This window comes from Euleptes europaea, chromosome 12 (genome assembly GCF_029931775.1).
Source record: "Euleptes europaea isolate rEulEur1 chromosome 12, rEulEur1.hap1, whole genome shotgun sequence".
In the NCBI taxonomy this organism is placed as follows: Eukaryota; Metazoa; Chordata; class Lepidosauria; order Squamata; family Sphaerodactylidae; genus Euleptes; species Euleptes europaea.
In genome coordinates this window covers 16,366,420-16,438,257 of record NC_079323.1, presented here as the reverse complement: position 1 = coordinate 16,438,257, position 71,838 = coordinate 16,366,420, and the positions used below count along the sequence as shown (strand labels likewise).

Below are 71,838 nucleotides of genomic sequence, written 5' to 3'. Positions count from 1 at the left end.
GCTTCCTTTGTGTTGCTTTGGGTTTCTTTTGTCTTCCCCAGCCAACCATGGGGCTCTGGTTTTCGGTTTTTTAAATGCTGGATTAGATCTAAGGATTCATTACTTAGTGATCTACCGTAAAAGCAGTTTTTGAAAATTGAGTTCAAGGGTGGAACAACATAAGAAAGTACTGAGTTCTTAACTCTGTGTCTTCCTGGTAAGGCAAACCTGAGGGTGGAAGTGTAGTTGGAGCGGAGAATGGGAAGGAGGTGCTTAACCGTCACCACCCAACCAATTTTAAGCTCGTTGCCTTCTCCCCAGAGTCTGCAGTCAGACATAAGCATAGCTAAGTGAAAAACGGCATTGGGGATATTTACAGGGCCATATAATTGGATGTGGAAGGAGGAGAAGAAAAATAATTGGTTTTTATACCCTGCTTTTCTCTACCTTGAGTCTCAAAGTGGCTTACAATCGCCTTCCCTTCCCCACAACAGACACCTCGTGAGGTAGGTGGGGCTGAGAGAGTTCAGAGAGAACTGTCACTGGCCCAAGGTCACCCGGCAGGCTTCATGTGGAAGAGTGGGGAAACAAGCCCAGTTCTCCAAATTACAGCCCGCCACTCTTCGCAACACCACGCTGAATAAAATTTCAGTGGCGTTAAGAAATCTATTTTAAAACTCCCAACAAGTTTTTTTTCCTTAGGCAAATCGACAAAAATCTTAAATAAATAATATAATCTGAAATACGTGAATATATTAGTACCTGAGAATGGGGGGTTGCGCTGTATCTTGTTCATAGGATCCAGGCCATAGTTTGCAATTTTAAAACCCAGTATGTTGCTTTTTTTTAGTAGTAGCCTGTCAAATCTTTGTACGGTCCAAAACATGATGTCTGTGGGTGGGACTTTCAAGGCAAGGAAGGTTTTTCTATGTGGCAACAAGCCTCTTCTGAAGAATGCTAACTGGTGTTTCTCAATAACGGTTGAGGTTCCTTAGTGTATCCGTTTTATGACAAGGGCATTTGATATCTATCACTTGGTTGAAGCTATGTGTAGCAAAGTCCTTCAGCTTTTATGTCCAACCTTGGGATTCGCAAATTATTTCATTGTGCATGTGATTCCAGAATGCCTCTGGAATCCCAGTTCTGGACAAAATTTGCAGATGTCTGCTAAGTCTGATAGTATTGCTATGCACGCATGGGTCTTTTCAGATATTTAGTTATCTTAAATTAAGTCATAGGTTTAATGTCACAAGTATATTGTGTAGGAATCTAGAAGGTTGGGCCACAATAATGAAAAAAATAATATTAAAAATATATATTTATTATTAAGTGCAATTACGCTTTAAAAGAGTTAAAAACATAAACCTCAAAAGGTAGATTTCATACATATGAGGAATCACATGGAACAGCTACATTGGTTGCACAATAAAAGCCACCAAGACAATACACATTTCTGCCCATAGGGCCTTCTTCAGTGGTCACAATACAGAGTGTACACACATCTACAATCAAATAACAATCTTTGTAACAGTCAATGCAGGTTCCACATGAAACAGTTCATTATTGGGGCTCCAGATAAAAGTAAAATCAGGCCTGAACTCATCCTGGTGCTCCCATCAATCACATAAATAAACGTGATGTAACTATTCTAGACAACGTCCAGCAAGTGGAAGTTGTGTGTCAACCGGTCAAAAAAAAGCATGAAATTTACATTTTGAGGTTTATGTTTTTAACTCTTTCAATTGTACTTACTAATAACTATATATTTGTAATATTGTTTTTAATCGTGGCTCAACCTTCTAGGTTCCTAGCCTGTTTTACGGGTTGGGTATAGCTCCCTTTATTTTGGTGGTTATAAGTATATTGTGACCAACAAATGCCAGTTCTTATGCTATTCTTTAAACCCACACCTATGTTGTCGTAAAGTGCATTGCAGACAATCTTTTTTTTAATTTTCAACTCTTTCTGTGCGACTTTCCTCGTAGATCTGAATGCTTTTACATGTACTTTCTGCAGAATGTTAGATGAAGAACTTCTAGGAGCCCAATTGCACTGTAGAATAAAGGTTTTCTTTTTTAAATCCCCTGTTTTGGAGCAATTTCTCTATATGACGATGTTTGAATCCCTCCCACCTCCTTAAGCTACAGGAGGGATTAAACCATAAAACTGTAAGGTTCATCTTCGTGGCCTGTGCAGCCCTACATGGGTACTGCGCATGCGCAGGCCAGCCTGCGCATGCACAGTACCTGCACAGAGGACCACTCGATGAACAACAGTTACAGGTAAGTGCAACACTGTTATATGTGAGGAACTGGCTTGACTGAGTGATTTTTAAATCCATCTTTATCATGAATCCAAAGGTATTTGAGTTGCTAATTCAATAATGAAATGATTTTTTTCCTTGTCTAATTTATCTGTTCCATTTTTCTCTTCACCCATTTAGATTATTATGTTAGTTTTAGCCTGGAAACTGGAGGCTGAAAGCATGGGATTTTTTACCAAGGAAGAATGGTTGAAGGGGATGACCTCATTGCAGTAAGAACTTAACTATATTTGAAATCTCATCTGTATGGTGGGGGGTGAATGAAAAGACAGATTTTTTTCCCGCTTTCAGTTACCCGGTAACTTAGTTGATTTACTGTAGGGGCGTCCATTTTAAACAGGCTTTTTATTCATTCCCTGGGGATGCCTGCCGTGTTTGATGTTGGTGGTTTTTCCCTGAGGGCCAAGCTAGACAATTCTAGTGGGAAGAAGCTTTAGGATGGAATGGGAAGGAAGAGGAAGGAATGGTCAAGTTGTTTTAACCATAAAATGGCTCTTCCTCCTTTTTCTTGGGAAGGAGCACTATTGGGAGCATAAAACCCTTCATCCCCCACCCCCGACTTCCCTTCAGGCCCAGGAGGCAAGGGGCATTGCTCCCTTTTCCCATGTACCTTTTTGGCGGTGGCTGGCCTACAGAGTGTCACTGCTTTGTGTGGGTTTTGTTGCTAACACAGTCGTGTCTTCAAGAGTACTTTTTGTTTCTCCATGGCAGTGAATTGTACCTTAACCTTATTTACAGTGTTAGCCGCTGTTTCCATAAACAGCAGCCAATGGGTTATGCAGGAAGAAGTCACGGTCAGGGGCCGCTAGTGGGGGCGGGGTTAAATCTGCTGCCTGCCCTGATGTTCTTAGTATTTGGAGCGAGGAACTTGATTCCCTCCCCCCTTCCTAATCATCGAAGAGTAAAGCCTGGGTACGTTGTCCCACAGAAGACAGTGGTGCCACTGCATACGGAGTCAACCACCGTTTGCTGAATCCCACTCTCAGCTAAGCTTTGCATCGGGTCTGAATCTTAGTCACTTTAGAGTGTGATGGAATGTTGAGGAAGGGATACAAAATATTGAGGATGGAGGGAATGTTGGGGACCGGCCATTTTGCTTCTTGTAGGAGGGAAGGCGTTCAGCTCGCGCCTACGAAAAATTCCTGCTTCTATTTAATTAGAAAGAATCAGTATAACACATAATATTACAATGCGTGCTTTTTGAAAGCTTGGAATTGTCTATAATATTTTTTATTTTATGATATACAATGAAATATATGAGACAAAACTTACAAAGAAAAGAAAGAATATAAAAGTTAGTTTTTAAAAAAACTGTAAATGAGATCAAACTGAGGGTTGCAGCGATACATACGAATTGCGTTAGTAGGCTCATAACTACTCCGTCTAGTTCCTGAGCATCTAAAGACTTGTTTATAATATACTTGAATTGTTTGGCCAGTGGTCTTGACAAAACCATCCTCTTTCTGGCTACTCATCTAAACAGACAAACAAAAAGAGATGTCATTATTATAATGAATTTCTGTGTGGGGGGTTTTTTTCCTTCTAAAATACGTTTTGCTACTCCTAGTCAGCTTTTTAAACGAAGCCTTAACAGTGAATAAAGTATGATTCAAAGCTGGGTTTAGAATTTGACCTATAGTCCTAATCCCCTATAACTCATCTGCAAGATAGGTTTCCCCTGGGATTTGTATGCGAGACAGTAGCTGCATTCAGGCATTATATTAAGCTGTAATTAACCAGGTTTGTTGACATTGGGTCTGAACTCAGCCTGCTTGCTTTGCTATGACGTGCTTGCTTCCTCCCACCTTCATTAGCAGATGAAGATCGATCGAAAAGAACTTGATTTCATCAAGGATCCGTTTGATGCCCGAGTGTGGGCAACTTTGCAAATCAGAATTTCTTCCCCTTCCCCAAACTAGGATTCTGAACCTCAGCTTAATCCCAGTTTATAGTCCTGGTTTGTGGGGAGTAAGCAACCTTCAGTGTGCCAAGACCCCTTCATCCAGACGTCTTGTGAACAGGGGCTTAATCGAGCCTGACAGTTTTCAGTCAAGCTCCTTGCACAAGACGAGTTAGGGGGCACATGGTGGACGTGCATGCACGGCAGATGAGCTGTTTTTTTCTAGATGCAAGCAAACTGTTGTTCAAGGTCACTTATGTTGTCTGTATGCAGTCAGTATCTTCATTTTGAAGACTAGTTAGCTATTATCCACCTTTATTGTATTAAGTATATATCACTTCAGTGCTTTGCTTCTAGCAAGCCAGTTGTCATAGATCCTGAGAGGTCTGCCAGTAAGTGTAAATATACAGTTCATAAACATTTACAAATTGATTTCAGATTAAAACTTGATCAAAAATTGAAGTGGTCAGCAAATTAGGCCCAAGTAATGCCGTTTGTGTAAGAGCCAGTAATATGACATGGTATTTGTCCTTGGAAAGTATATCTGTCCCTGATAGCAGATGCTGTTATGCAATTTTTTTTAAAGGAAATTGTATTTCCCTTCCCATCGTATGTTTACTGTCACCTTTCATTTTAGATGTGACTGCACAGAGAAACTGCAAAGTAAATTTGATTTTTTGCGCTCACAATTGAATGACATTTCAACATTTAAGAATATCTACAGATATGCGTTTGATTTTGCAAGGGTAAGTGCATCAACTCCTTAGGAACAAAGTGACCTCAAGAGGCTGCTGTTGCATTTTCTCAGTCTTGCTTTCTTATTTTAGGATAAAGACCAGAGAAGTCTCGATATCGATACCGCAAAATCTATGTTAGCGCTTCTACTAGGAAGAACGTGGCCACTGTTTTCGGTTTTTTACCAATATTTGGAGGTATGCATTTTTTAAAAAATAGCCAGCACAGGCTTCACTTTAATATGCATTGCAAACGACAAGTTGCTAAAAGTGCAATCCTTAACATTACACCCTTCGAAGCCCATTGGTTTCAGTGGAGGTAGAAGGGTGTGACTCTGTTTAGGATTGCACTGTAAATGATCTACTCCATGTTAGTGCCATCTTGGGGTGTATCAGCAGAGGCATAACATTCAAATTGCAAGATGTCATAGTCCCGCTGTACATTGCATTGATCAGGCTGCACCTGAAGTATTGTGTGCAGTTCTGGAGGCCTCACTTTAAAATGGATGTGGATAGAATAGAACGGGTGCAGAGAAGAGCGACAAGGATGATCAGGGGCCTGGAGACCAAGCCCTGCAAGGAAAGTCTGAGGGACTTGGGAGTGTTCAGTCTGGAGAAGAGGATGTTGAGGTGGGACATGATTGCTGTCTTCAAGTATTTGAAGGGGTGTGACTTAGAAGAGGGCAGGGAGCTGTTCCTGTTGGCAGCAGAGGATAGGACTCACAATAATAGGTTTAAATTACAGGCAGAAAGGTACCAGCTGGATGTTAGGAATTTTTTTTAGTTACAGTAAGAGCTCATCAACAGAGGAATTGGTTACCTAAGGAGGTGGCGAGCTCTCCCTCACTGGCAGTCTTAAAGCAGCAGTTGGACAAACACTCGTCAGGGATGCTCTACACCAATGGTACCCAAACTTTTGAGTCATGGAACACTTTTCAGGAGATAAATTAGTCACCGAACACAAATTTTCACCTAGCACCTATAAACTAAACTGAATAACAGTGGTATTTTTTTCCCCATTCTCTTCATGGAGCACTAGGAGATGCTTCACGGAGCACCAAGTGCTCCTTGGAGCACAGTTTGGGAACCTCTGCACGCTGATCCTGCATTGGGTAGGAGGGGGTTGGGCTAGATGGCCTGTACTAACCATGTAGGGAAGGAGAGCCCATATGAGCACACTGACCCCACCCCCTGCATCTGTCTGGTCTCCTGGTCATCTGCAGGCTCTGACTCATTAGGGGAAGCAGCCACACAAACTCCCTCCTTCTAATCGGTGAAGCAGCTTTCCAGACGTCGCTGCTCATGGAGAGGGGTAGTTCATGTGGCAATGTCCCATGTGCCCCTGCAAACGACTCGGTGATTACGTGGAGACGGGGTGGAGCCAGTGCCCTTAGGCTCACTCTTCTGTTCCGCACACTCAGTGACTGTGTGAGGGCTGTCATTTGTACCAGACTTTTGTTCTATAGAAAGTGGGGGTAACACTCAATCTTATCGCTGGCTAGAAGAAGAGTTGGTTTTTATATGTCGACTTCCTCTACCACTTAAGGGAGAATAAAACCGGCGTACAATCACTTTCCCTTCCCCTCCCCACAACAGACTCCCTGTGAGGTAGGTGGGGCTGAGAGACCTGTGACTAGCCCAAGGTCACCCAGCTGGCTTCATGTGTAGGAGTGGGGAAACAAATCATTTCACCAGATTAGCGTCCCCCGCTCATGTGGAGGAGTGGGGAATCAAACCCGGTTCTCCAGATCAGACCACCGCTCCAAGCCACCGCTCTTAACCACTACACCACGCTGGCTCGCCATTTACCTTTTTTCCACTCAGAAAAGAGGAGAATGTTTTAAGCCGCGCTGGATCCCTGTTGGGGAGAAAAGTGGGGTACAGATTAACTAAAGAAAAATTCCAACATGGTGCCCTGCTGACCGTTGTTCCCTTCTGGCATGCCCAAACAATCTTCTTTTCTGAAGTCCAGGCCAACCCTCTTAAATCCATAAATCCCTCTTCTATAGCCTGCTAAGTCCCTCAGAAACACTTCCTGGATAACAGTAAATTCTTCTGAGGAAAAACTGTTTGTATTTATGTTCCTGTGTCTGACACTGTTGTGGCTGAGAGATTTCTTGCTTCCCCCCCACACACCCCTGCAGCAGTCGAAATACAGAGTTATTAACAAAGACCAGTGGTACAATGTGTTAGAATTCAGCCGAACTGTCCACGCAGATCTTAGCAACTATGATGAAGATGGGGCATGTAAGTATTCCCATTATAATCAAAGTACCGTGTTTTGTTTTGAAGAATATGGGGACAAATAGTGTTCCTAAAAGAAAACAGACCTCTAATATAAAAATAAATGTCATTGATCTGATTTTTTTTAAACTGCTTTTGCATAATTATGAAGGAGCCAGTATTGTTCATGTTCATAACTTCTCTAGTATTTTTCATGGTACCAAATTACTTGACAGTCTTACCTTGCATTAGTCCTGCACAGGCTTTTGAACTAGGTTATGAGCAAAGATATTGACATTCTCAGGACAGTACTTTGAGTTTCAAGGCTGTGTTTCACCTTTGAACTTGTGTTTTTAGTATGTGAGACTCCGATTCTCCTGACTAGCTAGTATAGTGAACTGAAGTGACCAGTTGCCATCCGGGAAGTCTATTTACCAAGAGCTTCCTATCCCAAACCTACAAAGGTTAAATTCCTGTTGATTCAGAAGAATCGTCCTTGTGAGCATGAATTTTACTTCACATATCTATGGCCTTTTCTTCTGTCCTTTGATGGATGAAATAATGAATGAATCAGAGAAACCCTTATCAACAAGGGTTGTTTTTTGTTTTGTTTTTTAAGTTGCGTAGCATGCTACAGCCGGTTCCCTTCTCTGTTCTGCAAGTGATGCTTGCAGCTTGCCGGTCCACTGGAAGGGAACGTGAACTAGGTTGAATAGACTGATGCAGCTGACTGTTGTGACTCCTGTCCTGTGTCTCAGTAAAGTTGTGGCGACTTTTGTAAACATTTGCCTCAAGAACTTGTGCCTATTTTGTCCTCAACATGACTTCTTAAAACCCGGGTTGGAAAGGAATTCATGGACCAATTAGTTAGTAATTACTCTGACCTTGATCCAGTGATCTGTCAGCAGAAGTTGCTTGCGGATGCAGATTCCTTCCCAGCAGAAGTTTCTCTTATCCCCTTAGCTGTTTGTCCCCAAACCCCAGGAATCATTATTCTGGGGGTCAAAATGGACCACTGGAGGGAAGGAAATCTGGAGAGAAAGGGTGTTCCTTCCAATGGCCCCATGATACATTCCAAGGCCTTTATTAACCCTTCCAATTGTAGCTAATGATACACATCTGAAAAACTCCAACTCATAAAACAGCAGTATGTAACCAACATTGCTCCATTTTTCAGGGCCTGTTCTTCTCGACGAATTTGTGGAGTGGCAAAAGATTCGCCAAGCATCATAGCGAAAACAGGTCTGAAAAAAATGCTGGATCTTGCGATGTCCACCTCTACAAAAAAACTGAATCAAAACCAAGGGTCCACATCCTTATGAACTTCATAGTAATTTTTTCCTTTTATTTTTAAAGGAAGCCTTGTTACATGTGAAACGGGCATTGAACCACACCTCTTCTGCGACTGAAAGTTGGGGATTTTTTTTTGTCTTGAGTTTCAATCATTTCAGAACAATAAAGGTTCAGATTTTTAAGAGTCTTCAAAGTGAAGGAGATCCCTTGAGTTAAGAATATAGTTTCTGTACTCTCAAAACCAAAATATTGTAAGCTGTGTTGGACGTACCCCTGTCAGGGGTGTGTGAATCCTGGAGATGTGTTTTGAAAAGCGTAGTAGGGTATGGTTCAGATATGGTAGTTTTGCTAATGGAACGACTGTCTTTAGAAGAATGATAACATTATGCCTTGGGTGGTGTTTTACTGATGCGCCGCCTCACTTGTGCCATTGGCTGCCACTTCTCAAGGAGGGTGTGGCCTAAATTTTAATTACTTCAGTTGCCATCAGTATGGGACTTTCACAGGAACCTTTTTTAGCATACCTCCAGAAGATGACCTACCTTTAATTCAGCCTCCCTTTATCTAAGATGGTGTCTATGATAAAGCAACTGCAAGTTCTTAAAACAGTCATTAAATGGTGGGAGTTTTGTTCTTTTTATTGTAAATGGTTTGTAATGCTAAAAAGAAAAGCCTAGGAACACGTAGGACAAATCTAGGCCCGGTTTAATGTACACTGGACTCAGACCATTCAGCGAATGACCTTCTTTCTTTATGGGTCTCCAGATTTGGGTAACTGTTGTTAGTATTACCTGATAAGCTGTTGCATCTCCATATGAAGGTAAAAAGTGGCTGCACTTCCTTAATGTGGTACGTTGCTGCCTATCAAGAGCATGAGAGAGAGGAATTCTCTGTGTGTGTGTTGACTTAAACGTGCAAGTGTAGAAATCAAAAGTGCTGAACTAGCTCTGTTACTTGAGCACCATCAAGTGCCATACACTCAGATGTTGCTTGGAAAAAACATTAAAATTGTCTCCCTGCTTTGGCTGAACACAGCCCTGCCCACAACCTCGTTTTCGGTATGTGAACCAATTGAACATGTGAACAATGATAACCAGCTAATAAGTGGGCAAAGATTCAGGAAATAAACTGACATCCTGTCGGCCACCTTCAATTCAGTTTGCTGTTCCGATCTGTTCTGTCGTCTTTTTTTAGCGAGCCTGGATCAACCTTGTAATATGTGGTGATATCCCTAGAACCTACCAGGATAAAAAGGGGTAATATTTGCCTCAGGATAATAAATGTGTTGGTATACTCTAATTAGGTACAGATAAGACAAGATAACCTCTTGTATGGAAGGGATGGATTAGATTTTGGTCATTGTTTTTGGAGTTTTGCTCCAGTGTCTGTTTCTGGTATTTCATAGAAAAGGTGTGTTTCTTTCATTTTTTTTCCAGCTTTGCCTGCTACTCAGGTGCCTGCCCAAGTTAATCAAGGATTGCCTTTTGAGTCATCTTATAGGGGATGACCTTACACTGTGGATTTTTCTGCTAAAGAAAAAGGCAGTGCAGGGATGAGGAGGGAGTGGAAGGAGAGGAAGCATATCCAGACTTACTGCTATTACGTAACAGCTCATGTTGCCTTGTGTTTACCCCACTGCAATTTTTAAAACTTGGGGAAACTTAGCCTCATGTGAACATATTTGTTTGATCTAACAGTTTTTCCTGTGGATGGACAGAAAAACTGCTAGTTTGTATTTGGTGTCCGTCATGGCATGGCTCTCTCTTGGAAATCTCCAAGGCTGCATACACAACTTGGGAATAAGTTCTATTGGATTCAGTATCACTTGATGCATAGAGTTGGGTCACAAGTAATCAGAGGAATACTCTTGACTGGTGCAAGTTGACTATTTCACTGATTTGGATATTGCTTTTCTAATGCCCACATCCAAAGTGTCTAACCCTGGGTTCCCCAGCTTGGTACCCATGCATACCATGGTGCCTGAGGCTCAATCGCTGTGGCTCAGTGGTAGAGCATCTGGCAAGCAGAATGTCCCAGGTTTGATCCCCAGCATCTCCAGTTAAAGGGACTAGTCAAGTAGGTGATGTGAAAGACCTCTGTCTGAGACCCTAGAGAGCCGCTGCTGGTCTGAGTTGACAATAATGACTTTGATGGACCAAGGGTCTGATTGAGTATAAGGCAGTTTCATGTGCTCATGTGTTCTTCCCTTGGAACCCATTGAGCTTTTCAGAAAGTGGGCAGGGCTATTGTAAGGCAGGGCTTGTTACTGGCTGCCTTCATTCAGATGAAAGGGTTTTTCATGGCTGTGATAACAGGCAGCCATTGGAGGATCAGGAAGACTGATGAGCACCTGGCTTTCCTTAAGCAGTGTATGGTTCCATTCTCTCTTCAGACTTTCCCTCTTCCAGGAAGTGCAAGGAGACACCTATTTCATTTGGTTCTGCCTCCGGCTGCAGCTATTTCGAGTTGGCGCTCACCTCCCACTCTCAAAAATTCCAAAGGCTCTCGCAGGCTCAAAAAGATTGGGGACCCCTGTCTAACTGTTATACACCTACTACATTCTGACCTCCAGAGTGTAGCAGGTTTGTAGCAGTTGGATGTGGACAGAGGAAAATTCATATCTAAATCAATGGAATGGGTCTGCAGAAACTTTGCAATACCTAGCTGAGTCACACGATAATCCCATTCAGACATTGTTGAATTGGTAGTCTTTAACTGAATACTTGTTATATCGGGTTTTCCAAAATAGGCTGTTCTTAGGATGACGTTCACCTGAGGATGGAAGCACCTGTGGAAGTAAGGTGACCCCCCCCCCCAACACACACGCAGACACACCTTGGCATGTCTTTCAGAGACGGTATTAGATTGTTTTCTAATACAGCCACTTTCCCAGTTGAGGTACCTTCTCAAACATTGATCTGGATTGGAGGAAGGCGTGTGAAACTATCCAGAGACAGTCCTTGCAGGTGAAGCATTCATTCTCCCCCATTACTTTGCCACAATGCCCCCCACAGCAGCTTGTCCCGATGCTGCTATGGTATACACGTTAACTTTGATGTAAGCCTCCTCTACAACCTCAATGGGACTCACTTCTGAGTAAATATGTATAGAACTGAGCTGCTGTTTCCACACATGTTATCTGCCCCTGTGTTCAATGTTATTGGAAAGGGGGGTTCCTGCTTCCCCACAGCATCGTGGTGCATTCATGCCCCTCCAGGGTTTCCCCAGCTTTTCTCTAAATCTTTCTCAAAACCTGGTTTGCTCTGAAGTTTTGGGAAAGATTGCAGTAAAGCTTGGATGGCTGCTGTGTGTGTGGAAAAGAACTGGCCCATGAATATCATTGTATTGCTATGACATCATACCAATATGTGTACTACAAAATTCTGGTTTTCCTTTTTAGTCTGTAGCCCCCTTCCATTGTAGTGATGTCACTTTCCCCTTATATCTCTGCAACAGAAAGGGCTGGAGACTTTAAAAAATGAAAGCTGGGAATTCAGAGAACCTGGTACACATGTTGTAATGTTATCAATATTCTAGGGACAATATTTTTAAAATTGCAAAAGCCCAGGTAGCCCTGGAAGGGAGGGGGGGGCAGTGGCTGGGCAGCTGAGGGAGGGAAACTGGGGAAACCTGCCATGTGGAAGCTTCATTGCCCTTTATCATCAGCTGCACCAGCAGTGGAAACCACAGCAGCCTTTGCCCGTGTGGAAACCATCCAAGTCACTCTAATTAGCACCCTGTTACATAAGGTTTTCTGAAAACTTTTTTCCTGAAATGTCAAGGAATCAAGAGAACCCAACTTTTTATAATGTAATTGAAACGCTGTCTAAATCCAGATCATAGAATCTGTTTTAAGTAATTTAGCCCAAAAGAACTGGTACTAACATGGTAATCGTCGGGATGTTGTGTCAACCAGTGGCAACATCTTTAATGTGAAGGTTTTTAAATTGCTTTGTGTGACTTGTATCTCTGAGGTTTTATCAGTATTCTTATAATAAAACCATATTTCAGGGATTTGCAACTTTGTGTTTGTGAGTGAGTTTTTTGTTTGTTTTTTTGGTGTAATGGGATGCTCTAAAGAGTACCAGTGAGTGCAGGACAATGAATCAATTCTGTTCAAAGGTAACTCCATGTTTCTTTGTTATTTTAGAGTTGTAAAATAAAAATAAAGGTACCTGCAGAAAAGTGAGTAAAATCTAGTACAGAACAATATGATTATGAATTCATGTGAAAATAGTATGTACTTAGGTACAAAGTAATTATAACAATATGAACATAAGTAGTTATTTTGAAACGTATAGAGAATGTCAATTGGGCAGGTACTAGTTTTAAAGGACACTACAGATTTTGCGCCCTGACCTGGATGGCCCAGGCTAGCCTGATCTCGTCACATCTCAAAAGCTAAGCAGGGTCAGCCCTGGTTAGTATTTGGATGGGAGACCACCAAGGAATGCCAGGGTTGCTGTGCAGAGAAAGGCACTGGCAAACCACCTCTGTTAGTCTCCTGTCATGAAAACCCCAAATGGGGTCGCCATAAGTTGGCTGCGACTTGAAGGCACTTTACATACACACACAGATTTTGCTGATTAAAAAAAAAAGTGTTTATTTTACTATCACATTGTTCCCTTTTTAAAGAATCAACAAATGAGGGGTAGTTGGACGCTCCAGCAGTGTTACGTATGTTCAAATACTTGTAAATCAAAGTGCTGGTGATTTTGCCCCAAAAGTTTCTCATCTGGGACTAGATGAGACCACATCACACCACACATTATATAATTTTGTTTTTGGTGTGATAGATTAATTTGGCAAAACATCTATGAAAACCCTGCTGAACTATGGAAATGCTGGTGCCAGATTCAATGTCATTCTCATTAATAATGACACACTGAATGAGCTAACAGGACGCCAGTGCCAAGAATATGTACCAATGTTTTAGCTGCTTGAACGAATTATATTCATTAGGCTCAATTATTTTCAAGTATTCGCCTTTGAGAAGCTTGTGCTGGTACAGGTAATAAAAAAGTAGCACTTTAATTATTATGCACCACGTTTAACTTCAATATGTTTAAAGATTCCAGGTTGGATCCAGAACAAAATTCTCGCTTACGCAAGCGTAAATAAAAGAAAGTGCGAGCAGCTAAGTCAGACTTATTGTATCCCCACTTGTGTTTCTGCTTGTGCAAGATATTGTGCAACCAGTTCTTGAGCGCTAGTGAGGCAGCATGGTGTAGTGGTCTAAGGATAGATGAAGCATTCTGCTTGTTTATTGGCCACCTAATTCTCCAATGGAGACCTTGTCTGAATTGGCAGAGGTGGTCTCAGATGTAGTGCTGGAGACACCTAGACTCATTGTTCTGGGGGACTTCAACATTCAGGCCGAGGACACCTCACCCAAGGCTGGTCAAGGATTTTATTGCTTCTTTGTCTGCCAAATTGTGACCGGTCCAACACATGAAAGAGGCCACACCTTGAATGTAATCTTTTGTACTGAGTCTTTGAGGGAAGGTTTGATTTCAGGGCTGGAGATTCGCCCTGCACCATGGTCTGACCACCACCTGCTCAAAACCAAGGTCATTATGGCTCCAATACCCCACAGAAAAGGGGATAATGCTCTAGAGGATTTTAGGATTCCAAACACGTGCTCTGTTGAGGTAACAGTAGAAGTTTGGAGTTTGAAGCTACTGACAAGGTTGCCCCTTGATGGGCTCTCCTGGACCCTGGGACGAAACCCAGCCCCCTGGCTTACCAAGGAGCTGGGTCATCTGAGAAGGGCTGGGAGATGTCTAGAACAGCGCTGGCGGAGAGCACATACTGAATCTGACAGATCATGTTATAGAGCTCACTGTAAGACCTATGAAGCAGCAATGATGGCAGCTGAGAAAATTTACTTCTCTGCTACTATTGCATCAGCTAGTTCATGACCATCCCAATTGCTTACGGTAACATGGCTTCTGAGTCCTAAAACAGCCTTCGTTGTATCAAGACCAGACAATTAGTTGTGATACTTTTGCAAAGGTTTTCTCTGATACAATATCAAGAATACACGCTGATTTACATGCTGCCTGTAACATAGGTCCAGAACTGCCTAATACACCTCCTATTCTATTTATGAACAACTTTGACCCAGTTTCCATGATGGATGTTGACAAGCTCCTGGGATCAGTGAAGATCACTACTTGAGCTCTGGTTCCTTGCCCATCCTGGCTTCTAAAACCATGCAAAGACCCCATCAACAGATCCTTATTATCTATTATAAATCAGTCACTAACTCAGGGCACCTTCCCTTGACCACTCAAAGAGGCAGTTATCCATCCACTACTATAATAATAATAACCCTTACAGAAAAACGATATAGCCAGATATCTCCCTGTCTCTAATCTGCCCTTCATAGGCAAAATGATTGAGATAGTAGCAGCAGCCCAACTCCAGGTCTTCTTGGATAACTCATCTGCTCTAGACCTTTTCAGTCTGGTTTCAGAAAAGGCTATGGGACGGAGACAGCTCTTCTGGGTTTAGTGGATGACCTCCATCTAAATGTAGACAAAGTCAGGCTCCTGCTGGATTTAGCTGCTGCCTTTGACAATGGACCATGCCATCGTTGAGGCATCTGGAGGCAGAAGTGGGCACCAGTGTACTGGTTCAAATCAGTCCTTATGAATCAGACCCAAAGAATTACCATTGGAGACCATTCACAGTGGGTAGCCGTGTTAGTCTGTTTGCAGTAGTCAAAAAGGGCAAGAGTCCAGTAGCACCTTAAAGACTAACAAAAATATTTTCTGGTAGGGTATGAGCTTTTGTGAGCCACAGCTCACTTCTTCAGATACCTGAAGAAGTGAGCTGTGGCTCACGAAAGCTCATACCCTACCAGAAAATATTTTTGTTAGTCTTTAAGGTGCTACTGGACTCTTGCCCTTTTTGACCATTGGAGACCAGTTATCATGCAGATGATACGCAGATATCTATCTACATCTATCCTTATACAAATCTCCTGGTGATGTGGTAGAGGTCCTAAACCGCTTCCTGGCTGCTGTGCTTAAATGCTTAAGAGTGAACAAATTGAAACTAAACCCTGGAAAGATGGAATTAATGCTGGTTGGGAATGCTTCCCACTTCCAATGGTCCACTTCAGCTGACCTTGCCAACTCAGTTAAGAACCTTGGGATTATACTGGACCCAACAGTATTGTGAGAGAAGCAATGTAGTTGCGAAAAAAGGTTTTTTTCCAACTCAGCCTAGCTTGAAACATGGCCCCTTACCTTGAGAAGGCTGATCCATGCCACAGTGACATTGAGACTAGACTACTGTAATGCACTGTACATTGGTCTTCCCCCCCCCCAACATCATAAGGCAACTGATCATTCAGAACAAGCCACATTAAGAATTAGTCACTTTTTTGCTAGATTGGGTCTGACAGCAAACCTGTAATATGCTGAACAAGTCAGTATGGTGTAATGGAATAGGATCTGGGAGATCTTGGTTTGAATCTCTGCATTGGAAGCTAGCTGGGTGACGTTGGGCCAGTCAGACTCAAAGTGTAGACTAGCTCACAGAGTTGTTGTGAGGATAATAACAGAGAAGGAGAAAGGATGTATACATCCCTGAGCATCTTGGTAGGATTTGTACTAAATAAATAAAAATTGTTTGCAGTGAAAGCACTACTGTTCCCAAACCAAAGTACATTAAGTTATATGGCAAATTGTTACCACTAGAGGTCTCCCAGCACCTTAACAAATTAATATAATATATATGTACATACATATATACATACATACAGTATATATAAAATGCTGAAATGTGCCACAAACTGGATAGCAACTTAATTCTAGCTAGTATTGTTGGTGCAAATAGTTGCATTTTATGTGGATGATCTAATTAGGCCTGAAAATCAGTAAAGTAGTAAGGTCCATAGACTGAATTATAACACAGTTCCAACAAGACTGTAGTTTCTTTGGGAAGTGAAATATATTTCCAGAGTTTGTTTTCTTAAAAAAATTAAACAAAGTGCTTGAGTAACTTGAAGCATGCTAAGGAAACACCAATTATTATTAAATACAAATTTAATAATAAATACAATAAATACAAATGGCACCCCCAAAATCTCCAGGTATTTCCCAACCCAAAACTGGCAACCCTAGCCATAAGCAGTATGTTAAAATTGAGAATGCTGGCTTAAAGTCACCTAGTGTGGATTTCAAATCTGTTCTCTCCAGCCCAAGTGCAGAACTCTTAACAAATGTACCACACTGAATCTTTTCATATATACTAGCTAAGCTCAGTCATTCTTACAAAAGGCATTTACATCAGTTAGCATTATCCTCCTAAATGATTGCCACTTTGACCCCGTTTTCAATTTAAAATGAGTTCATTTCATAAGACAGATTATTCCAAAATGGTTCTCTTAAGATGTAGATACTTTTTCTTTTCTTTCTGCACTGCTTTTCTAATACAAATTTACGTATTTTTGGAAACCTAAAACAGTGCAACATTTAGGGATGCCAGCCTCCAGGTGGAACCTGGGGATCCCCCAGAATTACAGCTCATCTTCAGACTACAGAGATCAGTTCCCCTGGATAAAACGGATGCTTTGGAGGGTGGACTCTTTGGCATTGTACTCCAGATGTTCCTGTTCTCCCCAGGCTCCAGCCCCAAATCTCCAGGAGTTTCCCAAAGTGGAGTTGGCAATCAAACCTCCCTGCCAGTAGCCAGGGAGGTTAGTTAGTATAAACAGAAAACCTGTGCTGAATTTAGGAAAAGCTAGTAAAACAAACAGCACGCAGGCTCAACAACACAGAACAACTACAATACACCATATGTTAAACTAACACCTTGTATTAAATCCTCTTATTATACATGAACTAATTAATAATTCATGCCAAATAAACATCCCACAGTGCTACATAGATATATAACACAATACAATTAACCCCCAAAAAGGGGGAAAGAAAACCTAAGCCGGTCTCAAAGAAACCGCATGGGATGCACTTTGTGGCCACGGAGGCTCCGTTAGTGCTAAGCGCTTTATGGCCTGAGAAGGCTCCTTGACGCCAACAACCTAAATGAAAAAACCAAAACGATACTCAGTGAGCCAGTACAATTCTGACCGGATGAGAAGAGTGTCCACAGTAATGGAGCAACAGTCCACTGTAGAAGGCAGAGCGTGTCGGAGCCACCTCGGGGAGGAGATGGTCCCGCTGTGCTGCACGGAGTATGAATCGCAGAGCGAGCTGTTAACGTGGACGTGCTGGTACTGGTGAAGCGGCAAGTACGTGCAGGTCGATCCAATATCACATTTCAAAAAGTATTCTTCATCAGCTTTCCCAATAAGCCCGTCAGCTTGACTTTAGTACATTAATCATAATTCCACAAACTGTGCATCGTGGAATTGTCCAGAAGTGGCAGAGACGCCGTCCCAATGCAATCAGGGAGCACCTGGCAACCCTAGCAGCATTCATGCCTCCATATTAATTTAAATAGCCAATACAAGCCACTTTTTGTGTGTGTAAAGTGCCGTCAAGTCGCAGCCGACTTATGGCGACCCCTTTTGGGGTTTTCATGGCAAGAGACTAACACAGATGGTTTGCCATTGCCTTCCACTGCACAGCAACCCAGGTATTCCTTGGTGGTCTCCCATCCAAATACTAACCAGGGCTGACCCTGCTTAGCTTCCGAGATCTGACGAGATCAGGCTAGCCTGGGCCATCCAGGTCAGGGCAAGCCACTTTTTAATGAGCTCTAAATCTAAAATTTACAATGGGAATCTTAAACTTTTATCTTGCTCTTTAATTAGAACAGCAGAAGAATACTTGTTCTTATAGATACATTTGTGGGACAATGGTTCTTGGATACATCCGTTTCAATATCTGTGTCATACGATGCTAATTATTTCATAATAATTCCTTAATAGCCACAGTTATGCCAATTATTGTACATAAAATCTGTCCCATAATACAGTTTTTGTGCTGATTCTAGTTTGCTGAGCATCCCACAGCACGCTAACCTTTGTTTACCAAACCTACAGGTGGTGGCAGAAGATCTCCTGCTATTACAACTGATCTCCAGCATCGAGATCAGTTTACCTGGAGAAAATGGCTGCTTTAGCAATAGGATTCTGTGGCATTGAAGTCCCTCCCATCTCAAACCCCGCCCTCCTTAGGCTCCTCCCCAAAAACCTCCCACTGATGGAGAAGAGGGACCTGGCAACCCTAAGGGTAGGGTATGGGGAGGGACTTCAATGCCATAGAGTCCAGAAGTGTTTTGTTTTTCAGATTTTTTTCTGATTTTGGAATATTTGCAAATACACAATAAGATAACTCGGGGATGGGACCCAAGTCCAAAACACGAAATTCATTTATGTTTTATGTAGACCTTACACACAGCCTGAAGGTAATTTTATACAATATTTTTTAATAACTTGTGTGCATGTGGGGCATAGTAGGGAACCTGCCTGCACACATGACATTTTATTACCCTTTGTGGGCGTTCAAAAAGTTTTGGATCATTTTGGATACCGGATTCTTGGATAGGGGATACTCAACCTGTATAAATTAAAGAGAAAATAAATAACTTCATAAATATCTCCCTTAAATAGAAAAACAGACTAGATTCTTTCCATGTTGCAATGAGGGAATACACAAAGAGACCCTGTCATTGGTGCTGACTACAAGGAACACCCAGGCAGCATAGGATAGAACGGAAGTCAGGGTGTTTGTCCGTCTAGTTAGAATAGATTTAATTCCTGGATTTGAAAGTATTTATTCAGCTCGTACAAACTTCACATTCGTCAGCCATTTCAAGTAGCTGCAAGTTTATTTAGGCAAAATCTGTGCTCTCTGCAGAAAAGCAGTGCCTATTTATAAACAAGCAGAAAAATGGAAAACCTTTTTTCATCATTTAAAAAATTCCCAACAATGTATGACTGAAGTCCAGTCACACATGATTTCATCATGGAGTTCCAGGTCCGGTTTCAACATGTTGATGAAATTACAGCACAGCAGAGTTTTCGTTATTTTTGTAAAGGCTCTTTCACTGTGTCAACTAGGGTTGCCAACTCTGGCTCGGGAAATTCCTGGAGATTTGGAGATGGAGCTCACAGAGGGTGGCGTTTGGGGAAGGGAGATCAGCAGGGATTTGATTCAGTAGAGTTCACCCTCCAAAGCAGCCCTTTTCTCCAGGGCACCTGATCTCTGTAGTCTGGAAATCAGTTGTAATTCCAGAACTCCAGGCTCTACCTGAAAGTTGACAACCCTACCAAGATGAATCCTACAAGATGTGCCCTTGTTTATATCCCCCTCTCTCTCTATCTATCTATCCTCAGTGCTTATATTGAGTTTGTGTGTGTGTAAAGTGCCGTCAAGTCGCAGCTGACTTATGGCGACCTCTTTTTGGGGTTTCCATGACAAGAGACGAACAGAGGTGGTTTGCCAGTGCCTCCCTCTGCACAGCAACCCTGGACTTCCTTGGTGGTCTCCCATCCAAATACTAACCAGGGCCAACCCTGCTTAGCTTCTGCGATCTGACGAGATCAGGCTAGCCTGGGCCATCCAGGTCAGGTATATAGAGTTTACCCAGTCCTTTTTTCCGACTGGGAACGAGGGGAAAGAGTGGTATTTGACCTCACATCCCTTCTGTTCAAGTGACTGACATTATCAGTGTTGTTGGCAACAACTTTCTGTTGGATTGGCTAGAAGCTGAGAAATACTGCTGAGACCAGGATCCAGAGACCTGCGAAACTAGTTCCAGAGTGGCTATGTATTTTTTCCCAAACAGCAGTTTCTTCCTCCCAGATGACAGGGCTGCATTTCATATTGGCAGACATTGCAAAAGCCATTTCTGGTAGGGCTTTAGGATGAACTGTTCAAAGAAGAAAAAAAGGATCACACCAGGGAACAGAAAGGCCCTTATATGAGCCTAAGCTATTCTTTGGTGCCTGGTTTGTCTAGGTTTACTGCCAACAAGTTCTAATGCCACTGATAGGTTGTGCATCCATATTTTAGACTGTTTATTCATGATAATTATTCTGGTTTATGCAGAATTAGCAACCAGTTGGTTCTTCTCCAGAATGAAAGTGAGCATATGACATCTTTAGTTCTGGATATAGGTACAAAAGAAATTATAGAATTGCCTCAGGATTGCCGTGTCTCTTGCGGGCAACCTGCTCTCCCTGGCAACCCAGCAGTGGGAGAAAAATAAGCAAAAAAAATGCTGTTGAGCCAACAGCATAATGTTGCTTCTGAGAAAAACCTAGAGGTGATGTTCATATGCTCTAGGAATTGCTGGAAACACTATGGTTTTACCAGTGGCACCCCTACATGCCTCCCCCCATTCCAGCTGGTTTGCCAGGCCTTGCCTGGCAACCCTAAATTGTCTGCAGGAAAATATACTGTGTAAGAATGTAGCTGACAGGTGTATATGATATCAGAATTTACTAGTTTGCAGATCAGGGGGTAATCATATGTGTATAATTTTCCAAATCTCAGTTTACTTGCAGGGTGTTAACTGACTGAATGCTGAGCTACATATTCAGAAAAGAAAAAAATGTGGTACCTTGGGTTCAAGAGCTGCAGAATCTCTGCATTATGCGCTGTTGCTAGGGTTGCCAATCTCCCGGTACTAGCTGGAGATCTGCTATTACAACTGATCTCCAGCCGGTAGAGATCAGTCCCCCTGGAGAAAAGGGCCGCTTTGGCAACTGGACTCTATGGCATTGAAGTCCCTCCCCTCCCAATTGATTGTGCCCCTGGTTTTGTAAAATTGTAAAATTCTATCCCTAAGCATTATCTGCCTAAAAGGCTCTGCTATCCTTTCTTCATATGCATCTCTGCAACCAATTCTTATTTCCTGTTTTTTCCCCCACCTGCAACCTGACACAGTTACCCAGTCACCTCTTGGCCGAGAGGCTCCCAGCCTACCCTTTCCATTTCCCCAGTCCAAGAAGGAAGACTTTTGTGGTTTGTCTTCCTGGCTGCAAAGCACTGGAATGACCCTGTTTGTGGTTACCGTTCCTGGCACAGTCAGGGCTTCTAGGAATGTAAAGCCCGCAGTTTGAGGGTCAAGAGTGAGCTGGCAGCGGTAGGTTTATGTTACAGCCCCAGCAAAAAAAGCAGAGCGAACCTAAACAAACCCAGATATCGTAATCAAATGAATGTGAAGAGTTCGGTTATTTGCTTGCAATGATAAACAGCAGATAATTCTTGAGTAAGAGTTATATCCTCCCTGGCAAGAAAAGAAGGACTGAATAAGCAGGCCGCTTATTGGGAACGCCGTTGTTGTAGAGCACCAGATACTGTGCATTTAAAAAAAAAATGATTTGCATTCACATGGAGGAGGATTTAGCAACTGCACTGACCGGGGCTAGGGCTGACAACTCTGTCTTGGGAAATTCCTGGAGATTGGGGGGTGGGGGTGGAACCTGGGCAGGGAGCTCAGCAAGGTAGTCTGGAGATCAGTTATAATTTCAGGAAATCTCCAGGCCCCACCTGGAGGTTGGCAATCTTAGCTAGAATTCCCTGCCCTAAACATCCTATCATATACCATGCCCATCTCATTGCCATCTGCTCTCTATTTTTAAAAGAGCTTTTAAAGTATACAAAAATCTTGGTGCCCAAATCTTGATATGTTAAATATCGAGAATGTGCGTAACATGCCATGCTATAGCCACTAAAATCTCTTAGCATACTTAGGTCTTTTATGCATGGCTGTTTCCCTTGCCACCCCTCTGATGACTTCTGGTCTTTGTTTTGATTATGCATGCCGTTTCCGACTGTCGGAGGTCGCCTCGCTCTCCCATTGTGTTTTGCCGCATTTTGCCCAGGTTTTCAGGGATCTGTTTTATCTCAAATGTGAAAACGCGGGGAAACACAGTGGGAGAGCGAGGCGGCCTCTGATGGTCGGAAACGGCATGCATAATCAACACAAAGACCCAAAGTGGTCAGAGGGGTGACCATGAGTGAAACAGCCATGCATAAAAGACTACACAATGAATGCTCTTAGCTTCTGCCTAAAGCTTTCACTGTAGTTCAGTACAGAGGACAGCCCCACTCATTCACTGAACAAGCAGGGAGGGAGAGCAGGTGCAGAGTGCTGGCCGGACCGCTCCCCCTCCCCCTCTGTGTGATCACCTGGTCATCTGCAGGGGCGACTACATAGAAGGCCAAAGAAGAAGAAGAGTTCGTTTTTATATGCCGACTTTCTTTACCACTTAAGGGAGACTCAAACGGGCTTACAATCACCTTCCCCTCCCCACAACAGACACCCTGTGAGGTAGGTGGGGCTGAGAGAGCTCTAAGAGCTGTGACTAGCCCAAGGTCGCCCAGCTGGCTTCATGTGTAGCGGAGTGGGGAAACCCACCCAGTTCACCAGATCAGCGTCCGTCGCTCATGCGGAGGAGTGGGGAATCAAACCCGGTTCTCCAGATTAGAGTCCACCGCTCCAAACCACCGTTCTTACCCGCTACACCACGCTGGCTAGAGGGAGTGGCTGTGTCAGCCCTCCCTCTCCATGATCAGCAACGTTTAGAAAGCAGTGTCCCTGATCCTGGAGACGAGGCGTGCATGCGGTCCACAGTCATACCCTCCCCACACTTGAGTGAATGTGGGGCTGTCATCTGGACCAGGCTAGAGTTGCAGTGCTGTTGTGGGAGAGAGGGCACCATTTAGGAAGGGAAGCCAATCCCCACACACACACTGTTTCAGGCCACACTTGATTTGAGTCTAGGGTTGCCAACCTCCAGGAGTTCTCCCAGTATGACAACTGCTCTCCCGACATCAGCGATCAATTCCCCTGGAGAAAATGTCTGCTTTGGAAGGTAGACTCTATGGCATTGTACCTGGCTGAGGTCCCTCCTCTGCCCAAACCCTGCCCCCGCCCCTCCGCAATCTCTAGGTATTTCCTAACTCAGAGCTATTTGAGTCTCAGTGAGAAAGACAGGTTATAAATAAAGTAAAAAAGTCCCCCCCCCCTCAGGAACACCTATGAATCTCCCTTCTATAAGGTATTAAAAATGACAGCAAGAAATACTCTCAGAATACACTTTACTGCATTTGGTGATTTAATTCTGAGTACAGCCAAGAAGCAGACATTGAATCCTGTTGTGAATTATCCAATCCCGTTGCTGCAACTTGAAATGATGCTCCTGAATAGGAAACCTTGAATAACCAGATGGCTTTTCATATTACAGTTCTATAGGGAGACAGACGTGTATTGCAGGGAGGGATAATAGAGGTCATTAAAAGTTTCGCTTTAAGAATTCTATGGAGTCAGCAACTGGTCATGAGGGCTGTAAAGTGAATCCAATCTCCTCCAACAGTATGTGCAATATAGAGCGTATGCACACTATATATTTTTTTACTAGTCTTGGGGTTTACCTGGCTGCTGTTGCCATCTGGACCTACCCGATTGGGGCACTTTTTAGTCCCCACTTTCCGCTTGTGGAACAATTGAGTCTGGAATTGTGTTGACCTGAGCTTTGTCTTCCATGAAGTATCACTAGGCAGCTGGTCTCTGCTGCTATCCTGCATAGAATAGGATTGCCCACCTCCAGATACTAGGTGGAGATCTCCTTCTGTTACAACTGATCGCCAGCTGAAAGAGATCTGTTCACCGGGAGAAAATAGCCAATTTGGCAATTGGACTCTATGGCATTGAAGTCCCTCCCCAAACCCGCCCTCCTCAGGCTCCCCCCCAAAACCTCCTGCCAGTGGCAAAGAGGGATGTAGCAACCCTATGCATAGAAGGAGTGTCCTTCTTTTCATTTGTGAAATATTTGGATGGAGTGGTTTGGATGAAATGGAAGCTTGAAACTTGCCTCAGTGAGAAAGTAAGCTGTGTTTCTTTCTTGCTTTTTTTTCTCTCGACCATTTTCTTCTCCCGTCTTAGGTGTCATAAATTGGGTTAATGCCTTTAAAAATAAAAATTCTTGTATCTGAGCAGGGGCCTTGCTAGAATCCTCTGGGGGAAAAAACCCTCCTAGAAAAAGTAGTGAAAGTTGAACATGAACAAATGCAAATACATTTTTACTTATCTTGGGGGGTTTAAAATAATGTGTTTATATGAACAGATTCTGTTTTCTTTAAATGATCCCATGGTGTGATATTTGAATATAAAGAGCTGACATTTTCAATCCATCTTTGTTGTGACCCAGTAGCCAAAACAAATACACTTTAAATTTTGCGTATATACATATATGTAATTATCTGGTGTACCACTTGTACTATATGATATGCCATTGACTGTTTATTTTCATTTTAGTGGCAATGTGTGCTGGATTGCCAATATCTCCAAAATAAAAATGTGTTCATAACTCTGAAGTCAACATGGAAGGGTGATGAGCCAGCCACGCTGAAAGAAGATCTTCACGGGAGAGTTTATGTTGTTATTTCCACTGTCTGGCGAAAATGCAAAGTCAGAAAATATTCCCTACTGGGAATTCCCAATTTGCAATTTTTAAAAATCCCTACTCTTTCTACATTTGCAAGACAGATGCCTGCCAACAAAAGCTACAGTAGGGCTTGCAAGAGTCTGTTGAGTAATAGCTGGATTCCACAACAGCTGTGTTGCTTTTGTATAGCGAGACAGCAAGTCCCCGCTCATCTTGGGCAGAATAAGAAGCAAGGTGTAGCTGTTAAATGTTGCCATAACATGTCAGTAGGGTTGCCAAGTGCCAGGTGGTGGCGGGCAAACCCCCGCCAATCCACCTGGCCACCCGCTGACCTGCTGAGGGTCAGCGGGCAATCTGTGTAGGCAGGGACAGGTCACTTCCAGTTCGCATCTGGAAGTGCTGCATTGCAAAGGGCCGGTTTCCACTCAAACTCCCAGTTTGAGTGGTAAAGGCCTGTTGCAATGTGGCACTTCCGGGTGTAAACCGGAAGTGCTGAAGTACTTCCAGAAGCGTGCGGACCCCTCCCCCCGCTCCAAAAACCTCCCGCCGAAGTAGAGGGACCTGTTAAGCCTACATGTCAGTGTGTTAATTCCCAAGGCAATAGCTCAACCTCAAAATCAAAGTGATTGTACTGATACAAGCTATCGTACTCCAAGTAAAATACCAACAGGAACAACCATAAACATATTTATTCCTTATTTCAAAAATCTGATTACAAAAGCGAGTGAGAAGTCAGCACGTACGAAAATAGGGTTTCCATAAGACTGCTGGGGATGGGAGATTTCCCAACCTCAGCAGCCCTTGCCTGCTAGCATTTCAGTGGCCTGTGGAAGAAAGAATTTTTTTAATGCCATTGGCAATGGTGTGACATCACTTCTGGGTTTTCTCTGGAAGTGACGTTATGCCTTCCTATGAATAGCCAGAAACTCTGTGGCAAAACTGTAGGTTTTTGGGTGATTCCTAGACAGGTGTGACATCACTTTCAGGTTTCCCAGCAAATGGCATCATACCACTGCTGACAGCCACCCCTCCATGTCCTCCCCCCGGTCTCCCACTGGTTGCCAGGCCAGTGCTGGCAACTCTATACTAGAGACGTGCAAAGATTACAACTGAAACAACCTCCTAAAATTTTGTTAGTTGTTAAAGTGCTGCAAGACACCTGTTTACATCTGTCTGTGGTCTCCCTGTGAATCAGAGATAGCCTACCTTTTCAGCAAATGTGCCACAATTCAAAACGACAGCATAAACCTGTGCTACACTGTTGTACACAATAGTGTATTTGCACAACCCCCTCCCTGAGCCTTGCTGTGGCTTTGTCTCTAGTTAATGAGTCTTTAAACTTCCTACCTTCACTTGACGTTTTCTGTACTGTCTGCTGAGGAATCCATTTATGTTAACAGAGGATCACACAAGCACCTAATATAATAGGCATGTTCCTCTGATCCTGGAGAAAATAGGTATGCATCATGACTAGTATCCATTTTGACTAGTAGCCATGAATAGCCCTCTCCTCCATGAACATGTCCACTCCCCTCTTAAAGCCTTCCAACTTGGCAGCCATCACCACATCCTGGGGCAGGGAGTTCCACAATTTAACTAACCAGCAGTCTGCTCACACAATGGCCAACCAGGTGCCTCTAGGAAGCCCACAAACAAGACGACTGCAGCAGCATTATCCTGCCTGTGTTCCACAGCACCTAATATAATAGGCAATAATAGGTATTCTAAGCTGCACACTGTTTACACACTGGAGTAGGGTTGTGCATATTGATAAATCCGAACTGGAAATAAACCCAAAATTACCAAAACTTTAGAATAAAGTCGAAGCCGGATAGCCAATCGCCAAATCAGCCGAATAGGTATTTGGCTTTTTTCAGCTTTCCCCAGGCTTTTCCCTGTGGGGATTTTTAAAAAATGAGCTCTGGAGGAGGCGTTTTTGGAGATAAAGTTCCCAAATTTTCAGGGTAGCTTCAAGGGACTCTTCTTGCATGAACCCCAAAGTTTGTTTAAGATTGGATCAGAGAGTCCAGTTTTATGGGGTCCAGAAGAGGTTGCCCCCTCCTCCAGAGAGAAGCATTGTAAAGTTTACAATGCTTCTCTATGGAGGAGGGGGGCGACCCCTTTGGGACCCCATATAATCGGACCCCCTGTCCCAAGCTTTACCAAACTTTGGGATTCATGCAAGGAGAATCCCTTGAAGCTATGCTGTGAATTTGGTGACTCTATGTTAAAAACCTCCTCCCCGGGAGAATTTTAAAAGTACTATTCACAGTCTGTAGTGGCTGCATCCATACCCAAGAGACATGGGAAAACTCAGTTTCCCATGAATGCTTGCAATGGGTCTGCGCAACTGTGCAGGCCCATTGCAAGCATTCGTGGGAAACTGAGTTTTCCCACAATTCTTGGGTGAGGAAGCAGGCAGCCATTACAAACTGTGAAAAGTATGTAATTTTAAAATTCTCCTGGGGGGCATTTTTTGAGGCAGAGTCACCAAATTATAGCTGTAAGGGACTCTCCTTGCATGATCCCCAAAGTTTGGTAAAGTTTGGGACAGGGGGTCCGATTTTATGGTGTCCCAAAGTGGCCAACTCCTTCCTCCAAAGAGAAGCATTTGCCTGGGGATCTCCCAGAATTCCAACTGATCATTAGGCTACAGAGAGCCATTCCCCTGGAGAAAATGCCTGCTTTGGAGTTTGGACTTGATGGCATTAGACCCTGCTGAAGTCTCTTCCCATCCCAAATCCCTCCCTCCCCAGGATCTACCCCCAAGTCTCCAGGAATTTCCCAACCCAGTGTTGGCAACCCTAGATGGTGTCTTTTACATTGCACTGCATTTTTAAACTTTTTTGTGCCTGATACCTCCGCACTCCCACTCATGTTTAATTTTTGTAATTAAAGGGATGTAGCATTGCCACATGCTTCTGGAATTTGTTGTATGTGCACTTTTCAAAAGTTGCTTGTCCTTGGCTGGGTGATAGGCTTAGGACTATACTGAATCAAAACACAAAAGAAATTCTCATGATTTTCTTCCATTGTTCTTGTGGTGAGAATGCTTAAAGAGCAAGCCAGCTTTAAGCCCTGTGAGACCCAACTAGTGGAGAACCATCACAATTTTTTTTCTTTAAGTACAGTGTTTGGATTATGTAAAGTAACTGGGGCAGTGTCACAATTGGGTTCTGAATTGTTCCTGTGACTATGGTTAAAGTCTCTTCTATGGATAAATTGATGTAAAATGTCATGCTTTTATTACAAAAATTCAGTGCACATTTGCTTCAACATATCTTGCAGACTTTGCAATTATGCTTCAGACTTTACCAAGATACCACAGTCTTCCTGGAATGCTCAGGGAAGCAAAGAACCCCACTGGTTAGAAAACAAGATGGATACATTTATGAAATATAAGAACATCCCTGCTTAACCTGACCAAGATCTTGTCTCACATCCTGTTTCTAAGAGTGGTCAACCAGATACTTCCAGGAAGCCCGCAAGGAGGGTATGATGATCCAAAGATCATTCAGCCAAAACCATCCCACCATCCTGGGGGACAACCATCTATGGATAGACTTCCCATTTTCCATTGAAATTCTTTTGCTTAACTTTGTACTTATGCTCCCTAGAAATCTTCATAGTGTTACTCTTCAAATAATTACGGCTGCCAGGATCATCTTTACAAGATACTGGAAGTACGCAACAGCTCCCCAACTACGCAAATGGATCGATAAAGTTAATGAGACTTATAGATGGATAAAGCTAACTGCACTTAAAAGCTGAAGAGATGTACAACAGGTTGAGTGAGCTTGGCGACCAGTTATTGATCAGTTGTATGAGTTTCCTAGTTAGGGTTTTCACTTTTAGCTTGTTCAGTTGTAATAATTGCTCTGTAAATAAGATTAATTTAAAAAAAAAAATTGGGACAACTCCCTCCCCCCCAGCATGGATTTCTTCAAGATGATAGACAAAGGTTGTGAGGTACATCAGAAACCTGTTGTCACATTTGTATACTTGCTTTAAAAATATAACATCCACAATGCAAAGGGAAAAAATGAAAAATTATAATAATTGTCAGCTCAAACACTGGCACATCTTAAAATATGGGTGGGGGATCGGTTGTGCAGAAAGAATATGTTCCCTGAAATATTGGACTAGAATACATAGGGCTTAATTGCATAAAGCTAGCACCTTGTTTTGTATCCAGAAATATTCCTATAGCCAATAACGTTGCTGTAAAACAGGTATAATATGATTCTTCAAGAAGAGTTGGTTTTTATACCCCACTTTTCTCTACCTTTACGGAGTCTAAAAGCAGCTTACAATCACCTTCCTTTCCTCTCCTCACAACAAACACCTGGTGAGGTAGGTGGGGCTGAGAGAGTTCTGAGAGAACTGTGACCGGTCCAAGGTCACCCAGCAGGCTTCATGTGGAGGGGTGGGGAATCAAACCCGGTTCTCCAGATTAGAGTCTGCCGCTCTTAACCACCACACCACACTGGCTTGTACTAGTCAAAAGGTGGGCCACAGGAGTTTGAAAGTTGCTGATAGTAATCAAGGACAGATCCTTGATTATATCAGCAAATTTGATAGTAATCAAGGAGCTGAGTGCATCACAGAAGTCCAGTCTAGAAATCACCAAGGGGCCAAGTCTCTATAGCAATCCAACATTTGCTATATATAAGCATTTTAACTTAAGGAATATCGCTTATGGTCTTTAAAAGGCAATCTGGATTGGAGAAGATTGGTGTGTGTGTCTGATTTTAAAGTGTGGAGATTTGAATCTAGGTCTCCCCAATCCTAGTCTAACATACTAGCTAACCATCCCATTAGGCTCACTCTCAAGCTACTCTAGCCAGTTCCTCTAGTTCCTATACTACCTTGACTTACCAGGGGCAGCTAAGTGTATCAGTAGCTAAGCATTATTTACTAGTTCAGAACAGAGTGGCTTGTGGCTGACCTGGTGATAACCTGTTACCTGCAGCTTTTTCCCAGATGGCTGGTGTTGTGGAATACAGCTTGGGTGGTTTTGTGTGTATATGTGAGTCTTTGGAGTCTACCTTTGAATTTGCTATGGGAAACCCCGTGGTGAATCATCGAAAAATGATTATGTAGCAAACATACATCTGTAAGGCACACCTTTCTTTCTCTCAGGGAAACAGTAGAGGGATTTTACAGGTCTCCTCAGACTTCCTTTTGCTTAACAAAACACACATATTGTCAGACCTTCAGACCGGAACTTGAGTCAAGAGCTTATGTGACTCAGGTTGCCCTGTTTAGCTGCTTTATCACTTCACAAGAGATTAGATGAAATTATTTCTAGGTTATAGAGCAAGTGATATTTTTTTAAAAAATTTCTTTTATTTATATAATTGAAGGGGTACAGGGAAAAAAGGGAGGGATTAAACATGAGTATAAAAACAAAACAATAATAAAAAATAAACTCAATTGTATGTTAAGAGACATTCTCTGTACTAAAAAAAACTGTTACAAAATGTCATTCTGTTATTACTTATATTAGTATTCTATTGTATGAAGGTCTAAAGTTACATTACATTACTATTGTGTATAACAAGTTAAATATTACATAACCATCGTGTTACATTCAATTAACTGGAATTCATACAGGTATAGAATGACATCCACTTATCATGGAATTGCTCTGTAGATTCAGTAGATTTTAAATTAATCTCGAAAGTCATCTTAGCCATGCTAGCATATTCCAATAGTTTTTCTTTCCAGTCTTCTATTTCGGGTATGTGGGTTTGTTTCCATGTTCTTGCAAGAACCGTTCTAGCCGCGGTAGTAGCATATTTTAAAACGTCCTGAAATTTCGCAGGTAAGTTCAATGGCACTATACTGAGTAGGTAGAATTTGGGATCAAATATTAACTTAATATTTAACATTAACTGAATTTCTTGATGAATTCTTTTCCAAAATGTTTGTATCTTTGAGCATGTCCACCAGACATGAAAATAAGAACCATTGGTATCTTGGTATTTCCAACAGGCACCTTTTTTTCCAGGGGTAGTGAGCAAGTGATATTGTGCCATCAGTGCAGTGGAATAGGACAAGGATTGCCGTAGCCTGAAACAAAGCATAAAGTATTACGCATAGTATGTTCATGCAGAAAATAGTATAGTAGATATAAAAACAAAGCAGTGTGAAGATGCTCTTCAAAACTATCAGCCTTACACAGGATACTTTGACTGCAGCTGTAAAAGTGACAGAATCCTTTTAAAAGCAACTGTTCACCAAATTTGTGGTTATTTGCTGTCAAAGAAGTGGATAGCAACCCCCCCTTTCCTACCACTGTCATGCTGACAATTACTTTGTAAATAATTTGTTTTGCTATGCAATAAGGAGCTTAGGAAGTACAAAGAAGTATTCATTCATAATGGAGTTTTTACTGGTTGCATTTTAAGCAAGAACCAAAACATAACATTGGTATAAAGCTTAACGCTTGACTCAGGTGCTGTTTTATCTTCACATCTATCCCGAAGAAGGCATCCCCCCATGTCGTCTTGGATTCAGAATTGTTTCAGTTGTTCCTGCAATTACTTTCTTTCCAGTAAGTGATAATAGACAACACATGGTGGTACAAATTACACAATAAACAGTCTGTATAGTTTACAAGTTTCTCACAGGGTTAGCCACATTTGTGGGTTAGAGTTCTTCTTTGCTGTTTAGATTTATTGCAAAACACTTGGGACAAAAAAATAATAACGCCCAACACATCACAACCCACATCCATTTATTTTACCACATTGTAGCCAGTTGTTCAGAAGAAGTATTAGGCAGCAGATAAGCAACAGGACTTTTTTTCTAGAAGTCATGATACAATTCTTATTTTACTTATTTAATTAAGAACATGAGCAGTCCAATCCTAAAGGGGGGGGGACAAACCAGATTAGGAGCTGGTGTGACCCCAGCGCCAGCATTAGTGCCACTTGAGCCAGCTAACATGGCACTAAAGCTGGTGCTGGGGCACTTATGTTAGTATTGGGGAAGCCGCGTGGCAGTGCGAGTCTCAGGCGCTGGAACAGCGTCACCAGCAGCGTCACCGGCAGGGGCTTGCACCGGCATCGAAGAGGCATTCCCAGGGACTGAGCTGAAGTCAGCGCCTGAAGTCAGCTCAGTCCCTGGGAATGCCTCTTCGATGCCGGCGCAAGCCCCTGCCGGTGATGCTGCTGGTGACGCTGCTGGTGATGCTGCTTGCACTGCCACGCGGCTGACTTTAGTCAGCTCCCTAGCCCCTTTTGGGCTGGGTACATCCCTTTTTGCAGACAGCAAGCCACTCTGGAGGCGGTGCAGCTGTGCCGTCCCTGGGAATGCTGCCACTACCCACCCCATTAGGATTGGGCTGTTATAGGCTGCTTTGCCAATGAAGAAAACTCAGACCTCAAGGCAGCTAATAATGGCTTGGATTCCATCCTGCTCTGCAGTTCTGCTGAGTATAACATGTTCCTCGTCTTGCATTAGGAAAAGGTTTCTCACACTGGTGGGAGGTGCCATCATGTGGAACGGATCTGTGGGATCCAACCCAATATCAATCAATACAACTGTAAAATAATCAAAACAAAAATGTAAACCAAAGAACAATTTACAAAAACACAGCTGCACTGAGCATGGCACCAGCACCAAAGCATTCAAACTCACACATAAAGTTGCCTTATACTGAATTAGACCATCTGTCCATTGAGGTCAGCGTTGTCTACTCAGACTGGCAGTAGTTCTCCAGGGTCTCAGGCAGAAGTCTTTCATGTTACCTATTGCCAGATCCTTCAGCTAGAGATGCTGGGGATTGAACCTGGGACCTTCTGCATAGAAAGCAGAGGCTCTTCCACTGAGGCACAGCCCCTCCCTCAGGGGCTCCACATTTTTATTACATATAAAGATAAAGTGTTTTTAAAGAATTATTGATTTCATGGGGAGAAGGCACATGTTGAACTTAATGTTTCTGGGCTCCTTTCAAGGGGCTGTTGTTTATTATTAAAGTCTTTCATAACTTGGGGAATGCATACTTGTAGGGCCATCACTCTCTTTGTAGAAACCTGTGCACCTTGTTTGCCAGTTTTACAGCCTTTATCTTCATGATAATCTTCATGATAATCTCAATCCTTTTGTGTCATGGCTCCACCTCTGCATAATAGGCTGCTTGAGGAAGTGCATAAGGCAACTTTGTGACCATCCTTTAGGAAAGAATTTTGATCTGCTGATAGTTGATCTGGTTGGTTTTATTATCCAGACTACCTGCCCTGACCTGGATGGCCCAATCTTGTCAGATCTCAGAAGCTATGCAGGGTAAACACTGGTTAGTATCTTAGATAGGAGACCACCAAGGAAGTCCCAGGTGACGGCAAACCACCACTGTTCGTCTCTTGCCTTGAAAACCCAATAGGGTCACCATAAGTTGGCTGCAACTTGATGGTACTTTCCATCATCATCCAAACAACCACCAATGGAGTGAAGCTAATGGAGCAGGACACTGACACCTTCCCACTCCAACTGCAATGCACTGAACTCCCAGAAATACTATTCCTGAGGGTCATGGGCCCCCCAGCAACCGTGTGTGTGTGTGGGGGGGAGAGAGTGGGGATCTGAAGTGGGAGGTGGAAGTCAGTGGAAATTGCTCTCTTATCCTCTTCCAAAAGTAGTGTTATACCTCAAATGTGGCTGCCCTTGCACTGGATCCAATTTATTGTTGTTTTACAGTTTGGTTTTTAGTTGTTGGTGACATAGAGTATTATGGAAAGATGGGATATAAATATTTCCAAATCAGTCAATAAAATGGTTCATCTTCTAAGACACTACAGATCTCTCTGTTATTTCACCCCCAAAGAGGGATTCTTTGATAGACAAGGTTCCAACGCTTGTTTTTCAATGTCATGGGGGTTGCAGAAATCTCAGTGTGCATTTGAATGTTTCAACGACACCAATTTTTATAAGGGCTTCAGTTCAGAAGCCTCATTTAGCTATCCTTTGCAGGAGCTTTCATAGCCACACTAAATTTTATGATTTCTTTTACTTCATTTATGCCCCGCCTTTCTCCCCAATAGGGATCCAAAGTGAGTTCCATTTTATCCTCATGAAAAGGGTAGGTTAGGCTGAGTGTGAGTGACTGGCCTACGAGCTTCTGTGGCAGAGTGAGGATTTGAACCTAGATCTCCCACGTCATAGTCCAGCACTCTGACCACTACACCAAACTGGTGCTTGAACATGTTGACTTGCTATAGTACTGGTTTAATTCTGGTACTAAAGTAGTACAAGGGCTTCCACCTTAAGAAGTTTTTTTTTTAATATGCTGATTTTCTCTACTTTTTAAGGAGAATCAAACCACCTTACAATCTCCTTCCCTTCCTTTCCCCACAACAGACACCTCATGAGGTAGGTGAGGCTGAGAGAGCTCAAAAAGAACTGTGGCTAGCCCAAGGTCACCCAGCAGGCTTCGCGTGGAGGAGTGGGGGGGGGGAGGAACCCGATTCTCCAGATTAGATTCCACTGCTCATGTGAAAGAGTGGGGAATCAAACCTGGTTCTCCAGATTAGAGTCTGCCGCTCTTAACCACTACACCATGCTGGCTCTCCTTCAAAACCGAGGATAGGTGCACTGCAGATGCCAAAGAATCATATATGGAGCCAAGCTGTCAATTCTACCAGATTTTTGTTGCAGAAACATCAAATCAAATCAAGTTTATTTACGGTCAAAGACCAGCAACAGTTGACTTGCAGAAACATCAATTCAAAGATGGTCTGAAAAAACATGGGGGAAAGCTGGCAAAGCAAAGACTAGCAAATGAGGCTGGGGAAAAATCAATGTAGGTAAGAAGTCAAGCTGGAACAACAGGTCTGGGCAGAAGTGAGTGACCAATGTGAAGCCTTTGTGTATGTGTGTGTGTGTGCTGTCCATAATCCAAGGCAGGGAAAACCCCCAAGTGAAATGATTTAACTAAATTTTCTTTGGCAGTATAAAGACATCAACAGAAAAAGAAAACTGTCCTTATGCCTAAATTAAATTATTTCTCTTGCTTGTGGGTCTTGGGGGAAGCTCTAGTGTCAGCAAATGGCTTTGTTCAATTAACCCAAGCTTTTAAAACATCGGGGGTTGGGGGTGGGGGGGATTGGTGTATAAATAGTATGATGCTCGGGGGGTATAAATAGTATGATGCAAACTCTTTTGCCCTTGAATAAGAAGAAGGCTGCGCTGTTATCTGTCAGATAAGAGATGAGTCAAATCTTTAGCTGCATTCACTATAAAAAGGATCCATTGCAGGCAACCTGAAAGAATTGAGAGCTGCAGAGATGAAGCGTCTGATTTCCATGATATTCCTATCCTGTGCTCTCGTTCTTGGCTTGCCTTTATCATTTCCCAAGACTGCAACATTAGAACCTGACGCCCATCCAGTTGACAATCTACTGTATGCAAAGGTAGCTATGTGCACATGCATCCATTCCCTTTAACATTTCTTCATATTGTTCTTCTGTAATGGTTCATTTTCCTGTGTTCTCCAGAATTATTTGGATGCCTACTACAGTCCAGGACTAGTTCAGAAAAGGAGCACAGATTCTCTGCCATATCATCTCAGACAAATGCAGTCATTTTTTGGCCTGAACACTACTGGACAGCTGGACGCAGACACCCTTGAGCTGATGAAACAACCACGGTGTGGCGTCCCTGATGTGGCAGGTTACAACCTTTTCCCCAGGAAAATGAAGTGGCCAACATGGAACTTGACATATAGGTAAGACAAGTAGTTTTTTCGTTTCCTTTTTTGCATTTGTACATGGAGACTGCATTCCCGCAAATACCAGTCTTCTTGTCCACATTATCACTCCCCCCACACACTGATTTTCAAGAACTCAAAGCCCCAAATCTTGATGCTGATGCTGTTTCTGAAGACAAGGTTGGATTGTTTGGTACAGTTCAATGCTACACAGTAACTACCAGCAATTTTGTTTAAAGGATCTATCATAGACCAGCTTCATCCACAGATGTAAACATATACATGCAACTGTCAGTACTTGCCAGCAATGGCAGCCTATACATGTGCAAAGTTCCATGTGTCATGCATATGAGTTACAGCCCTCTGAATGTGGCATGCTCTGAATGTCAGTAATTGTATTTGATCCAGTGAACCACATACAGAAGACCTATTTGTAGGACAGAGTAGGGTTGCCAGCTCTGGGTTAGTAAATACCTGGAGATTTTGGGAGTGCAGAAGATGGGGTCTGGGAAGGTGAGGGATCTCAGCCGGTTATAACGTCATACCGTCTACACTCCAAAGCAGCCATTTTCTCCAGGGGATCTGATCTTGGTCATCTGAAGATCAATGGTAATAGCGGGAGATCTCCAGGTGCCACCTGGAAGTCGGCAATCCTAGGACAGAGCCACAGCTACAAGTTGTTCCATTCCAACCACAGGGAATTCAGTTATAGCTGCAACACGCAGTAGCATCTCCTGTGAGCTCCTGTGTACACCATTCCTTACTGTGCATTTTGTGGAGGAAATGGTGTACAGATATAGGGGGTTACCGCACTTGTATTCCCAGCGATGTATTAAGAGTTTGAAAACGTTATAAAAAATACTGTTCGCACTTTGTTTGGACCCTTTAGCTGTGAAGACGTCTTCCAACCATTTATAAGCCGTGGTATCCAAAAACCCCTTTAAAGCGATGTTTTTTACAACATTTTCAAACTCTTAATACATAGCTGGGAATACAAAGCGCGGTAACCCCCATAATTGAAATTTCCTAACGGGGTAATAGACCTATTTGCTGGCAGGTTTGCAAGCTCTGGTTCGACCTTAGTATGGCAAGTGTTATGATCGGTGGCCATAATGTCAGTAACTGAAGAGGCAATGGAGGGGAAATTCATGTGAGAAAGGAGAGCCAAGGACGACAGAGGAAGAAAGAGCATGCAGAACCACAAGGGGAACGAGAGAAGTGTATTGACCACTCCTACAGTGCCACCATAAGTAGAGTCAGTGGGCTTAGAAAGGTGTATCTGCTGAGGATTGCACTGTAAATCTCTTAAATGTGTTTAGAAAATTGGGCAGTGTTCTGTGTGGACTAGGCCTTGGTGCCATAGGATGCTGTGGTGGGAATCAAGAGAAAGCAAGGAAATGAATGGCATCACGTAACCATGTGCTGGAGAATCAGCCCTATGAGCATGACAGCCCCTTTCCCCATCTAGGCTACACTTTTTCCCCCAGGGAAGGACTAGTTCTTTAACTCATTGGGAAATAGGGTTGCCAACCTCCAGGTACTAGCTGGAGATCTCCTGCTATTACAATTGATCCCCAGCTGATAGCGATCAGATCCCCTGGAGAAAATGGCTGCTTTGGCAATTGGACTCTATGGCATTGAAGTCCCTCCCCTCCCCAAACCCCGCCCTCCTCAGGCTCCGCCCCAAAAACCTCCCGACAGTGGCGAAGAGGGACCTGGCGACCCTAGTTGCAGTTTAACTGAAGAGTTAGTGGGAATGTCCATGGGATCTCTGTGTGTTTGTATGTCTGTATAAACTGGATTAACAAACTGAGTCAAATAATTAACAGGAGCTCCATTAGGAGTCAATATGGAATAATTCACAGCATCCATACTTTTTTTTCTTAAGAGGAGAAATGGATTTTTTAATTGGTTGTGGTAATGTAATTTTAACAGCCTTCTTGTTTTTATTAAACAATAACAGGGATTATGCAGATGTCACACTGGCTCCCCCTGTCTCTCCCACCCTCTGATATGCTAATATGGGTTTTTAATGTTGCTTTGAATTTCCCAGCAACTGCTATTTATTGAGCACCATCTGTGTAATAGATTAATTATTTTTATTATTTAATATTTTAATTAATAGACAATAGATTTTAATTGTTTTATTGTATGAATTATTGTATGTAACCCGTCATGAGCACGACATCAGTTGGGGATGAGGGTGGGCTAGAAATCGAACAAAAATAATAATAAATAAATAAACTTCATTGACTTCTTTGGATTTTGATTGTAGGGCACCTGGCTTTTAAAGCAGTTTATAAATAATTCAGGGTATTATGTATCATTATTAGTGGCCCGGGGCAGGTGTTGCTCACATTTCCTTGTGGGCTGCGAGCAAATTGGAAACCTCTGTATAGCACTTATCAGTTTCACATGCTTTAGTTATTCACATCATGGTCAAAATGTTGTGCTTCACATTCCTAGATAAATGATCGGAGGGGGTGGGGGAAGGAAGGGTTAGGAAAGGATTCCCTACTCACCATATCTCTAATATTCTACCTCAAAAACAATCCAGAAAGGTTTTGTAACTTGGCATCTGTCACTTAAACAGAATTATAAACTACACTCTGGATCTGAGTCATGAAGGAACAGACCAAGCCGTACGAGAAGCGTTCCAAGTATGGAGTGACGTCACCCCTCTTCGTTTCACCAGACTCTTGCATGGCACAGCGGACATTGTGATATCTTTTGGAAAGAAAGGTGACTGAAAGCAAGATGTGTTCTTGCCACAATTCTCTATAAAATTCAAGCCCCAAGCCTTGCTGTAGTGGGGCGGGGGGATATACATCTAAAATATAAATAAATAAATATCCTAATGTTGGCCGATGACAGTTTTTCAACCAACAGATTCGTCCCTTGGTGTCCCGGCCCAATAAGCACACCAAGGAGGAGAAGGTTTAAAGATTTATTATTCTGCTGAATAATAGGCTCCAGTCCGAAGAAGAAACAGCCACTTTTAGTCCAGCATAAGGTTATATGCTTGCCAAGATGCCAATCATTACAAATGTCATGTTCTCCTCCTCTTGACATCATTCTCTCCCCACCTTAGACATACAAAGTCATGTAAAGCCCACATCACATCTTTCCAGACCCGTGATCAGAAAAGGGAGGCAATTCTGCCTTTAGGGCGGGCAATTTACTATGCTAATGAAGCAACGCCTCTATCCTCTGGGCTTGGCCGAAGCAACTACCTCATCGGCAGGCTAATTAAACAATCGGTGCTTAGAGCAGGGCATGGGGGAGACTGGATACACTTCTTATCTCTTGTCTCCTACAACCGCATCAGAAGTCCGTGAATCCACAGCTCCTTTCATCTACTTCAGAAAGCTGCTCTCATTATTTTCATTAACCCTTAGCTCAGGCCCACATTAACATTGTTGATCAAATTTTCATAGGAAATATCAACATTTAGTTCACCATATTGAAGAGCCATCTTGCTATAGTGCTTAGAGTGCAGCTTAGGATCTGGAAGGCCCATGTTCGGATCCCTGCTCTGTTGTGGAAACTTGTTGTGTGCCATTGAGGCCAGTCCCTCCCTCTCTCTCTCTCAGATTGACACACCTCACAGGCAGAATGATGCTGTAAACCGCTTTGGATCCTCTTTGGTGAGAGAAGCACACTATCATTACAAACATTCCATTATTTGTAACAACTGATTATCCTTACGGTGATTTATTTTTTAGAACACGGGGATTTCTTTCCATTTGATGGGCCGTTAGGCCAGCTGGCTCATGCTTTCCCTCCTGGTGACAATATTGGTGGAGATGTCCACTTTGATGATGATGAAACCTGGACCAGTGATTCCAGAGGTAGTAATACACAGGGCTGGTTTTTTGTTTTGTTTTTGGTATTTGTAGAGTCTCCAGCAACAAGGAACAAGCATGGAGGTAGGGGCCCTAACCTGGATGGACTAGGCTAGCCTGATCTCGTCAGATCTCAGTATGGGAGGCCACCAAAGAAGTCCAGTGATGCTATGCAGAAGCAGACAATGGCAAACCACCTCTGTATGTCTCTTGCCTTGGAAACCCTACTGGGTTGTCATAAGTTGGCTGTGACTGGATGGTACTTTATACACAGATGGAGGCGGGTTAGGGCTGGCACTCATGCTTTTGTCTTCAAGTCACAGCTGAGTTATGGTGATCCTGTAGGGTTTTCAAGGCAAGAGACGTTCAGAGGTGGTTTGCCATTGCCTTCCTCTGCATAGTGACTGTGAACTTCCTTGGTAGTCTCCCATCCAAATACTGACCAGGGCTGACCCTACTTAGCTTCCAAGATCTGACAAGATTGGCCTAGTCTGGCTATCCAGGGCAGGACTGTTTAGTTAGCAGTTTATAAATCTCTTAAGTTTTAATTATTTTACAAGCATACTAAGTCGTGCTTCATTTGCACACAGCGTTGCCAACTGGAAGGAGAAAATCTTCCTGTCCTTTTAATGAGCGAAATGGGCAGTTGAGGCTTAGTTAAATAACATCAACTGGAAATTGCTTGCTAATCAAACTTAGATTAAAAGAACAACTAGAGGGGCCAGTTTAAAAGTGACAGTCCTGTTTTCACCAGAGCCCTTCTGTTGCAGTTAATTTAATTTTTAAAAATGTGTCTCCTTACTGTTACTACTTTGCAGCACCTAAATGTAAAGAAATAGAGGAGTATGAGTTTTAAAATGTAGATCAATTTATATATTATTCAGCCTGTCGAGACCAGCTGGCATGTTTACTTATAGGTAAAAGGGAGGGGAAAACCCACATCTTACTCTTATGGCAGGCAGAGTAGGAACCTAGCTTTAATGAGAAGTGATGCTAAGGTTTAAAAACTCAATTGGTTCTGCTCTTTTCCAGCTTTTAATTTGTTTGCAGTTGCAGCCCATGAATTTGGCCATGCTTTGGGACTACAACACTCCAGCGATCCCAGAGCCCTGATGTACCCCCTTTATACCTACGGCGGCTTGAGGGACTTTGTCCTTCCTGAAGATGATGTGGAAGGCATTCAAGCTCTTTATGGTATCCTATTCATACATAAACCTGGATTTCCTAAGAGCAGTGGCTTGGTTCTCATGTGGTTCTGTGCATTCGCCCAGGTCTGCCTGCAAATATCATTCTCAGTCAAAGAGATGGCTAAATACTGGCAGACAGAATTGCAGAAGCGAGACATAAGCTAGATAATGAATAGGGAGCTAGAGGTAAGCAGTGGCCACTGTCCATTTTTGCAGGTTCACCAACAAGAACAGTCACTTCTGAAACTCCAAGTAGATGTGACCCAAACTTCTCTGCAGATGCTATTGCAGAAATACACGGGGAGAAAATCATATTCAAGGACAGGTAATAAACTGACAGAGGCATTCTCCATTTGCAGTTCTTTAACCACCATCCTTCTGTAATAATTATTAATGAATGCTATTGTAGAGAAGATATGTAGTAAAATGAAGGTAATGTGAGTCACCACAGGGCAATCTCTAAGCAGCATTGTTCCAGCCTTACAGCAATAGTAGAAACTGTGATTCCCCTCTGTGTTTCCCCCTGCAAACTTGCTATGAATCATGACTGGGGAATTATTTCCATTATCCAAGCTCATCTGGGCTTCAATCAAGATCCTTTGCTCCTGCCTTATCTTCATTTATTTTGGCTCTATGGTTAGTTTTGACCTGAAGTACACTTACCAAGACAACCATTGCTATTTTTTTCTCAACCAGATTCATGTGGCATCACAATCCTCAGATGTCTAGTCAAGGTTGGGTTGCCATTCATTCACTTTGGCCAGGAGTTCCAAACCAAGTTGATGCTGCTTACAGCCTTCCAGACGAGGACCTTATTTTCATATTTAGAGGTGAACACTGTTATGTCCTTCATATTAGCCTTTCTACAAAGCCCTGGCCCTGCATTAACATTATCTCTAGCTATTTTATCAGCTGACTAAGTTGTCCAAAGTTTGGAGTTGTGTTAAGGGCTGCATATAATAGGTCCAGGTTAGAAATGTGTGTGTAAATTGCCATGAAGTCACAGCCGACTTATAGCAACCCCTATAAGTTTTCAAACCCCTGTAAGGGTTTTCAAGGCAAGTGATTAAGCAGAGGTAGTTTGCCATTGCCTTCCTTTGCAGAATATTCCTTGGAGGTCTCCCTTCCAAGTACTGACCCAACTTAGCTTCCGAGATCCGATGAGATCAGGCTATACTATACCATTCCACTTACCCCAGGTTAGAAATACCCACTGAAAAAATTAAGAAGATCTGGTGTTTATTTATTCATTCAAAGCCTTATATGTTACTGCAGTGGGAATGAAGCATTTCAATATGGCAGTTCTTGTATTCGCACTTCTCATGTTAAGCCCCAGAAGAGAGAATGTAACTCTGCTTGAGCGTTTTTACACTGCAGATGCCCTTCTTTGGTTTTGAAGGTAGCATGTTTCTGACTTTTTGCAGCCAAGTAGCTCTGCCCCTCCCTTGACCTCTGTGAGTATTTTAAGGATGCTTCCTTTGTTTTGAAATAAGAGCATCAAAGACTATCTTTTATGGTAATCCACTTCTTTGTTATACTCCAAAATATATTTCCAACCCCCCTGATATACAAAATCCTGGTCTTTGTACATCCAGGTCACTGAGAACATTTACCTTCTGATCCTGAACAGCAAAGGCAACCCTGGATGGGTCATAATCCAAGTTCAATACTACTCAATGTTCAAAGACCCTTCCAGATCAGAACATTCGTGTTACTTGTTTAGTTAGGATCGATAATAAATTCTCTACCCATAGAAACGCTCATCTCTTTGCTACCCATTCAGGTCCACTCTTAAGGAAGGACCATACTCAATAGCAGTGTGAGTGTTTTGCATGCAAATAGATTCAGCTGCAATTACTGGCACTTCTAGTTAAACAAATCTTTGGTGGGATGCCCTAAACCATGTCTTTGCCACCATCCCACCAGATCCTTTCCCCTTCAAGTACTGTACCCCACACACACTAGAGATGAAGTTGAGGATGTTTCCCCTTTCCAACCCAAGATCATGCTAGTTTACCTGACACAGTTGATGTGCTCTACTGACATAAGGATGGGGGTAGCTATGGTGGGCCAAAGGGAAATATTAGAGCTTCAAGAAGGAACAAGCTAGACCCAGGCATGTTGACAACCAGCATGCCCCCTTACGCTTCCAACAAGGCAGCTTACCATCTTGGATTTCTCTATGCCCTGCAGCCCCTCTATAGAGTTGCAAATTGCTAAGAAGACATATTTTTAGAGGGTAGCCATGTTGATCTGCAGTAGAACAGTTAGAGGTGAGCCCAGTAACACCTTAGAGACCAACAAGGATTCAGAGTGCAGACACAGTAGAATAGATGTGGAGATCTGAGTCCTTTTATCCTAGTCAAAAGGTAAGAGGGGTGTTGTAAAGAATGCTTGTAAAGGATGCAGAAATTCAATGAATATTGTAATCAGCTTGATAAGAGGAAATGCTTGGGGGCAGGAGCAGAACATGGACAAAGAGAGAACATAAAAGGAGAACATATTTCATAAATACACAGACTGAGCTGAAAAAACATTTTTGGGTATATTTTCAGTTTGGGAATTTCAAGATGTGCACTCCTAGTTCCTTGTCCATTTTACCCTTTGATTTTTCTTGTATTTGTACTCATTAAGGTAGAGATATTACAGGCAAGGAAAAAGAACCAGTTACCTATGCTCTATACAATGGGCTTTAGATCAAATCAAGCCTGAACTGACCCTAGAAGCTAAAATGACTAAACTGAGGCTGTCGTTCTTTGGACATATTATGAGAAGAGAAGAGTCACTGGAAAAGACAATCATGCAAGGAAAAGTTGAAGGCAGCAGGAAAAGAGGAAGACCCAACAAGAGATGGATTGATTCTATAAAGGAAGCCACGGCCCTCAATTTGCAAGATCTGAGCAAGGCTGTTAAGGATAGGACACTTTGGAGGACATTGAGTCATAGGGTCGCCATGAGTCAGAAATGACTTGACGGCACTTAACACACACATACAATGGGCAGAGCCTCAGACAGTCCATTTCCTACAGAGAAGAAAAACTGGTGGTAGCTTTGCTACTCTTAGGCGGCAATCCTAAAAACACTCTCCTGGGAGTAAGCCCCATTGAATTACACGGGACTTACTTCTGAGTAGCCGTGCTTAAGACTGCTCCCATATTTCTTTCCATGCTCTGTATTGTAGCCACTAACAACACTGTCTTGGGAAGCAGAGCTGGGGAAAACTGCTATGTCAAGCCCTGTTTTATAATTATCCCTGTAATTTTATTCTCGTTACATTAATTCATTATTTTATTTAATATATCTCCTTTTCTACAGGGAATAAATTTTGGGCTGCAAAAGGCTATGCTATACTTCCTGGCTATCCCCAGAAACTGTACCAACTCAGATTCCCAAGCAGCGTGGAAAAGATAGATGCTGCATTTCATGATGTAAAGAGTGGAAAGACAAAGTTTTTCACTGGAGATGAGATATGGAGGTAGGAAGGAAGTGGTAATGTAAAGAATGTGGCTCATTTAGTCTGCGTTCATCCACGTCTTGCAGTAAGACTTCATAAACGTTTGCCAGATGTATTTTAAAGGGTCTGAACCCAGCAAAAGTTCTTTCTCTGTCGTGATGGCACAGTCTGTTTACAATCCGTTACAGCACTTTGTGTGCCATTCTGTGGTTTATGTGGGGCTCAGATCTTTCCCCATGGATCTTTCATAAGGTAAATCTGTTCCAGGTTTCCTTTACCCCAAGGTTGGCCAATTGCCTTCCTTTCCTGAAACTTTCTGTCACAATTTGCGTTTGAATGACTGACTCAAGATTTGTTTTCTCCTCACAAAGCATATTCATCTTATGTGGCTCTTGGCTGGGCAAAGGCAGTCTGGTATTGCAAGGACACCATTCTAAAGCCACAGACTCATAAAAACTGCATCGGTTTCCTTCGTATTTTCTCTTATCAGGCACCATGTTATCAGTAGCATAAGTGGCTAGAGAAACTGTGAACAATTTTACTGGTAGCTAATATTGTATGCTCAAACCAACAAAGAATACTTTGCACGGTAACAACAGCAAGTCAATATACTCAGAAGTAGACTATATGTACTAATATACCAAGTAGAATATAATAAGTAACATTCCAAAAGCAGTATCAACTGGTTCAGTGATCAAACCATAAATGTCCATATAGAACAAGAGACAAAAGCAACATCAGTGGAATTACATGAAGAAATGTATATAATGCCAAGGGACGGGATGTCCAGATCAATCTAGATCAATCCGTTCTAAATGAAGATTTCATCAGCCTTTTCTTGCAAACTGTTTGTCTCTGTTTGCTAGAAGAAAAAGTTGTCTCCCATTCTGAGGTTTCTAAAAACTACATAGAACATGTCACAAGACTCGTACCATGTTTCTCACTAATTTTGATATTCCAGCTATGACGAGAGATTTCAGTCTATGGATCATGACTATCCTAAATTAGCAAAGGAGGAATACCCCGGAATTGTGGACAAGGTCGATGCAGCATATCAACAGAATGGTAACAATTTCCTACCAAAAAAAATGTTTACTCTGTTGCAGAGTTGCGGGAGTTTGTCTGAACTGAAGCCCTTGTTGCCAGTGGGTGAAATCCCAAACATGTGGGTGTGCAAATGTGTTGGCATACTGTCACTCAGACATATACAAAGAACAGATCATGAATTGTGTATCATCCTTGTGCAGACAGACACATGCATAGTCATATAATCACTCACACACACACATGCAGACTGATGATCCTCATTCCCTTAAGGCAGCACAACTCAGACTTCTTTTTCCCTTGCTGGCTAGATTGCATCTCTCCACTGTTTCTCTGGTCCCCATCCATGCACACGGGAGTATGTCATTCAAGAAATACCATTCAGCTGTCAAAGGCCTTTGAGACAGTAGTTTCACTACATCTGATGAAGGGGGCTCTGTCCCATAAAAGTTTATGCTACATATGTTAGTCTTTAAGAAGAAGAGTTGGTTTTTATATGCCAACTTTCTCAACTTCTTAAAAGAATCAAACCAGTTTACAATCTCCTTCCCTTCCTCTCCTCACAACAGACACCTCGTGAGTTAGGTGGGGCTGAGAGAGCTCCAAGAGAGCTGTAACTAGCCCAAAGAACTGTGACTAGCCTAATGTGCCACATGACTTTTGTATCTAAACCCAGCAGCTGAACATCACTTCCAGTTAGCAAGGGATGAAATTGACAAAAGATGGTTAGGTGATTGCTTTTGGTAAACATCGTAAAAAAGGGGGCCTGGTATATAAAGGGGGAAAGAATTGAACAGGTACTGTCCATCAAATATCTAGGGGTGACTTTTCAGTTGAATGGTCTAAAAATGGAACATCATAGGCAGGCCGCAAATTTAGCTGAAAGATCATCCTATAATTTAGTAAAAAAAATTCGTACAAGGGGAGCCTACTTTATTCCAGCTGCCCTTACATTGTTTCAGGCAAGGTCTATGGCCAAGATGTTGTAGGAACCTTACTGGGTTCCTCTATGTCCAGTTATGCCCCACTGGAGCGGGACCAAGCTAAATTTCTTAGAGCAATACTCCAAGTTCCACCATGCGTCTCGAATTCCTGGGTGCATTTGGAGACTGGAATGTGCTGCAATATACAAGATCCGTCAGACAAAGCGGGGGCTTGGCAATCTAACCTAAAACGGAAAATATTAATCTGAGTTTTTTAGCTAATATTAATTTGTTTAATTTATTTAAGAATAATATATTCCATAGTTTTAGATACTGTATCTTTTAATCTATCTTGTAATTGATATGAATATTTTAATGGCTTTGCAGTATTAATCAACCTAAATCTGACAAAAGGTGGTTTCATAACAACCATTACATCACACTTAGGGTTACAGCTGTTAACTTGTCCCCTTTCTTGCAGGTTCCATTTTTTTCTTCCGTGGGTCCGTCCAATTTGAATACAGCATCTGCCGTAAAGGAATAATCCATACTTTGCAAGCAAACTCTGTGCTAGGCTGTTAAGTCACAAGCAGTTCTGTTAATACAGCAGTTGTGTCATTGAAAGATATTGCAAAACATGGAAGATAGCAAGCATGGTAAATTCTGATAGCATGGCAAATTGTCTGCCATTTGGATAAGAAATATGGCCTATCTACAATATATTGAGTCCAAATCTCTTCTGATTGAAGAAGCCGAAACATATTTCTTCTTTAGTAGGAGAGATGCAACTGAATTCAGCATAGAAATAAGTTCACTTGAGGCATCTCTGGCAGAGAAAATGTGTATCTATGACCAGCTACACACCATTGAGCATCTTTCCATAAAACCGTCATGAGGAATTTAGTGATTAGAGATGAAAAAAAAGATCTGAGGTCTTCCCATGATGCATGTTGAAAAAACATCAAGAAGATACTTGGCTGTGTTGTCATCTGGATTTGTGTTTTGCATTCCTATTGTTTTTTAGTTCTAACGTCATTAACTTAGTTTACCCAGCAGTAGACCTTGTATACTTACCACCTCCTCACCATGTATACCTAATACCTTCTCAACGTCTATCTGGAGTAAGCTCCTCAATGGCCTATGAAAGAGTATGCTACAATAAAACTACTCCACAACTACATCTCCAGTTCTTGATTTCTCATCAGTTTGTTATCAACATGTGAATACTCACAGCTGAATGGTTAAACCACTGAAGAGCAACATGTGTGTTTGCTCCATGGTGTTTGGCCCCTTCTCTTTTTCAGACTTTCCCTTTCTCGCTACTCACTACTGGGTTACTGCCCCTCAAGCAGTGGATATTTCTTCTTGGCTTTTGTTTCCTCCACTTTCACTGCAAGGGGGAGCATAGTATTTCCCTGTCCATCCTAGCTAATCATGCCACAAAAAGCTAGGAAAGACACTTTTGGATATTATTAATTGCTCCTTGGCACAGGGGGTATTTCTGAAGGTTTTGAAAGAGACAGTCAACTGTTCTTTGATAACACCTATCACCTGTTTGGTACCTACCACCTGTTCGTACAACCCTTGCTGGCAGACTGGGTCTGGGAGACAGTAAATGCCTTCCTGAGAGATGGGGTGGTCATTCCTGCCTTGAAATGGGCAGTGGTGCATCCACGCCTAAAGAAATCTACTCTGGACCCAGGAAAGTTGAACAACTACTGTCCAGTCTCAAATGTACCATTCTTGAGAAAGGTGATTGAACGAGTGGTGGTTGGCCAACTTCAGACATTCCTGAATGAAGCGGATTCTTTAGATCCATTCCAATCTGGTTTCACACCTGGTTATGGGACTGAAATGCCTTGGTTGTCCTGGTGGATGACATGAGCTGCAAGATGGACCCAGTAAATTCTCCTGGACCTCTAGGTGGCTATTGATATCAACAATCATAGTATCCTTCTGGATTGCCTTTTGGGACTGGGACTTGGAGGCCCTGTTCTTTGGTGGTTCCAGTCCTACTTGAAGGTAGATTTCAAAGTGTGGTGCTGGTCCCTGAAATCTGTCCTCAAACAATCTTAAAACACCCTCTTACTGATTCTCACTCTCTTGTTTCTCATGTAGTACAAGAAGATTCCTGCTTCCACTGTTAAGCTCTTGTCCCCTATTCATAGAGGACTTGCCAACCCCCCCTCCCCTCAGCGGCACACATACCCTGAGCCATTTGGTCACCTGATAATTAAAGAATTTTACTTGAGAACAACAAAGAGTTCAAATGCTTTCCATCCTGAACTAAACTATCCTCCAAAATATTCCTTAAATGTGGCATTAAGGGCTGATCTTGGGCACCTTTCATCAAGGCAAGCAATCCTTCATGTATGCTTTGGATAGTTGTGGGAAGAAGCCTCTCATAAGCAGGAAGAAGCAGAAACAAAATGGAGGTTGGCAGATTTGCCAGACCCGGGGGTCTAGGGAGACAAAAATTCAGAGTTCTGGTCAACCTTGGAGGTAGGGTTGACAGCTCCAGGTTGGGAAATACCTGGAGATTTTGGGGGTGGAGTCTGAGGAGGGTGGGGGTTGGAGAGGGGAGGGATTTCAATGCCATAGAGTCCAATTGCCAAAGCAGCAATTTTCTCCAGGGGAACTGATTTCTATCGCCTGGAGATCAGTTGTAATAGCAGGAGATCCAGCTACCACATGGAGGTTGGCAACCCTCCTTGGAGGCCATGAAGTTAGGTGGGTCATGTAGTTTGCTTTCATGTTTTTAGGGTTTGAGTGATGTCAAGAGGAGGCCAGAAGGAATCTTTTTTGGGGGCTGTTGGCTTCCATGTCTTACTGTATTTTGGAAATGGTCTTTATACGTTTGCAAATGGAAGTATGTGTCTAGCCCTGTGTCTATATTGCCCATTTGTCCAGGAGTCATGTGTAGATGGGGTCTGTGATAATAGGTCAAAGTACTAGAATCAAATATCATTTCAAAAACCACCTTTCTTGACTTTCTACAAATTGCCACTTGTCTAGCAGAAGCCACAGTTTCTACAACTGGATGCAGCAGTGAAAATATTTGCGCACAGATGTGGCTTTGAAAAGCTAAAAACAGATGGGAGTTAGCATTTTATTTTTCAAAAAAATAGATCCTGAAGTTCTTAATGCAGTTATTCTAAGCACCAGATATTTTGGAATAAAAATATTTGTGGGTGTTGGTAACTGCTTCCTGGCTCTATCTTCATGTATGTATTTTTATTACTGGAACCTAGGTGGTGATTTTGAATTTGCTATTCTCTTCCTTCCCTGACTGACCCCATTTTGGAGAAGTAGGGATATCATGCCCTCCTTCATCATCCACCAGAGAATTCCTGTTAACCCACCTCACCCATACATGCCCAAGTACCAGCGTTTATTTGTTTTTAAACCCCTTGCAACGTTCCAGTCTTGCATAATGTCAAATGTCAGGCTATCTCACCCAACAGCCCCATTGAGACCTTATGTTTTACTCACACACAGTGGCTTTCTTTGCAGGGTGCAAAAAATTGAGGGATTACTCTATAGGCAGTTTGTACAGCTGAACGGAGATGAACAAGCTGTGAAGACGTCACGTGTTCTTTGACATTGGTTTAAGAAACTGGCAATCAACTCGGACTTTGTGACTCATGCCCTGTCATTAGAACATCTGAATAATGTAATTCAGCATTGGTGTTTGTTTAAGCAGAAAAACCCCTGCCACAATTTATTTATTACATAAGAACATAAAATGCGCCATGCTGAATCAGTCTGGTGGCCCATATAGAGCAGTGCTCTGTTTCACATAGCAGGCAATCGTTTTTAGGGCCAACAAACAGGTCACAGAGGCCAAGGGTGTTATGGTACCCAAACATGCCCTAAGCAAGCCTAGGACACCCTGCATGGTGTACAGGACTCAAGCTAGTGTGCAAAGGATGGAGCAGTGTTGTGTAGCCAGAGACAAAAGCGGTCTCCTGGCATCCATCTTGTTTGAGCCAAGGCTGTAGCAAGCTGACAGGACTGAAACAGCAAAGTTGGGCCATACCCTCCCCTAAAAGGAATATTGCCACTTCTCCATGAAGACAAAAGAAGACCAAGATAAGCCGTTTACATTTCCATAGCCTTCCTGTAGTAGAACACAAGCATCCTGCCATACCTTTTCACGCTATCCAGATGTACCCTTAATCCATCCTGTCACCAGCCAAGCCCTCTCGCTGACTCACCTTCCGGACCCCACCTTAATCCCCAAGTCTATCACTCAATGCTTGGACACTTAATCCCAAGTGTCCTAGCCATCATTTTTTGATGGTTTTATTCACTGCACCCGATTAATCATATCTCAAGCAATCAAGCCTTTGTCACTGGCAATGTCCAGCCATTCCCAGCCATTGCCAGTCATAGCCTCCAGCTACATTTCGGGGTATAAGTATAGCCCCATTGGCCGCAGTTAAGCTGCTACCACTTCCTGGATCCAAAGTGTGAGCCATGGTACTTGCGTGTATCGTATTCCTAGCTAGTAATGCTGGCCATTACCTAGGTTTCTTTGCTGCTGCCATTCTGGACCTTGCTCTTCAGGAAGGTAACTATAAACCTGCTTGGGACTCTTAAACCTTTGTTTTCTGAGCTGTGTATGTGTTGGGAACTGTGTGTGTGTGTGCAACGAATTTGATTACTTTTAATAAAACCCTTAACATTAATAAAGCTTCCTCATTATTGAGTCGCTTTCCATTGGTTTGAGGAAGAAGCAAGCAGACACCAGAAAACACATCAGTGAGCACCACAGCCCATGAACACCACTTTGGGGGTCATTGCTTTAAATCAATGCAACATGGAGTGTTTTATTTTGGCTGTATTGTACCTGTCTTCCTTTCTTCCTCAGTAATGAATTGCCTTTTCTAAAAGCACCTTCTTATAACTTATACATTTCATTATATGCTGCCACTTATTATCTTAAGCAGTATTGGAAACTGTTTGGTCTTTTGCAGTGGGATGAGAGGGGAGAGTAAGAATGAACTGCCCTATACATTTTCATTGAAGTCCTTTACTGAGGTTGTGTGTTGGTGGCACATAAATAGCACACAGAGGTAGGGCAATGACATCCTATCTGAAATCCCATCGCCTGATAGACTGCTTCCTGTTGCTTCAAGGTAAGTTCAGCCCTGTCAGGGAGAATGCAAGACAAGTAATAAACACGAATTCAAGCAGGTAAGCAGTGACAACAGAGGAAGTGAGCTCACCATCACCAACCAGTAAGAGCTATCAAATCACTCCATATCCTATAATATTGAACCCCTCCCCATACAGATCCAACGGGGAAATTCCATATAGATGGGAGCATGGCTAATATGGTTTATAGGTGGTTTCCTTCAGAACCTGCCACTCTGAGTGGTAGGTGAAACTCGAAACCTGCTAAAAATTAACCCTGCCCGTTTCTGCCCACTCTCAATTGTTTGGGTTGGTTGGCACCACTTCTTACCATTCTCCTCCTTCATTTTCCAAATAATTAGCTGATTGTTTACCGCCCATTTCCTGTCTGACTCCAGGTTTGTCAACTGTCTGAAGTACTCCCTGATGAAGAGTGACTCAACAGATGAAACAAGGCGGGTGGGCGAAGTCCAGGAATAATAAAAATCGTGACCCGATTCAATGTACACAGACCGACAGGTGTTGCAATACAGGTGCAGCTTTTCGTCGGGGATATTTAGTCTCCAAAGAGCACCAGTATTGAACTCTGTTCAATAAAATTGGATGCAGTTGCCATGCTGCGCTTTTGCATGCAACAAAGGCTGCAACCCTAAAAGCACTCTCCTGGGCGTAAGCCCCACTGAATAAAATGGGACTTACTTACATAAGAACGTAAGAAGAGTCATGTTGGATCAGGCCAAAGGCCCATCATTCTGCTCACACAGTGGCCAACCAGCCCTAAGCATTTTAAACAATCCTCATGGAACAGTTGCTTTAGACCCTGATCATTCTGATTGTTCTTTTCTGAGGACTGTTCTCAAAGCAGTCCTATATTAAAAAGAAAATATTGGCGCTCTCTACACGAACATCATTTAAAGCCGGCACCCTTTTGCATTTTAGACATTTAACATTTAAAACAGGTTTGGGTTGAACTGGATGATATGTCCCTGGATTAGTCTCTTTTAGCTGCTTTTCAAAAATACCAGCACTTACTGAAGAAAGTGGAAGGTGAAATATTTACAGACTTTAAAACCTTTTGTCATCCGCTGATTTCAAGGGAGGGCAAACGTTATGTTTCTAGCACCTATTTAATCTTCCTTTCAGTAGGGACCAGTCACAAAATGGGTGGAGCTGGTCACAAAATTGCAGCTCGTACAAAAATTATAATGTTTCAGAGCAGGCCTGCAGTGCTAGGGTGGGGAAACTTTTTCTCTATTGTTTTCCCAAAGCAAACTACCACCACCTGCCCAAAACTGTAACTTGCCCTGCAGGGGGAAAATATACAATGACCTCTCTGTTTTCCCTGGAAGTGGAAAACACCAGCTTTGATGCACAGTGAAAGACTCAACAGTATACTCCTTTCTGATCCAGAGCCAATGTGGTATAGTGGTTAGAGAGGCAGTCACACACACTCAGCTTACAGCAGCCCTGGAGGAGGGGCAGAGAGCTACTTTTAATTGCTTGGTGAGTGACTAGTCACTAGGGTTGCCAGTAGGGTTGCCAACTTCCATATATGAGCTGGAGATCTCCTGCTATTACAATTGATCTCCAGCCGATAGAGATCAGTTCACCTGGAGAAAATGGCCGCCTTGGCAATTGGACTCTATGGCATTGAAGTCCCTCCCATCCCCAAACCCTTCCCTCCTCAGGCTCAACCCCAAAAACTTCCTGCTGGTGGCAATGAGGGACCTGGCAACCCTAGCCATTTGGAAAGCAATGAGTTATAGAAACTTGGAGCATTTTAGTACAAGCATAATCCATAAACTGAAAGGCCATTTTCAGTTGGGGGGGGGGGGCTGGGCAGACAGTGTCCTGGGGACGGCCACTGCTACCAGGCCCCCTTCTTGCCCACGTACCCACCCATTTGTCCCTACCTGTCTGTGGATATTTCCTCTGCCCTCTCACAAGCTCTTCCACTGCCTGCAATCACAGTTGCCTATTTCACCTACCTGCTCTTTTCCTGATGATGCTGGGTGGTGGGTGCTGGTATAGCTAGGAGTACCACCGCCCCCAGATGTCCCTCTGTTGTGCACCGCTCACACCCACTTCCCTGGTAGCATATGCCGTTGGAAGCATGAGTAACAAAGTACTTACAAGCAGGTAGGGGAAGGGTATGTGTGGGCATCAGAGGAGACACATGGCTGGGGAGTTAGCAGCAGCAGGCCACACCACAAGCCCTGGGCCCTGGCTGCTGACCCTCCTCAGGGTATGCTGATGCCAGCCCTATGCGTACGATCCACTTCTGTTGTCAAATAAGCTTAATGATGGCCGTTCTTCATCTCTCTGGTGGTGAACAGCCATTTGTGGGTGGTTTGGATGCTCTCATGCAGCCAGTCTGCACATATTTCTTGCTTCAGAATGCTCAACAAAAGGCAAAAAGGAAAGAACTTTAGGTATAAAAGGTCAAAGAGGTAACTGCAAAGTAATCAAAATTGTTCTGGGACTCTACACTTCCCACAGTGGCCAGGAATATGCTGAGCCCATGTTTACATAAAGACATGGTCTTGAAGCCACTAGCGGGATAGCAGATTCCCAAAACCATGCCTTCTTGGTGGTGGGGAGAGGCAGGGAAACGACTGTGTAAGCATGTTTACTTTACAGTCACTAGGAAGTTGTAACTTGTCTCAGAGAGGTGAGTCATTCATCCAGATCTATAAAAGTCAAACCATTTTACAGGCTAAACAATCAGAGTTCCCAAACCTTTGAATCCATCCAGCATGATGCGCTCCATCTCTGCAGCTGCCTTCTTTCTCTTGCTTGGCTTCTCAGTGTGTTTCAGGCTGCCTTTGTCAGACGAAGATGACAGCGATGAATTCACCAAGGAAGATTTTGCATTTGCAGAGGTACATCTTCGTTCTCTTGTGTATATTCTTCCCCTCTTGCCTCTGCCTTTCTCTCACTCCTTCTGTTAATTTCCTCTCTACTGAAACTTATTATCTTCAGGGCACAGACCTTCCTTTTTGCTTAAAGTACCTTCCACAATCTTGGAAATAACAATTATAATATCATATCACCGTTGTGCGTTATTTTTCAGTATGTATTGCACTGTTTTATTGCACTGTTTGTATGTTTTCATTGCACTCTCTTCTAATTCTGTAATCTGCCTTGAGTCTCAACAGAAAGAGACTATACATGAAGTAAGTAACACTACCATGTTGCAGCATCGTTAGTTGCAAAAATTCTTGTTCTTTTCTTCTCCACAGCGCTATCTAAAGGCTCATTACAATCTCGAGTCCAATCCTTCAGGCCTGCTGAAGAAGTCGGCCAATTCGATGGCATCCAAACTTAGAGAAATGCAAGCATTTTTTGGACTGGAGGTGACAGGCAAGCTTGATGAAGAAACCTTTGAGCTGATGCAAGAGCCAAGGTGTGGCGTCCCTGATGTGGGGGAATACAATTTTTTCCCTCGAAAACTGAAATGGGCACACAATAATTTAACGTACAGGTAAATTGTTCAAAATCTTTGTGTTGATGTATGTCCATGCCATGCCAGCAGACATGCAATGCTATGTTCAGAGACATACTATGCTATGTTTAGAGAGCTGGGGTTGACTCACTCTTCAGTATGGGCTCCTAAGTATGTAAAAGAAACTGTCCAATGCAGTCTGACCAACGCTGAGTCTGTCTCTCAGTACTTCCTAAGCAAGAGCTTCGCAGGTAGGGTTGCCAGGTCCCTCTATGCCACTGGGGGGAGGTTTTTTGGGACAGAGCCAGAGGAGTGCGAGGTTTGGGGAGGGGAGGGACTTTAATGCCATAGAGTCCAATGGCCAAAGCGGCCATTTTCTCCTGGGGAACTGATCTCTATCGGCTGGAGATCATTTGTAATAGCGGGAGATCTCCAGCTAGTACCTGGAGGTTGGCAACCCTATTTGCAGGTGTCTTCCTTTAGTAACTCACAGATGTAAAGCAAATGGTTTTCCACAGAGCTTCAGCTCTTTTACTCAGAACTTATTTTCTGGGGCAGGCTCAGGCTCATGACATGTTGTGCTTTGAAATCATGTAAGCTACCTTTCTGTAATTGTTTAATGCTAGTGCTGTTCCTCATGTTAACAACATGTGGAAGAAAATTAAGATGCAGCATCTGTGAGCTCTGTATATTTGAGCTACCTCTACACCTTCGAAGGGCAAGCAAGCCTTTGAGTTTGCTTTATCTTGCCTACAGAATTTTATTTTAATGCAGCAATTGGTGGGTTAGGATGGAGCCAAAGAGTTTTGGGGAACACGTGTCAGGATGCCCCCAAAAGAAAAACAGAAATAAGGTGTTCAATAACTTGCTGCCGATTCAACCATCAGAATCCTTAGGGGGAACTGTGTGGCTTTATATTTAACACTGTACATTGACCACATAGGATGGCAGCAGTACAATTTAAATGCATACGAACTAGAAAGCAAATCACGACCAAGTCAATGAGAAATAACTTCCGAGTAGAATTAAGATGCCAGTCCAGCTGAATCAGTGGGGCTTGAACGGCTTTAACTTTGTATGGACTGTATCTTTTATGTGTGTGTGCATGTGTAAAGTGCTGTCAAGTCACACCCGACTTATGGCAACCCCAGCAAGGGGATTTCAAGGCAAGTGGTTTGCCATTGTCTTCCTCTGTGGAATCTTCCTCAGTGGTTTCCCTTCCAAGTACCACTGACCTTGCTTAGCTTTCAAGATCTGAGGAAACTGGGCTATACCATGCTGCCTTCCCTTTCCTGTATCCTTTATAGCTATTTTTTAAAGGAAGTTAATATATTATAATTCTACAGTTAAAAAAACCATCCTCATTTTGTAATGGAAAAACCACACCTCTGAAATAGGAAGGTGTGTATTTGTTAAACTGAGAGTGGAGGAAGATTTCTTACCTTGGGACCATTATCACAGGAGCATGTAGCATTATTAATTGAGTCGACAAAGTATCAGTTGAAAATATGGCTTTTGTCTGACAGGATTGAAAATTACACCCCAGACCTGACAAAGGCGGAAGTGGACAAGGCGTTCAAAAAAGCTTTCAAAGTGTGGTCTGACGTGACGCCACTCAACTTCACTAGGATCCGCAGCGGGATGGCAGACATCATGATCTCCTTTGGAAGGAGAGGTAACGAGAGAGAAAGTGCTGTGCTTAGCTGTGTTATCTCTTGTATTGCTTATCAGTTTAAAATACTAATAGCTTTTATTGATTTTTCCTATGCTTGCAGAGCACGGTGACTTCTATCCCTTTGATGGACCTTCTGGACTACTGGCTCATGCTTTCCCTCCGGGACCAAAAGTTGGAGGAGATGCTCATTTTGATGAGGATGAACTCTGGTCAACAGATTCTAAAGGTGATGCACTTAAAAAATAATTTATATTGGGGCCAAGTGGATTGTTGTTTCCAAAGGAATAGGCCTGGTGGGCTTTCTAATGGAATAGAATTGTAGTTCACTGCAATGATTATTGTAGGCATCACCTGCTTTTACTGCATTGCCTGCATTACCTTTGCAATTCCACTACATTGTCTATAGTATACCTTGCCTTAGGCAGTTTGTTGTTAGCATTGTCTATTAATTCTGTAAAGATAAAGGTAGTCCCCTGTGCAAGCACTGGCTCAATACTGACCCATGGGGTGATGTCATATCATGACATTTACCAGGCACACTATGTTTACGGGGTGATTTGCCATTGCCTTCCCCAGTCGTCTATGCTTTACCCCCATTTTACCAACCTCGGAAGGATGGAAGGCTGAGTCAACCTTGAGCCGGCTACCTGAAACTGACTTCCATTGGGATCGAACTCAGGTCGTGAGCAGAGCTTTGACTGAAGTACTGCAGCTTGCCACTCTGAGTCATGGGGCTTAATTCTGTACTATCGCATTATTCATTGGTTGTCTCACACTATCTGATTGCATTGTTTTATACTCTGTAATATGCCCTGAGTCTCAGTGAGAAAAACACGCTATAAAAAATGAATGAATGAATGAACCACATTCCACAAGAAGTTAGAGGGACAAGGTTTAGCTAGCAAATTGTTTCGCAAGCAGATTCTCCTTTTTTTGCAGAAATGGATGGTGATTCATAACTCTTCACATTAATAATTACACCAACCATAACTAAACAGTGTGTGTGATTATTACTTGTCATTCATTACTCATAATTATTTAAATAAAACAATAAATAAAACTAGTGCCTCTGCCATACACAGGTAGGCACCATGAGTAGTCTGTTGGTATTCATGTTTTCTTGGAAGTCAGTTCCCTTTAATTCAGTGGTGGATAGGTGTATATAGGATTGCAGCTTTCCTTTGACTCATTCCATTGGGATTAAAATGTGTCCAAGTAGATCCTGGAATGTTTAAGACTAACAGGTAATAGTTCCCATCTCGGTGTACAGGGAACTGTTGTGAATAATGCATCATGTTTTCGTATGTTAACATATATTACAAAAAAGAAGGCATTCAGTGAAAAAAATTAGGCTAAGGCAGTCATTCAATATCAGATTTTGTTGCTTCATTAGTAATATGGACGTGCTGTTTTCTAGGCTACAACCTGTTCCTTGTTGCTGCCCATGAATTTGGTCATTCCTTGGGGCTTGAGCATTCTAGAGACCCAGGAGCCCTGATGTATCCTGTCTACACATACACCGGCAACACTGGCTTCATACTTCCAGATGACGATGTACAAGGAATCCAGGTCCTCTATGGTATGTCTGCCTTTCTGCTCTTTCCTTGGTTTGCATAAATATTATCCTGTGGTCGAACTTGTGGGTAGCAAATTTCCCCGGGCTTCCTCTTCACCAGGATGATGATGCAAGAAAGCCATTGTAAGACCTTGTGTACATATATAAAATCATAGGTTTCATACACACACACACGAGCGCGCGCGCACACACACACACACACACAAATTCCAAATTTCATACATATGTGCCTAATTTGTTCAACCAATCTCAATACATTTCACCTTTAGCAGCATTTAGCAGCCTCTTATCCCACCTGCACTCACTCCCAACAACACATAATTTAATCTACTTGAATACTTTTTTAGACACCTGCAGCATGTCACCTGAGCTGAGTCTAATCTTCAGCCTTCCCAGAATTCATGGGCTGAAATACAGCAGATTCACTGCCTCTCACCTCCACAGAGGCTATCTGATCCATATATTAAGATCAATCGTGTGATATATAGTTCTTTGGACTACGCCATGCCAGATGGTTAAGTGGGAGGGATCACATGTTGGAGTGCTCCTGACATTTAGGGCAAAAAAACACAACTTCCTCTGTGTAGAAAAATAGCATATATGGAAGATCTAGACTATAGACTAGCGCAGGCTAGCATTATCTCATCAGATCTCAGAAGCTAAGCAGGATTGGCCCTGGTCAGTATTTGGATGGGAGACTACCAAAGAATGCGAGGGTCACTACAAGGGTCAGGCAATGGCAAACCACCTCTGAACATCTCTTGCCTATGGAATTGGTATAGGTTGGCTGTGTTGACAGAAAAAAAGATAATAACTCTAGTTTTCTGTTGCCAGGGAGAGTTTTGTGCAGGAGAGAATTAAAAAATGCACGTATCTCTCCAGCTCTGGAATGTTACCGTTCAGTAGATCCATACCAACTAATTTATCTGAATTTGTAGCCGAGCCTTAAGATTCATGCTGTGGAGGGAGGGAGGGGTTTGGGGAGGGGAGGGATCTCCGAGAAGATACAATGCCACAGAGTCCTCCCTCCAAAGTAGCCATTTTCTCCAGCAGAACTGACCTCTGTTTTCTGGAGATTAGTTGTAATTCCAGGAAATCTCCAGTTCCCATCTGGGGCTGGCAGCCCTATAAATGTCATAAAATATTGAAGAAATGTATCAGGATGCCATGAATATATAGCTTTAGCCTGTGAGAAGACATTTACAACACATCTTGTAATTTACTGGCACAGGTAAAGGAGAACATGATCCACATCCTGATCACCCCAAAACTCCTGAGAAATGTGATGCAAATTTGGCCCTTGATGCAATAACAGACCTTCGAGGAGAAACAATGATATTCAAGGACAGGTGAGATGCAAATGAAGCAGTTAGTTTATGTACATGGATTCTGAGCTGTATATATGATCTGTGAACTCCACTCTGCTGATGGAACTTTCTCTCCCCCACTCCCACAGTAGAGCCCATGCCCCCTGAAATTCTGTTCCCAGGGTCTGTGGTGGTATGTAGTGGGAGAAGAAATCTGCAAAATACCTCCCCACACACACACACACACTGGTGGCAGAAGTGAACTGGTGGAAATAGATTATAGTATCCAACCCTTGACAAAAGGACTATGATAAAGTATGATGCTGAATTGTTCTCATGCAAAGCTGCATGTTTTAAGACACCATGCAAAATGCAGCTTACCACTCACCTGTGGAGTCTTGCCAGAAGTTTGATAATCCCCCTATCCCTGCTGCCTGCCTAGACATTCAAAAAAGGGGGGTGAGGTACATTCAGCTTGGTGGGTTCTGAGTTGTTTCAGTGCCAGATATGATAGTCATTTCATAGACCACTTCATGCACTAGAATGCGCATTTTTGTGCCTGCATCTCAAGCAAGACTCATGCTAGTCATTTAAATTCAGAATCCTCCATATATTTTTCTGTTTGTCCGGAGCGTTAATTTGCGGAACACTTTAAATATGCTGCTTTCTTTTTAACGAGGACTGATCAGTTAAATATCACCATGGTTTTCACCAAAAACGTTCCTCTTCCTATAACAGGTTCTTCTGGCGCCTACACCCTCAGATGGTTGAGACAGAATTGGTACAAATTAAATCATTTTGGCCAGAAATGCCAGCCAAGATCGATGCTGCCTATGAGCACCCCACCAGTGACCACGTGCTGCTTTTTAGGGGTAAGTCTACAAGAGGAAGACCCATCATGAGATGGACTGACTCAATCAAGGAAGCCACAGCCCTCATTTTGCAAGGCCTGAATAAGGATGCTAACAATAGGACATTTTGGAGGTCATTAAGACATAGGATCACCATGAGTCGGAACCGACTTGATGTCACTTAACCCAGAGACACTTCCGCAGAGACCAGAAAAGAACAACGAAGGCCCCATTCTGGGTGTTGTGTGCCGCTGGAGTAAACTGGTGACAGCAGCAGTAGCAGACAAGCAGCACAATCATAACCTGAGCTATACACTTTAAAATTCATTAAAAAGTTAAAATCTAAGTCAAGGGGCTTAGAAGGGTGTGAATCAGCTTATGATTGAACATTGAAAGTCTTCGTTTGGACCTTTCTCAGAAAGGCAGACTATAAACTATGTTAATCAACAAACAGAACAAATTGCAGGGTGCTTTGTCCATTTTCAGTAGCAGCAATTTGGTCCCATTCTAGCAATTTGGTCCCATTCTAGCAATTTGGTCCCATTCTTAGTAAATGGCTACTTGTGTCAAGGGTTGAGGTAGAGTCAGCCAGGGGCTTTCTTTAATCAAATTCCTTAGGACATCTTTCATTTCTGAAGAGAAGGAATGGATTTCCCATCCTACAAGGAGTTTGCTTTGATTAAGTAGGGTTTGTTGCTTTACTAGACCATTACTCCAGCCAAATGGGATATCACTTGGTAGGAAAGAGGTTCTTTCTGTTAGGTCAAAGGAACTCTTGGGTCTTCTCTGGCCCATTGGGTCATTTTCCTAGCCATCAATCCCAAAGGGCAAATTAAAATGTGTATCATGAAATGATCTGCTTACACTAGCATAGGTTGCAAGAACAAGACAGCTGCAGGACGCTACAGTAGGGTTGCCAACCTCCAGGTACTGGCTGGAGATCTCCTGCTACTATAACTGATCTCCAGCTGATGGAGAAAATGGCCACTTCGGCAATTGGACTCTAGGCATTGAAGTCCCTCCCCTCCCCAAACCCCGCCCTCCTCAGGCTACGCCCCCAAAACCTCCTGCCAGTGGCAGAGGAGGACCTGGCAAGCCTACGCAAAGCTCATGGTGTAAGCGTGAGCCACTCACTCTCAGCCAAACCTACCTCACAGGGTGATTGTGAGGATAAAATCGAGGAGGTGGAAGCCATGTGAGCCATGTTGAGTTTCCTGGTAGAAAGGTAGGATAGAAATCTAATCAATAAACATTTTGGCACAATAGTTAATCAGTGCAGCTCCAAATTTTATAAATATAGATGATCAGAACCAGTGTGAGTTGTCCTGGAAAACACCCCATGGATTGGGTTCCTGAACAATAACCTACTTTAGAAAGCATTTTAAGGGCCAAAAGTGAGCACTTTTAAGTGTTTTTGCTTTCCAGAGTGCAGAGTTAAGCACATGACTTAATTTCCCTATTAAAAAAAGGGGGACTTAAACATGCATACCTTCGGATGGATCTTAATGTTTTATTGCAAGTGTTTACTTCATCCACTTCATCCTCACTTAATAACTGTGGGATGAATGGTCCTCAATCTTATTTTAGAGAATGGGAACAGAGGTTGAGAGAGTAACATGTCTTATGGAATGCTATGAGCACTTAATCAAACTGCAGTTTTGAACCCAGTTAATCTAATATATGATTCACATTTACTCTCAGGCAAGAAATTCTGGGCTCTGAAGGGATATGACATAGTAGAAGGCTATCCCAAAAAACTTTATGAATTGGGATTTCCAAGATCTGTGAAGACAGTAGATGCAGCTGTCCACCTCAGTGACACTGGTAAAACTCTCTTTTTCACCGGAGAAACATATTGGAGGTACGTTGGAGATTTTGCTCATCCAATAGAGCTGCTCTATCAGTGAGCTCATCTGCTTCTCTCTTGCTTGTTCTTGCTGATCTGAGAACCACACCTTTAAGTCATTTTTGTGTTTGGCTTTCAAATTTCTGAAATATTAGTATTTTTTTCTGAAATATTAGTATTTTTTTCTGAAATATTAGTATTTTTTTCTGAAATATTAGTATTTCAGAAATATTAGTATTTTTTTACCAAAGTATGGCGATGGTATAGATATGATTTCTGGATTTTCATTTAATGGAACCTGTTTTAATTCACATTTTCTCTGTGTCAGAATGACACTTAAAAACTCAATCCTAAATAGATTGGAATCAGTGGGCTTAGAAGGGTATGAGTCTGTTTAGGATTGCACTGAGTCTCTCTTCCTCGACCTAGCCTATCTCACAGGCTTCTTGGAAGGATAAAATGGGGAGGAGAGAGCAAAACATGCTGCTCTGAGCTCAGTGGACAAAGTGGGGAAGATTAAATAGGTAATAATAAAATGTGGAACTGGGGAAAGGCTATTGCTCAGTGGTAAAGCATCTGCTTTGCGCGCAGAAAGTTCCAGGTTCAATCCCCGACATCTCCAGTGAAAAGGATCACACAGTAGGTGATGTGAAAGACCTGTTGACATCCTGGAGAGCCGCCACCAGTCAAAGCAGATTATACTGACCTCAACAGACCAAAAGTCTGATGCAATACAAGGCAGATTCATGTATTGAGATTTACTTGTGTGTGAGGTACACATGAACATGTGAACCTGTCTTATACTGAGTCAGACTGTTGGTCCATCAAGGTCAGTATTGTCTACTCAGATTGGCAGCTGCCCTCCAAGGTCTCTGGCAGTGGTCTTTCTTATCACCTCCTTCCTGATCCTTTCCACTGGAGAAGCTGGGGATTGAAACTGGAACTTTCTGCATGCCAAACAGATGCTCTACATCTGAGCCACAGCCCCTCCCTGAAGTAGAAAGGGAAAGGAATGCAGCTTCCTGCCAAAAGAGATGTGTTATACTAGTGTGTGTGTGTGTGGCCACCGAATATAGACTTTTCTGTCCAGACAGCTGTTTACGAGCTGATTATATATACGTATTTTTAAAAGCTTACTACAGCTTTCGTATTTCTGCTTTTATGATTCTTTTAAAATCTCTATTTTATTTTATTTATTTACATTATTATAGTTTACCTATCTCATTGGGACTCATGTTTATGTTGTGTACATGTGTATAGTAACCTGAATTTGTGTACTTCATGGAATAGAATCGCAAACATGTATACACTTCAAATAAATACACTTATTTTTTGTCCTCTTTCATATAGGTATGATGAACAAAGCCAATTTATGGACAAAGGCTACCCTAGAAACATAGAGGATGACTTTCCAGGGATTGGTAACCGAGTAGATGCAGCCTACCAGAAAAATGGTATGTATTTTCATTTTGATTCTCCCCCATGTTGCTAAGAGGACACACTCCTAGAAGGATTAGGGGATTAGACAGATTGGTAGAGGATAAGTCTATCAGTGGCTACTAGCCATGGTGACTAAAGGGTACCTCCACATTCAGAGGCAATAAACCTCTAAATACCTGTGCCAGGAGGCAACCTCAGGGGAAGGCCTTGGTGTTTATGCCCTGCTGTTGGCCCTTCAGAGTAACTGTTTGGGTACTGTGAACTTGACTAGATGGACCACTAAGTCTGATCCAGCAGGGCTCTTCTTATGTTCTTATGATGATGTCAGCCCAAATAATAGCCCGGTACTAAGCGCGTTGACTAAAAAGTATATCACCTAGGAAGCAAGTGGCCTTGATCCAGCAGATGGTGACTATGCATGCCGTCTTAGTCACATGTAACAATGTGCAAGCATCGATGAACTCAGTGGGACTTACTTTTGAGTCAACATGCCTAGAATATGGTTGCATATCCTCCTGAAAACCATGTTGCTTAAATTAGTCCCAACAAATTAGTTCCATCCTTTCAATAACCATTTGATTGGAGCCAGGGGGTGTTTTCAAGACCAACATTAAACAACTTCAGAACTGGGAACAGAACTCAAGTTTTCTTGGCTGGCTCCTAGTTCAGCACTCATAGCCCAGAAAACATGTTCCTTGTTCTTTCTGACAGCTTTAAAGCAATGTCAGACTCCTGAATGCTTATATCTAGTGCTAGACACCAAAATGTAAAGAAGCTGAATTACTATATACACATTTTGGCTGGGCAGCACCCTCTAAATGCAAAGATCCTCTAAATCCTCTGCGTAACTTGTGAGTCCCCAAGTTGAACATAATGTACATTCATAATTTCGAACCTACCTTCTGTTTATGTTACCTGTTTGTGACTGGGAAAAGAAGGGGGTTGCTAAACACCCGGCAGGTTGCCAGATATGTGGCTAGTAGACCACATTTCGTAAACTGAGTGAATTAGCAGCCACGCTGGACTACTCTAATGCTTAGATCAACAAATCAGATTTTAAACTGGATCCCCCCCCAAATCCCACCCAATATTGCGTTTTTAAAATATGAAATGAATACTAGTAACAAAACCAATGGTAACAACACATCACTGCAATTCCATCACACTGCTCTTCTTTTCCCTCAGGTTATATATACTTTTTCAATGGACCACTGCAGTTTGAATACAGCATCTGGAGTGAAAGAATTGTTCGGATCATGAACACCAACTCGATTTTCTTCTGCTGATTGCATTGGGCCAGGTTCTGAGCTGTGGAACACTCTGTTACCCTTAAAGAGGAATACTGGGGGAATAGGGTATTATCTTTTTTTTTTTTTAAACCCAGAAGCTTGATTCTGTGAATAAGCTCTGGTAATTTTGCTATCTAATGTATACTGTATATATGGGACTGTATAGTGCTACGTACATCAGTCTGGAACTGAATTAAATTAAAAAGGGGTAGAATGAACTCATAAGCATTTTGAGGGGCATTACGGTATTTAAAAGTAAAAAGAGGTCAATTTTCCTGTCAAGTGCTAAAAGGGAGTGATTCTGAGGGAATACTACCACTGCAGAAATATACAAGGCAATGAAGAAGTGAGGATGAATTAGCATTGTGCTGAAGTACTTTAGCACAATTCAGGATGAGGTTATAGTAGCCAAAGGACGATGGTCAGATTTTTGACTCCTGACCCAGAAACAGAATCCATTGTTTTAAAGATTTGGGGCAGACAGACATTGTGGGGGGTTCATGTTGCCTGTTCCTGTGTTACAATGACCCATGTAGTCATATTCCCATCCTGGCTGTAGCAAAGTGGTCTGAAATCATTATTTGTTTTACACAGACACACACACACAGACACACACACACACACATCTCATTGTCTTTTATTTCCCCACTGTTTTGCCCACTTTATATTTATTCCAGTATTGTCAGTGAATTGCGAGCACATTGACAGCATATGTTGTAATGATTATGTTTCTCTCTTTATGTCATTTTTTTTTAAAAAAACAAACCTTGCTGAATAAATCAAATAAAAACACAGAAATGACGAGTTTTGTTTTTCATGCTATTTAAAGCTAACACAGGCATTTAAGAATACAAACAGAAATGTGGAGCCACAAAATTAATGTCCAGTGTATCTTTGCTCCTACTTTTTAATTATTTTCTTCCACTCTGCTCCCTAAGAGGAAGAAATGCCCTCCTTGTACTTTTCCTTTCCAGCTCTACCCAAGCCTTCTGACTTTATCTAGCTGAGAAGACCCCATGGATATATGGTTGCCAGATCCCTCTTCGCAACTGGCGGGAGGTTTTTGGGGCAGAGCCTGAGGAGGGGAGGGTTTGGGGAGGGTTGCCAAAGCGGCCATTTTCTCCAGCTGAACTGATCTCTATCAGCTGGAGCTCAGTCGTGATAGCAGGAGATCTCCAGCTACTATCTGGAGGTTACAATAATGAGAAACACCTGTGCCAAAGTTAACATAGTTGAAGAAAATGGTAGCACGAGGGCTCAAAAGTATAACACCACACTGGGTAAAAAAATACAAAATAATGATGCAATCAATGAACATGCAAACTGCAAAAAATCATATAAGCACTTCTGAATGTGTAGACAATATTTATAGGCATAAAGTCAACAAGCACAATGATAAATGAAATGAAATGAAAAGCATTACATCATGCAGTGGAGCAAGCAAATATATAGCACAAATTAGTGCTCTAGACTAAATACAATCCACAACGGGTACAGGAATATCCAGTCCAAAACATAAAGTCAAACATCAATAGTCCAAAAGTATGAGATAAGAAAATCCAAGAAGTGCAGCCAAGGAAAAGAACCAACATAAAAGGATCTATTTAAATTTTTCAGAATATTGAAACTCAAGGAACAATTTCGTGACACTAAACCTTATCACAAACCCTTGGTCTCATTTAAACCCAAGTCCACGTATGTACCTAAAAATTGTAGCCATTTCCTTGCCACATTCCAGTCCCTGGTACTTCGTGACTTACAGAAATTGGAGCGCCGCAAGGCTAATCATACGCAGCACCCCAACGTCTCCCAGTTTCATATGAACATTTTACGTGATTTATCACAGGACACTTCACTGATTTTTCGACCTGCTGATAAGGGCGGGAGTTTAGTTATACAGGATCGCTCCAACTATGAACAAGAAAATTGGAGGCAACTTAGCAACACCACCTATTACAAGCAACTCTCCTCTGATCCTACCAAAAGAGTGTACAACATCATTAAGACGACCATTTATGAAGCTTCTTCTCTCAATTACATCAATAAAAATACTGCTGATTTTTTGCTCGTACAATTTCCACGCGTACCGATTTTTTACAGTCTTCCTAAAGTACACAAATCTTTGGTGTCCCCTCCTGGGAGGCCCATTATCAGTTTAGTTGGTTCTCTACTGGAACCCATTTCCAAATACCTTGACTCCTTTTTGCAAATCTTTGCCCAGGACACTTCTTCTTATCTTTCCGACACAAGACACTTCATTCGTGATGTTGAAGATCTGCTGATTCCTTCTGAAGCCACTTTGGCAACTTTTGACGTCTCTGCCTTATACACAAATATACCTCTTGATGAGGTTCGCTGTATTATTGAAGAATTATTATTCTCTCGTCCTGATCAAACACCGCCTACTCACTTCCTTATGAGTTTACTCGATATCCTTTTTGAGAATAATTTTTTCCGTTATCAGGATACTTTCTTTTTACAGGTCAGAGGTGTCTCGATGGGCGCTGCGTGCGCCCCATCCATTGCAAACATCTTCATGATTCACTTTGAAAAATCTTGTCTTTTTTCTACCACTTTTTTCACTAGTCACGTGTTCTGGTTCAGACGGTACATAGATGACATTTGCATTATTCTCAATTCCTCAGAGTGTTTTCTTTCTTTTTCCACTTGGCTGAACTCCTTACACCCTTCTTTAACTTTTGTAGGATCCCATCACAATTCTGAAATTTCCTTTCTTGATGTTTCCATCTATCGACGGTCTGACAACAGATTGGCTGTCAAGCCTTTCACAAAACCCACAGATTCAGGTTCCAGTCACCACTTTTCCTCCTTCCACCCCTTGCACCTCCGTTCCAACTTACCTTTTAGCCAGTTCTTGCGCATCAAAAGAAATTCCACCAGAGATGAAGACTTCTTCAGAGCTGCCAATTCGTTGGCGGCCAATTTTCGCAGAAGAGGATATCCACTCGACATCATTCAAAGTGCGCTTGATAGAACCCGTTCTAGATCCAGATCAGAACTGCTGCACCAATCTTCCTCGTCATCTACTCATGGCTCCTCTGCACCCAGAGTAGTAGCTTCCTTACAGTACTCACATCTATCTTTTGACATCAAACGCATTTTGATGCGCCATTGGCATTTGTTACAGGATATTCCCGGGTGCAAAGAACCCCCTATTTTGGGGATGAGGAAAACTCGTTCCATACGTGACATCTTAATTAAAACAGATTCTTTACCATCTACCTCTACAATGTCTCCGGGACACCACAAGTGTGGTCATTGCTCCATGTGCCCCTATAGTCTACCCATCAAAGATGTACATTCTAACAGTTCAAAGTTTTCTTACACTCTCAAGCAATTTAGCAACTGCGGCACGGCCATGTCTGTTTACACGGTCCTCTGTCCGTGCCGTTTGATGTACATTGGCTGTTCATCTCGTCCTGTACGCCTTAGGATCGGTGAGCACCGAACGCGCATCAGGGCGCGCAATTTAGAGGCACCGCTTGTTCAACATTTCATTAATTCTCATCATTTGGACACTGACATTCTATTTTTTGTTTTATGGCAATTCAAACCCAAACCATTTCATCTTCAGGATGCCAAAAAACTTTTATTGCAACAAGAAGCTCGTCTAATCTATGCCTTTCGGACCCTTACCCCCCTGGGTCTCAATAATGAGTTTGATTTGTCCTGCTTTATCTAAAACTGTACCATCTTATTTAAAATTGTACCATCTCTTTAAATATACACCTTCTTCTATCAGACTGCTATAAAAACGCCCCACTTCCTGTTTGCAGTACCGCTCACATGAGGATACATGCACTTTTGAATTCCACATAGACGCATTCCCTAGGTACAGCTTATAACCTTTTGTTGTATCTGTTATGTCCTTTTATATAATTTATATTGCAATAATGTTTTCAGCATGCCATATATAAGATGTTATTTATTTCACAGCTGACGGTCATTTGAACCCTTCGACAGACCTCATAGCCTACGGGCTGATTAATGCTAACAACGTTGGAGCTGAAGAAAGCCTTTGAAACGTGATTTACGACTAGCCACGTTCTCCTTTTATGTTGGTTCTTTTCCTTGGCTGCACTTCTTGGATTTTCTTATCTCATACTTTTGGACTATTGATGTTTGACTTTATGTTTTGGACTGGATATTCCTGTACCCTTTGTGGATTGTATTTAGTCTAGAGCACTAATTTGTGCTATATATTTGCTTGCTCCACTGCATGATGTAATGCTTTTCATTTCATTTCATTTATCATTGTGCTTGTTGACTTTATGCCTATAAATATTGTCTACACATTCAGAAGTGCTTATATGATTTTTTGCAGTTTGCATGTTCATTGATTGCATCATTATTTTGTATTTTTTACCCAGTGTGGTGTTATACTTTTGAGCCCTCGTGCTACCACTATCTGGAGGTTGGCAACCTTATGGATATAGGAATGTCTTCACCTGGCACCAGAATGACAGTAGAGGATTGCGGCTGGTGAACCTCTGGAAGGAAGTTATTCCATAACTGCAGTGCCATTGGGTGGGAGTTCCTTTACCAATGCCTGTAATGAATCTCCTGAAGTATAGTCAGTTGGTTGAATGACTTCTGATTTGATGAGGAGTGCTTGAATACCCCTCGCCATTTCAGCATCCTCTCCACTGGCTGTGAACAGAAACCAGATTTTTCAACAGGTTTGATACTTCATCGATGTGTTTATGGGTGTTCAGCAGGTTGTTTCACTGTATTCCTTACTAACCATGTAGTACAGTGAAAATGGCTCTTCATGCATGCCCATTTTCACACAGACCAATTGAGTTCTGTTAAACCTCCCATCCTTGCTATACCGTGGACTGCCAAAAAAACAAATCAATGGGTTATAGATCAAATCAAGCCTGAACTGACCCTAGAAGCTAAAATGACTAAACTGAGGCTATCGTATTTTGGTCACATTATGAGAAGACAAGAGTCACTGGAAAAGACAATCATGCTAGGAAAATTTGAGGGCAGCAGGAAAAAAGGAAGACCCAACAAGAGATGGGTTGATTATGGATCCCTCAGTTTGCAAGATCTGAGCAAGGCTGTCAAAGATAGGACATTCTGGAGGACATTGATTCATAGGGTCGCCATGAGTCCGAAGCGACTTGAAAGCACTTAACACAACACACACCTTGCTATGTAATTGTTCTGCTCAGCATGCAATTGTTTAAATAGAAAGGAGTCTCAAAGCGACTTACAATTGCCTTCCCTTCCCCTCCCCACAACAGACACCTTGTGAGGTAGGTAGGGCTGAGAGAGCTGAGAGAACTGTGACTGGCCCAAGGTCACCCAGCAGGCTTCATACGGAGGAGTGGGGAATCAAACCCGGTTCTCCAGATTAGAGTCCGCCGCTCATGTGGAAGAGCAGGAAATCAAACCCGATTCTCCAGATTAGAGTCCACTGCTCTTAACCACTACACCATGCTAGCTACCATTGCTGATGGTAGCCAATCAGTTTGAATCAGCAGCATCTTTGTGCATGCACTGTTTTATAAAAACCTCATACAAACCAGTTTGGCAGGCATTTGTGGCTGCTCGATATGAATTGAGCAGATTGAATGATCAGCTCATATCTGATTGCCACTTTTGAACAAAGTAAGTTTGACTGTTTGTGGCAAGATTTGCAGAATCCTTATCCCTGAGTACTACACAACCTCATAGTACAAAACTAATAGGTAGAATAGGAGCAGGGACAGGAGGACAGCCAATTCAGACTGAACATCTTCCCAACCCATCCCCTACCTACACATTCAAAGAAAAATAATCTAAGCATTATTTAAATTGTCAGCCGTAAATGAAAAACGTTCAGAAACAACACTAGGTGGCACCTCTCCCTTGTTATTCGGTTGGTATTGCAACAGGAAGATAAGACCTGAAAAGTTACAAGCAAGAACACAGCTGCTTACTAAAGAATTAAGCCTTCAGTGTTGTCCATGCAATATTTCACTGTTTTCTGTCAGAGAACAAGCTTCACGGTAATACAGAAGCTGACACTTTTGACAGTAAACCAGTGATTCAGGGGATTGCTTACACAGACTGAATCAGCGGTTTTGACAATTACTTTTTTTCTGCCAAGGAATAATCTGCAGAAAAACAGGTTTCCTCACAGAAGGATAGGTAATTTAAATGGCTACATAAGAACGTCAAATACCAATAAAAGCCACAATAAACATTTACTTGTGCTACAGTTAGTCAACCCTCTCTCAGTCATGAGGAAAAGACAGCTCAGTTCATTTGTCGAAAAAGGAATTGTAACTTGGTTGCGGTGGGATGGCACCATTCTGTTACCCTGTTGGTTTAGGGCAGTGGTTCCCAACCTTTTTTTGACCAGGGACCACTAGGACTTCTTTGTTCGGTGCAGGGACCCCAAGGTTCAAAATAAAAATTCTGAGAATTTGAAAATAAACTTTAATCATAACTGTTAGTTAAACATTAAACTTAGAATAATATTTGAATATATATATTTATAATAGAGAACTTTAAATTGAAAATATTAATTTATTATGGGTTTATAACTTTGTTTTGCGGACCTTAATTTAGTTCTCGCGGACCCCTGGGGGTCCACGGACCCCCAGTTGGGAACCAGTGGTTTAGGGGCTTGTGGAACTAAACCCGTGGACTGCTTTCCTTCAGGCCTAGCTACTGTCAAGTCAGAGTGGGGAGCAGGTCCCTACGTGAGGTAAGACAAAGGCTAGAAATAGCCTAAGGACAGCGTGGTGGTGATATTGGTGATGGTGGCCGACGTTGCAGTGGTGAACATCAGCAAGCAAAGCTTTGTTGTCTAGGCCAGATAGCGAGCCTGATCTGGGATCTTTTCTAGGGACTGGGCTCCATGTGACTTATTCTGGCCAAGAACCATCAGAGAAGCTTCTTTGCTCATCTAATTTTTGATGATGGCTTCCAGGCGGTTTTTATGCAACTATGGCAGGAGACACAGCCCTTTCGTAGCCCTGTTCCCTTGAACAGGGCTGCTAAAATAATGCACTCTAGTACCTGACAGAACCGGAGGCTGAAGACCAGAGCAAATGTTGATAGGCTCCTTAAAATTGTGTGTGTGTGTGTTGAGAGCCAGCGTGGTGTAGTTGTTAAGGTGTCGGACTAGGATCTGGAAAGAACCACATTCGAATCCCCACTCGTGCCATGGCATGACCTTGGGCCAGTCACACACTCTCAGCCTTGATCCTGGATGGGAGACCTCCAAGGAATACCAGGGTGACGCAGTGGCAGGCAATGG

At 42.5% G+C, this 71,838-nt stretch overlaps 3 protein-coding genes across 3 annotated transcripts in view; all 3 read left to right on the top strand.

Annotated features, from left to right (window-relative positions):
* DCUN1D5 (defective in cullin neddylation 1 domain containing 5) overlaps positions 1 to 8,652 on the top strand; it is a 19,430-nt gene extending 10,778 nt beyond the window's left edge. Inside the window, exons 4-8 of the mRNA XM_056858707.1 lie at positions 2,423 to 2,514; positions 4,840 to 4,948; positions 5,030 to 5,134; positions 7,081 to 7,183; positions 8,337 to 8,652. Of these exons, the coding sequence (XP_056714685.1) occupies positions 2,423 to 2,514; positions 4,840 to 4,948; positions 5,030 to 5,134; positions 7,081 to 7,183; positions 8,337 to 8,392 (465 nt within the window). The 3' untranslated portion in view covers positions 8,393 to 8,652. The remainder of the gene's footprint in view (positions 1 to 2,422; positions 2,515 to 4,839; positions 4,949 to 5,029; positions 5,135 to 7,080; positions 7,184 to 8,336) is intronic.
* A 26,737-nt stretch (positions 8,653 to 35,389) lies between these two features.
* LOC130485653 (collagenase 3-like) lies at positions 35,390 to 47,875 on the top strand. Its single transcript, XM_056858873.1, has 10 exons — positions 35,390 to 35,556; positions 38,132 to 38,280; positions 39,264 to 39,389; positions 40,416 to 40,577; positions 40,787 to 40,895; positions 41,267 to 41,400; positions 43,886 to 44,045; positions 44,986 to 45,089; positions 46,473 to 46,523; positions 47,484 to 47,875. Exons 1-10 carry the CDS (start codon positions 35,405 to 35,407, stop codon positions 47,873 to 47,875), a joined length of 1,539 nt encoding a protein of 512 aa, XP_056714851.1. The 5' UTR covers positions 35,390 to 35,404.
* A 6,000-nt stretch (positions 47,876 to 53,875) lies between these two features.
* Positions 53,876 to 64,590, top strand: LOC130485496 (collagenase 3-like). Its single transcript, XM_056858701.1, has 10 exons — positions 53,876 to 54,012; positions 54,373 to 54,614; positions 56,102 to 56,250; positions 56,351 to 56,476; positions 57,668 to 57,829; positions 59,058 to 59,175; positions 59,872 to 60,005; positions 61,686 to 61,845; positions 63,181 to 63,284; positions 64,456 to 64,590. The coding sequence occupies exons 1-10, from the start codon at positions 53,887 to 53,889 to the stop codon at positions 64,554 to 64,556; spliced, it is 1,422 nt and encodes a 473-aa protein (XP_056714679.1). The 5' UTR covers positions 53,876 to 53,886; the 3' UTR covers positions 64,557 to 64,590.
* The last annotated feature ends 7,248 nt before the right edge of the window (positions 64,591 to 71,838 follow it).

Excerpts from the sequence above, each read along its gene's own strand:
- LOC130485653 (XM_056858873.1), top strand. The coding sequence starts at position 35,405 with ATGCAGTCATTTTTTGGCCTGAACACTACTGGACAGCTGGACGCAGAC. Across the intron at positions 35,557-38,131 it reads ACATGGAACTTGACATATAG|AATTATAAACTACACTCTGG; the intron begins GTAAGACAAGTA and ends TCACTTAAACAG. Across the intron at positions 39,390-40,415 it reads CTGGACCAGTGATTCCAGAG|CTTTTAATTTGTTTGCAGTT; the intron begins GTAGTAATACAC and ends GCTCTTTTCCAG.
- LOC130485496 (XM_056858701.1), top strand. The coding sequence starts at position 53,887 with ATGATGCGCTCCATCTCTGCAGCTGCCTTCTTTCTCTTGCTTGGCTTC. Across the intron at positions 54,615-56,101 it reads CACAATAATTTAACGTACAG|GATTGAAAATTACACCCCAG; the intron begins GTAAATTGTTCA and ends TTTGTCTGACAG. Across the intron at positions 59,176-59,871 it reads ACAATGATATTCAAGGACAG|GTTCTTCTGGCGCCTACACC; the intron begins GTGAGATGCAAA and ends TTCCTATAACAG.